Source organism: Leopardus geoffroyi, chromosome C1 (assembly GCF_018350155.1).
Source record: "Leopardus geoffroyi isolate Oge1 chromosome C1, O.geoffroyi_Oge1_pat1.0, whole genome shotgun sequence".
NCBI classification, from domain to species: Eukaryota; Metazoa; Chordata; class Mammalia; order Carnivora; family Felidae; genus Leopardus; species Leopardus geoffroyi.
The window spans coordinates 87,662,917-87,735,005 of NC_059328.1; the positions used below are offsets into that span (position 1 = coordinate 87,662,917).

Consider the following 72,089-nt stretch of genomic DNA (forward strand, 5'->3'; position numbering starts at 1 on the left):
ACAGAATCGGAAACAGGCTCCAGGCTCTGAGCCATCAGCCCAGAGCCTGACGCGGGGCTCGAACTCACGGACCGCGAGATCGTGACCTGGCTGAAGTCGGACGCTCAACCGACTGCGCCACCCAGGCGCCCCAATAAGCTTAATTTTTAACGGCCTCAAAATTTCTTTTTACTAGTTCTTATATGTATTAATTATAGAGTATTTTACACTGAATAACATATTCTGGTGTACTGTTTACCATAAACTAGAAGGGTAGATTTGATTTATCATATTATCAATTACAAGATAAAATACATGTTGTTCTTGATGGTGCTTTCTTCTCATGCTGCACTGCTGCCCTGAATTGCCGGGAATTTCACTATCAATCTACCAGTTGTTCAGTGATAATAGCTGCAAGATATTGAATGTTTGCTATGTTCACAGCACTGAGCTATGTCTTAACACAGATTGTTCTAATGCTTAATCTTATAAAATAGGTTTTATCATCTTCATTTTGTAGATGAGAAAACAGAAAGTGAAATATTAAGTAACTTTTCTAACTCCAAGAACTAACAAATGGCAAAGCCAGGATACAAACCCAGACCTATCTAGCTCCTCTCTAGCTACCTCAAACTACCTCTCCAGGTAACCTATTGCTTCAATTCTTAAAGGGCCTGCATCCATCACCTTCTTACTTATTGATGATATTGAAGATTTTTTGAGTATTTAACTGTAACTGTATCTTTTTTTAAGTTTATTGATTTATTTTGAGAGAGAGAGAGAGAGAGAGATGGTGAGCAGGGTAGGGACAGAGAGAGAGGAGAGAGAGAATCCCAAGGAGGCTCGGTGCTGTCAGCACAGAGATCATGACCTGATCTGAAAACAAGAGTCCTATGCTTCACTGACTGAGTCATCCAGGCGCCCCAAACCATATTTTTTTATATGAATGAGTGGCTGATTAAAAATGTTCATAAAATTACTTGGCACTCATTTTGAACCCACATGGGCTCTGTTTTGGTCAACTGGTTTCTGGGACCACTTACTATCTTTTGGACTCTCTCTTTGAGAGTTATGGACTGACCTTTAACAATTCCAAGTACCTTGAGACACCATGCTAGATGGGTCAAAATAAGCCCACCACTCAACTCTTCTAACTGAGCCCAGGCTTTCTGCTATTACTATGAAGGGTTCACATAAGAGATTGATGCTGTTTCAGACCCTCCATACCAGCCCATCTAAATGTTTAATTCTACCAAGTGACCCTAGTGCATACCAAGTGGAGGAGAAAAAACACCTTGCTATGCTCTGTCCAAATTCCTGATGTACACAATTGTGAGATACCATAAACTATACTTGATTTGGTTGGAAAGATCTGAGCTGGATATAGCTGGATGCTATAATGGTATGACACTCTGGGGGGCATCAGTTGGGGTGAGTTTATTTTGCATGCAGAAGGAGAGTTGCTTATTGAAAGGATCCACTAATTAAAGTTCTTATTAAGAACTCTTCCCTCTCTTTCATTCCAAAAGTAATGATTGGTGATGTTACAATGTTCCCATAGAGTAAAATGGTTAACAAAGATTCACTAGGAAACATGTCTTTGTTTTTTTTGTTTTGTTTTGAGTTTTTGGTTTGTTTTGGTTTGTTTTTAACACATTCAGACCCTTGGAAAGGGCTCAAATATGTAGACTTCAATTGTAAAATAGCTCTGAGATCCCCTGGAGGAGATAGTCAAGGCAAAAGAACACAAAGAAAGAAAAATAAAGCAAAGCGTATTTTATCTTTTATACAGTGGAATATTTCCCACATTTTATGATGAGTTTCTGCATTTCTCTACAATAATAAGGCGATTTGCATTAAATCGTGTCAGTGTGCCAAAAATAAAGTCACGACACAAGTACTAAGAAAAAAGTATCTAAAAGTATAGCTTGCTATTCTTAATTTTATATTATATTTGCCTGTGATCTTCAACAAGAAAATTAATATTTATCATTTGATTTTAACAACTACATAGAAAACATTAAATAAAGCTTGTCATTCATTTTAGCATAAAATTAATATCAAAATTTTCTTTTAAGTAATATTTTCAAGATAGAAGTATTTATTTCTTCATGTTGAAATTATGATAGGAAAAATTTTCATTACCATATTGCTATTGCTTACACGGATTTATTTTTTACATTTTTTACCCAGATATATAAAATGTACAAGAAGTCAAGAAAAATCTGAGAAAAGTCATGAACATGAGAATTTCCACATGTACTAAAATGTTCAGAATGTCAGTTGTATGAGCCAAAGTTTAAGTAATTAAGTACAAAATGAGTAAGTCATAACACTGCTCATTATGAGTATTATATTTCCCACCCTTTAAATTTTCTATGTATATGTAGTTAAGAAACCATGATTTCTGATTGCCCGTTTTCCACTAGATACATATTCAGCTGCATAATTACTACATTTAAGAAAATTCTGAAAAATGCAGAGGGCCTTTTTAATAGGTTCTGGTACCAATTACAATGTGGGTAGTGGTGTAGAGGTGGTTTCCCATACCAACAAGCAATGCTCAGACACCGAGTGTCCTATGATTTAACTCAATTCTGACACTATCTACCCTGAGAGAGGACCAGATTCCACAGGTTAAATGTTTAGTCCTACAAATCTGTGTACCACACCCCATGGTCCCTGCCCAAACTTCAGACAGCAGCCAAAAGCCTGGGGTGATACCTGTGCTTCTGACCACTGGCTTTCTAATTTTTTCAATTTTAATTTTTTTTAATTTACATCCAAATTAGTTAGCATATAGTGCAACAATGATTTCAGGAGTAGATTCCTTAGTGCCTCTTATCCATTTGGCCCACCCCCCTCCCAAACCCCTTCCAGTAACTCTCTGTTTGTTCTCCATATTTATGAGTCTCTTCTGTTATGTCCCACTCCCTGTTTTTATGTTATTTTCGTTTCCCTTATGTTCATCTGTTTTGTCTCTTAAAGTCCTCATATGAGTGAAGTCATATGATATTTGTCTTTCTCTAATTTTGCTTAGCATAATACCCTCCAGTTCCATCCACATAGTTGCAAATAGCAAGATTTCATTCTTTTTGATTGCTGAGTAATACTCCATTGTGTGTGTGTGTGTGTGTGTGTGTGTGTGTGTACACACACACACACACACATATACCACATCTTCTTTATACATTCATCCATCCAAGGACATTTAGGCTCTTTCCATATTTTGGCTATTGTTGATAGTGCTGCTTTAAATATAGGGGTGCATGTGTCCCTTTGAAACAGCACACCTGTATCCCATGGATAAATGTCGAGTAGTGCCATTGCTGGGTCATAAGGTAGTTCTATTTTTAGTTTTTTGAGGAACCTCCATACTCTTTTCCAGAGTGGCTGCACCAGCTTGCATTCCCACCAACAATGCAAAAGAGATACTCTTATTTGCATCCTCGCCAACATCTATTGTTGCCTGAGTTGTTCATGTTAGCCATTCTGACAGGTGTAAGGTGGTATCTCATTGTCGTTTTGATTTGTATTTGCCTGATGATGAGTGATGTTGAGCATTTTTTCATGTGTCGGTTGGCCATCAGGATGTCTTCTTTGGAGAAGTGTCTCTTCATGTCTTTTTTCCCATTTCTTCACTGTATTCTTTGTTTTTTGGGTGTTGAGTTTGATATGTTCTTTATAGATTTTGGATGCTAACCCTTTATCTGATATGTCATTTGCAAATATCTTCTCCCATTCTGTCAGTTGCCTTTTAGTTTTGCTGATTGTTTCCTTCACTGTGCAGAAGCTTTTTATTTTGATGAGGTCCCAGTAGTTCCTTTTTGCTTTTGTTTCCCTTGCCTCCAGAGACATGTTGAGTAAGAAGTTGCTGCAGCCAAGATCAAAGAGGTTTTTGCCTGCTTTCTCCTCGAGGATTTTGATGGCTCCTTGTCCTACATTTAGGTCTTTCATCCACTTTGAGTTTATTTTTGGGTATGGTGTAAGAAAGTGGTCCAGGTTCATTCTTCTGCACGTCACTGTCCAGTTTTCCCAGCACCACTTGCTGAAAAGACTGTCTTTATTCCATTGGATATTCTTTCCTGCTTTGTCCAAGATTAGTTGGCCATACGTTTGTGGGTCCATTTCTGGGTTCTCTATTCTGTTCCGTTGATCTGAGTGTCTGTTCCTGTGCCAGTACCATACTGTCCGATGATTACAATGTTGTAGTGTAGCTTGAAGTCTGGGATTGTGATGCCTCCTGCTTTGGTTTTCTTTTTCAAGATTGCTTTGGCTATTTGGGATCTCTTCTGGTTCCATACAAATTTTAGGATTATTTGTTCTATCTCTGTGAAGTTTGCAGGTGTTATTTTGATGGGGATTGCTTTGAATATGTAGATTGCTTTGGGTATAATTGGCATTTTAACAATATTTGTTCTTCCTATCCAGGAGCATGGAATCTTTTTCTTTTTCTTTCTTTCTTTCTTTCTTTCTTTCTTTCTTTCTTTCTTTCTTTCTTTCTTTCTTTTGCATGGTGTGTGTGTGTGTGTGTTTCTGTGTGTGTGTGTGTGTCTTCTTCAGTTTCTTTCAGAAGCTTTCTATAATTGTCAGTGTACAGATTTTTCACTTCTTTGGTTAGATTTATTCCTAGGTATTTCATGGGTTTTGGTGCAGATGTAAATGGGATCAATTCCTTGATTTCTTTTTCTGTTTCATTGTTAGTGTATAGGAATGCAACTGATTTCTGTGTGTTGATTTTATATCCTGCAACTTTGCTGAATTCGTGAATCAATTCTAGCAGTTTTTTGGTGGAATCCTTTGGGTTTCCATATAGAGAATCATGTCATCTGAGAAGAGTGAAAGTTTGACCTCATCCTGGCCGATTTGGATGCCTTTTATTTCTCTGTGTTGTCTGATTGCCTAGGCTGAGACTTCCAATACTGTGCTGAGTAACAGTGGCCAGAGTGGACATCCTTGACTTGTTCCTGACCTAGGGGAAAAGCTCTCAGTTTTTCCCCATTGAGGATGATATTAGCGTTGGGTAGTTCATGTATGGTTTTTATGATCTCGAGGTATGCTCCTTCTATCCCTACCTTCTTGAAGCTTTTTATCAAGAAAGGATGCTGTATTTTGTCAAATGCTTTCTCTGCATCTATTGAGAGGATCATATGGTTCTTGTCCTTTCTTTTATTGATGTGATGAATCATGTTAACTGTTTTGTGGATATTGAATCAGCCCTGCCTCCCAGGTATAAATCCCACTTGGTCATGATGAATAATTTTTTTAATGTATTGTTGGCTAATATCTTGTTGAGGACGTTTGCATCTATGTTCGTCAGGGAAATTGGTCTATAGTTTTCCTTTTTAGTAGGGTCTCTTTCTGGTTTTAGAATCAAGGTAATGCTGGCTTCATAGAAAGAGTTTGGCAGTTTTCCTTCCGTTTTTATTTTTTGAAACAGCTTCAAGAGAATAGGTATTAACTCTTCCTTAAATGATTGGTAGAATTCCCCTGGAAAGCCATCTGGCCATGGACTTTGTTTTTTCGGGAGATTTTTGATTACTAATTCGATTTCCTTACTGGTTATGGGTCTGTTCAAATTTTCTATTTTTTCCTGTTTCAGTTTTGATAGTGTATATGTTTCTAGAGATTTGTCCATTTCTTCAAGATTGCCCATTTTACTGGCATATTATTGCTCATAATAGCCTCTTATTATTGTTTTTATTTCTGCTGTGTTGGTTGTGATCTCTCCTCTTTCATTCTGGATTTTTTTGTTTGGGTCCTTTTTTCTTTTTGATCAGACTGGCTAGTGGTTTATTAGTTTTGTTAATTCTTTCAAGGAACCAGCAGGAACCAGGATGAAATGTTCTGAATGTCTGTTAAGTCCATCTGGTCCAGTGTGTCATTCAAAGCCATTGTTTCCTGGTTGAATTTTTGATTAGATGATCTGTTCATTGCTGTGAGTGGGGTGTTGAAGTATCCTACTATTATGGTACTAGTATCAATGAGTTTCTTTATATTTGTGAGTGATTGATTTATATATTTGGGTGCTTGCACACTTGGCACATGAATGTTTGCAATTGTTAGGTCTTCTTGGTGTATAGACCCCTTAATTATGATATGTCCTTCTGCATCTCTTGATACAGTCTTTTTTAAAGTCTAGATTGTCTGATATAAGTATGTCTACTCTGGCTCTCTTTTGTTGACCATTAGCATAATAGATGGTTCTCCATATATGTGTATACATATATATATATATATATATGTATATACACATATATATAAATATAAAGATATATATATATATAAATATAAAGATATATAATTATATATATATATATATATATATATATATATATATATATATACACACACACATATATATATATCTTTTCTCCCCTTAAAATTTCTTGAAGTGCTGGTTTAGGTGGTCAAAACTCCTTTAGTTTTTATTTGTCTGGGAAACTTTTTATCTCTCCTTCTATTTTGAATGACAGCCTTGCTGGATAAAGAATTCTTATGCATATTTTTCTGATCCAGTACATTAAATACCTCCTGCCACTCTTTTCTGGCCTGCCAAGTTTCTGTGGATAGGTCTCCTGCAAACTTGATCTGTTTTCCCTTGTAGGTTGGGGACTGTTTTTCCCTTGCTGCTTCCATGATTCTCACCTTGCCTGAGTGTTTTGTGAATTGGACTATGATATACTTTGTTGATGGTAGGTTTTGTTGAATCTAATGGGGGTCTTCTGTGCTTCCTGGATTTTGATGTCTCTGTCTTTCCCCAGGTTAGGAAAGTTTTCCACTATGATTTGCTCACATAACCCTTCTACCCCTATTTCTCTGTCTTCCTCTCCTGGGTCCCCTGTGATTCTGATGTTGTTCCTTTTTAATGAGTCACTGATTTCTCTAATTCTTAAATAATGATCTTTTGCCTTCATCCCCCTCTTGTTTTCTGCTTCATTATTCTCTATAAGTTTGTCCTCTATACCACTGATTCTCTGTTCTGCCTCATCCATCCTTGCCGCCGCTGCATCCATCCGTGATTGCAGCTCAGTTATAGCATTTTTAATTTCATTCTGGCTGTTTTTTAATTCTGTTATCTCTGCAGAAGGGGATTTTAGTCTATTTTCGACTCCAGCTAGTATTCTTATTATCGTGATTCTAAATTCTGGTTCAGACATCTTGCTTGTATCTGTGTTGGTTAAATCCCTGGCTGTCATTTCTTTGTGCTTTTTCTCTTGGTGGGAATTCCTTTGTTTTGTCATTTTGAAGGGAGAAAAGGAATTAATGAGGTAGAAAAAATTAACATTAAAATAAATTAAAATTAAAATTTTAAATTTAAAAAATTAAACACACACACACACAAATCGAATAAATGATGCTAGATCCTAGGTGTGTTTTGAACTGGTGTTGAAAGTGGCTTCATAGATTAAAGAAAAAAGGGGCAAAAAAAAAAAAAAGGAAATCATTTCAATATTTGAACAAATGAATACACTGTAGTAGACTAAAGTGAGTGAAATGAAGGAAGTAAAATAGAATTTGGAAAAACTTACACAAAAGTAAAGAATGTAGTAGAAAAAATTAAAGAAAATATTTTTAATAAAAATTAAAAGTCAATATGAATTTTTCATGAAAAAGAAACAAAAAAGGGAAAAAAGAAAAAAATGGAAATCCTTTGAAAATTTGAAAAAGTGAATACACTGTAGTAGACTAAAATAAAATGATGGAGGTAAAATAGAATTTGAAAAAAATTACATAAAAGCAAAATACATAGTAAAAAAATTAAAAATATTTTTAATACAAATTGAAAATAAAAATGAATTTTTTCTCTGTCTTTATTCAAGAAAAAGAAAAATGAACAAGAGAAAAAAAAAAAAAGAAAATTGAATAGATGGACCAGCAAACAGATTGAAGTAAGACTGAAATTACTTCATTTTCCCCTAGACGTCAGACTATGAAGCGCTTTATATACCATAAAGTAAGCAGGCGTGAGACTTGTGTTCTTGAAGAGCAAGGTTGTCCCAGTTGGGTGGGGTGTAGTATAATGGCTCCCTTCTCCACTAGATGGCGCTGCCTGCCTACTGGGGTGGATTTTGGTGCTTGTAGGTGCATATACACATGCGCAGGAGCAGTGAAAATGGTGTCACCCAGATACCCAGTCTCTAGTATCGGAACACTGTTCTCCCTGATCAGCAATTGCGCACCCCTTTGTCTTCAGCTTTCATCCACTCCCCACTTTTACACTATCCGTGACCAAGCCCCAGGCAGTGCCTCTCTCTCGAGTTTTATCTCACATGTGACTGTTTTTCCCAACCTCTTGCTTCTGAGGGACTGTGGCTTTGACCTGTTCTGCCCCTCTTTGGGAGGGTGTCACTGAGCAGTGGCTGAATGCCAGCTGCACTTAGGAGAGTTCGCATTATTGTGCTGCTCCCGGTGCCCAAAGACTGCGGCCAGGTGCCAGCCCTCCCCAGAAAAAGTTCTCAAGATATTGTAGCAGCAGCATTTCAGGGATTATGGAAAATCACAACAGGCATCTGGCACCAGGCTTCACCCTTAACGACTTTGTTCCAGCACCAGTGAATGTGGCTGTTCTCTGGTGTCTCTGGGACCAGGTGGCCTCCACAATCTCTACAAAATGTCCTTCCAGCAGTGGAACCGCTTTTCTCCATGTGGCTTCAGAACCTCCCAAACCCCACTCTGTTCCTGGGGATTCGCCCTTCCCACCAGAGCGCCACCAGGTATAAAGCTGAGGAGTTGCAGACTCCTCGCTCCCCTTGTTTACAGTCTGAATGGAATTTAAACCCTCTCCTTTCTCCTTTCTCCATTAAAAAATTTTTTTTAAATGTTTTATTTATTTTTGAGACAGAGAGAGACAGAGCATGAACGGAGGAGGGTCAGAGAGAGAGGGAGACACAGAATCTGAAGCAGGCTCCAGGCTCTGAGCTGTCAGCACAGAGCCCGACACGGGGCTCAAACTCACGGACCGTGAGATCATGACCTGAGCCAAAGTTGGACGCTGAACCGACTGAGCCACCCAGGCGCCCCTCCTTTCTCCATTTTTAGTTTAGTCCCTGAGACTTTCAATTTTCCACTTTCTGTCCTGCTTTTGGGTAGGGATGCTTTTCCCGTATTTCCCCCCTTCCCCAGTCTCCATCCTCTCTCCGTGCAAAGGCGACTCCCTGCCCTTCGCAGCCTCTCTCTCTCCAAGTTCATCTCTCCACGCCGCGGACCTGGTGAATTCTGTGGTTCAGGTTGTGCAGATTGTTGTGTTAATCCTCAGATCAGTTTTCTAAGTGTGCAGGATGGTTTAGTGTTGGTCTGGCTGTATTTCATGGATGTGAAACACACAAAAAACTTCCATACTGTTCTGCCATCTTGGCTCCCCTTCCTGACCACTGGCTTTCAATCAGAGGTTCCCAAGACCCTCTCCTTGTCTTCCATTAATTTACTAGAGCAGTTCACAGAACTAAGAGAAATGTCTTACTTTCTAGATTACGGGTTTATTATTAAAAGATATAGCTTAGTGGCAGCCAGGAATTAGAGAAATGTAGGACGTCATGGGGAAAGGGTACAGAGCTCCAATGCCCTCTCCAGGTGTGCTGCTCCATGTGTTCACCAATCTGGATGTTCTCCAAACTTTGTCCTTTTGGGTTTTTATGGAAACTTCATTACATAGTCACGGCTGATAAAATTATTGGCCACTGGTGATTGCTTTAACCTCCAGCCCTCATTCCCTACTTGGAAGTTAAGAGGGTAGTGAAAGTTCCAACCCTCCAATCACAGGATTGGTTCCAAGGGCAACTGGCCCCCCCATACTTAGGTTACCTAAGGGCTTTCCGGAAGTCACCTCATTTACATAAAAGAGGACTTTTTCATCCCTCTTATCACATGGAATTCCAAGGGTTTTAGGATCTCTGTGCTGGAACAATGGAAGACTGAATATATATTTCTTATTATAAATCACAATATTACACTTTTTATTATGATTATGCATGGTATTCTGGGTTGTACATCATAATTCCATCACATCAAAAGAAAGTAGCAATAGATCTTTAGTAAAAACCCTCTATTTGCAATAGGTTGGGAGATGAGTAGTTATGATAATTAATTTTAAACTTTCTCTTGACTTTGTGACAAACCATGTTCCTACACAAACTCCAGAAAGGAGAGTTTACCTTAGGGGGGAAAAACATAAAGATATATAACATTTAGTAACTAGCAACTGCTGGGGTTATTCTTTAAGGGAAGCAAAATATACCACTTTGACATACTGATTATTTTGAATTAAAGTTAAGAAATAGCCAGTTTTAAGAAGGACACTCTGACCCCCTCTATGTCACTCTGAAAACAGGATATAAATCTCTCATGTGAAAGTTACCCTCCTTGTACCAGAAAGGTAGAAGGCATCCTTGTCACCAGGGAGAGGAAATTCAGGGACTAGAAACTTGTATGAACAAAGCTTGTTACTTCTTCACTAATTTACTACCCCAAACCCAAACTTCTTTATCTTGTTAATTCTTCACAAATTTATTGTTTCTTTGTCAAAAAAGTATAAAAGCTTTTATAGGTCATTTCTTTCAGTCTCATATTTTTATGGGCTCCTGTACATAGGAAATTAAATTTGTTTTTCTCCTGTTAATCTGTCTTACGTCAATTTAATTAATAGACCAGGCAAAGAACCCAGAAAATGGAGGAAGGAAAAAGTTTTCCTCTCTTACAATATATTATTAGACTTATGGCAAATATTAAGACTGCATTGCACAACTGCATTTTCAGGAAACAGCTAATTATAATTTACTAGTGGGGAAGCAGGATGGGAGGGGATACATTTCTGTCATTATAGAAAAAGTATTGGAAGGCCACTTTGTTATTGTTTGTTTTGTGTAGCAACAATTGGGAGATTATATACTTTACAAAGACCTATTTCTTAGATTTTAGGTGTGCCTTATTTATGTAATATTTCTTAAAATTTGCATATGAAACAACTGAGAATTTTGTCACTTAAAACTTATTTTGGATATCCCAGAAGATATTACTAGTTACATAAACCCTTCTTTATAAGTTGGTAAGATTTTTATGCTTATATTGATGAAATCATTACTTTTCCCCCTCTACACTTTAATTTTTTTTAATGTTTATTTACTTTTGAGAGAGAGAGAGACAGTGAGAGCAAGCAGAGAGGGAGACACAGAATCCAAAGCAGCTTTCAGGCTCTGAGCTGTCAGCAGAGTCCAACATGGGTCTCGAATCATGAATGGTGAGATCATGACCTAAGCCTTAGTCAGTTGCTTAACTGACTGAGCCCCCAGGTGGCTCTCTTTAAATTTCTAAGTTCAAGAACATTATTACAGAGTATAAACCTCTATTTCACATTTTTATTACTCATTTTTTAATGTACCTTCAACTCAAAGTCTAAACAAAAATGTTATACTGAGTTTTTCCATAGCCTAGTTACAAACTTGTGAATAATTTGGGCATCTTGTAACCCTCCCCGTTACATCATGGAGCCATTTCAATCAGTCCTGCATGCTGATGATTTCCAAATCAGATCTCCAAATCCTATCTCCCCATAATATACAAATTTCTATTTCCAGCTGGCTTCTATGCATCTTCATGGGAATATCTTGAAGCATTCTGACATTCAGCATGTCCAATAGTAAACTCATTTTATCATCCCCATACCTCTTCTTGCTCTTCTTTTACATGTTCTCTTTCTCTCTATTACCATCAACACTGACTTAGTCTACTGTATGTAACTTATTGCCATCTGAGTGATAGCAATAGCTTTTTATCCCACCGTCCTGGTCCATCCATTATTGCTATCAAAACTGTGTTCTTGTATACCACATCCTTTAGCCACATTAGACACATTCTCAATCCTAAACAAGCTTCTGTGGCTTTAAGGAAAGATTTTTGGAATGCCCAATCCCTCCTTCCTTCCGGGAAATGTCATCATTTAAGATTCAATTCATTTTTCATTTTTCGTATCAGTACAGAACTTCCTAAAAGGGAGCTAAATTAATCACCTATTCCATGGTAGTCTTAGAGAATTTAACATATATCATCTGTATAATACTTAGTGTCTATTAGGTGGTAAGGGCTCAAAAGTGGTAGTTGTTTCATGAGTTTTATTAAAATGATCTTTCCCTGTATTTGTCTTTTAACGTCCTGAGAGCATAAGCTTTATTCTGCTATTTTTTTTATTATAATTCCAAGCCTATTACTTGGCATTTAGTAGTAGATGCTATGCATCTACATTCAATAAGTATTACCCTGACGAGGACTGTAATTTAGAGTTAAAAATGCTAGTCACTATTATTATTAGTAAGAAAATACTTTCTCATAGTAGTTTGAAAGTATTGAGTGATATGTTTTAATAATATTACTATTACAAACAGGAGAAATATAATTCTGAAAGTTTTTTTAAGTCATGAGTGGTCATACGGATTTTATTTCTATATGGAGTGATATTAATAAAAATATTTTAGAATATAAGAATACATACACAAAGTGAAATAATGTCCCATCTCTGAGTTAAATATGATGAATTATCTTTCAACAATTAGTCATTTTTCTCCCAGGGATGTCTGCAAAAATTATATTACTTTTGGGATCTCAACAGATTTGCTTTCAACAAAATATGCTTATAGCTTCTCCAGAAGTATTAGAACAAAACATATTTAAGTGATTGTTACAGAATTGCCCTTGGTTACATCTTTTATCTAGGATATCTGATTTTATTCTGTAGGCCTGCGGCTGAACTGTAAATTGTTTTTGTTCTCCTATGAGAGTATCTCACCAGTCTGTCAACGATTCAGTTCTGCGGGCAGATTAAGAGGGAAATAGGATATAATCAAATGCCCTTAGGGGAAAATTATAGGTATACTGTAGGTCCGTAGTTGTTCAATATTCTATAGATACAGCACATGAAAATACATTATCCCAGTCCTTTAGGTGTGAACAACATTCCATGGGTGAGGGAATACACATGAAAATGACAAATGTTCTCATTAATGGTATAACCACTAAATTTTAAAGTGGTTACAATACACAACAGTATTTGACTAGATGTTGACATGTGTTAGCAGAACTACTTATTATGAAATACAGAGAATCATAATGTAAGGGCTTCTAAAAGCAGTTTTAATATCATGATTTTGGTTCCTTCACTCTGCAGTGTATTTAGGTCAACAGGAGATACTCATATGTCACTGGAGAGAGGGGAAGTAGTGTTAGAGTACCCTCTGTGTTCTATAAGAATGTTATATCTCTTAGTGAGGACACATTAATTCGCTGTTTACAAAATTATAATCAGTCCCCATCATGATCAGCTTCATCATAATTAGAGCACATATATTCCATGTTGCTGTTCTGGGCATTGTACAAATTAGGTTAAAAGTCAACTTGTAAGTTTTTTTGTAAATGTACATTTTACATCATCTGTTGGTTGATAGATATCCAGTGGCTACCTATCTATCTACATATCCATTTATCTATATTTTTTATGTTTTATTTAAGCAATCGATGCCCAGGTATTTTAAGATCACAAGAGTTATATTAATCTAAAGGGACTCACACATAAGAGAATTTTAATTGAGTGCTCTGAAGAAAACTGGATGAAATATTACTGTGTAAGTAATAAGATTTGCAAACTCATTTTTATGATACTCTGTGTTCAGTTTACATTATGGACTACTAAGGAAATTAGAGCTACACTGAACAATAAGGAAGCTACTAACTAGTACATGTGGCTATTGAGCACTTGAAATCAGCCAATTGGATTTATAACATGCTACAAGTGTAAAATGTACACTGGATTTTATAGACTTGGCATGAAAAACAGAATATAACATAGGCCATTACTTATTTTTTATATTGATTACATACTGAAATGATAATATTTTGGATAAATGGTTAAAAGATAATTACTGAAAGCAATTTTATTTGTTTCTTTTTACTTATTTTGGCTACTGGAAAATTTAAAAGTCTGCATGTAGTTCACATTACATGTATTGAACAGCACTGGGTTAGAATGTTTGAAAATCATGTAGCTAGGGTCAAGTAAATTTCAAAGAAAAATGGGGGAGATTTAGTAAAAGATATATTAAATTCTGTAATCTTCTAAATGGCATCTGCTGTGTGAAAACTACCTTAAGACTGGATTTAAGAACGCTGTTCAGATACTGTTATTTGTGATCAAATAAAAGTGTCAGGCACATTTCTCCTGTGTACTGGAGAAATGTGCCCATCACTTCTGAAGTTCAAATAAAGCCACATTCCCAGGCTGTGGAATTCTCCCTTATGCTGAAATATGCTTATGTTTACTGGAGTCCAAAACTTATTTGGAAAACTAAGCTTCAAAGATAAATAAGCACTCTATATGGCCACATGATCTTGATAAATTGGTTGTAGAATTCATTAATATTCTACCTTTAAAGGACGCCAGGAAATAAGATAACAATGAGGAACAGATGAACAGCGAGCTCTGTTATCTTTACTTTTCACACATTCCTTATTTCCAGACTGTTTTCCCATATCTGTTTATATATGTGGTTGTAATGAGAATTTATGACATATGAAGCTTTCTGTTTCTAATTTTCAAGCCATATATATATACACCATATATTTTCATATCCAGACTTAAGACATATATTACATATTGCTTTCTTGGTTACTTGCGGCAGAATGGTATTAGTCATGGTAATTCATTGTGATGATTCTAGATTATATTTTTTTATATTCTTTGTTGTACTTTGTTTTCTCATCTAAAAATAAAAACTAAATAACAAAAAATTCTACATAATACAGAATTCTAAAAATATTTCTTAAAACATTTATTGTACTTTATCTGATTGAATAGAACACCATATCCAATCTAACATGATATGTGTAAATACTTATTAAAGATTGCAAACTGGGAAAATATTCATTACTTTTCAGTTACTAAGGGTATGATTGTTATTAGCAGAATGACCGTCTACAAGTTTTAAATTAAGAGGTTTAAAAAACAATTATTTGGCCTAAATAGAACTTACCAAATAACCAGTTTTAACTACTGGGGCATATCATATGCCAGTCTTAAATCAAATAATCTCTGTTTTGTCCCAGCCAAATAAATGAAAAAAGAAATAGCATAGGACATTTCAAGGGAAAGAAATTGTAGTGACCTTCCCTAGGGCAGATCCTAGATGAAAATTGCAAAGTTAGTAAAGGTGTTTTGTTTAAACCTTTTTTGATTCCTTATGGTAAATCTCCAGCTGAGGGAGTGATTCTCAGCTCTGTCTGCACATTACAACCTACTGGGAAAGACTTGAACACATAAGACTGTTTGGCCCAACTTACACAGGATCAGTCAATACCTGGTCCAGAAGAAGGGCACACCTCTGTATTCTTTAAAAGCTCCCCAGGTAGTTCTAGTGTGGAGCAGTTAGAGAACCTCTAATCAAAAGGCAACCAGAAACCCCGTATTGCTTCTCAGTTTTCCACCGTGCTGTTACTGAAGCCTGAATCCTAAACATTTCAAATGAAGCTAATACTCTGCACCTTGCCCTGCTGATTTCTTACTGCTAAATGTCACTACTAATTTGTTTTATATTTTCAAAGCCTCATTAGGTTAGTGGCCTGCTAATTACATATCCCAATTCATAATAAAACACTAATGGGTGAAAATGATTTAATGTGTGCTGCCTTTCTAATTAATGAATTTGCCTTTTAACCTAGTATTTAACATATCCTAAGGCATGAATGGATAAATAAAGTATGAATTTTAGTCATTCTCACATACCTATGTGGAAAGACTTTAACTCTGGTGGGACACTCAACTTTCCTTAAAAATTTCTACATAAGGATAATTTTAAAGAGAGCTCACTATCATGCCCCCTTTATTGTCACAAAACCACAGAGAAAGGACAGAGATTGCAGGATGAATATAGAGTAAGAATATGTAAGGAAAATATCATAAGAGGTAACTAAGTTGAAGATTCAGGTAATATAATATAGGAATCTGTGTTTGTCACTATGAGTATTTTCAAACCATGTTACCTGCTTTATTTGAAACCATTTTGATTTCTTGTTTCATGAATAGCACTGTGATGGAGAAAATTAGATAAAATGCAGTCTTTTTCCTTAAAGAGTATAGGCTCTTTGTAGGAAAATATGAAAATTTTAAATAACTATATAAATTTATAAGACAGCAGTGCTAGAAAAGTCAAAATGTAGCACACAATCAAAGGTCATATAAATATTAGTCAATTGATTAGGTGGATAAAATTATTTAATCATGAAAAGGATTGTCTCTGAACTTGGACAATAGCATAGAAAGTGTCACCTTCATTAAAAATAGAAAAATTCATACAAATAAATGAAATTTATCCTTTTTATAGGATTTTCTCATAGTTATTATATCATTAAAGTAGAATTGTATGATGCTACTTGCATAGTCATTAGAAAGACTTCATTTTAAAATTTAATGCATTTTAAAATTTCACTACTCCATGTTAGGAAGAATGATTGGATATTTCAGGGGGAATCAACGATGGTTCATGTAATGACAGAGGTTTTTGCTCACTGCTAAGAATGATTGAAAAAAGATATATGGATATAATTAATTTGTTGGTATGTCTCCACCAGTGGTAAGGAAGGAGGTTGGCCATTAATTGTAGTCCCTGGTTTCAAATTCTGGTCAATCATTTATTTTCTGTTGACCTTGAGTAAGACACTATTCTATGCCTCAAGTTGTTTGGCCATAAAATGAGGATTGTGTTTATCTTTACCTTACTGGTTTGTATTTAAGAGAGGAGTTTAAATGAGTTTATGAAAGTAAAATCTTTAAAAAGCACATGGGACACAGTAAGCAATATATAGATATTGGTATTAGTAAATAAATATGCAAAGCTACATATGTTTCTATTTTATCTACAGTTAAAACTATACACATGTAGTTATGGTTTCAAATGACAATCTCTCACTCAAAATAATTTACAAGGTTTTACTGTTCAGAGTGTCCAATGCCTTTTTTCCCTGCCCTGTGATAAGACATTGTAATATTTTGTAAATTCAGTTTGAGTCATTGTGCTTTTTCCCATTGTATTGATCTGATATTTTCTGTGGATTTGTATCATAATGTATCTGTCTCTCTAGATGACCTGTCAATCTTTGAAAGTCTTGTTACTATAATTTATTTCATGTCTAATCCATGAAATTAAGTGTTTATTGCCTATATTTTAATATCTACTCTATATTAATCCTTCAGAATATCCAGTTGGATGAGTATATTCTCCTTTTGTAGATGGGGATGCTTGGCCTTAAATGTTAAGTAATTGATTGCAAATTACTCATTAAATGTCTGAGTCAGAATTCAAATTCAGACAGATCTGTCTAATCCCAAAGTTTATATTCTATTGGTCTGACCTCCCCAGGTTTCCTCTTGGTGCTCTAATTATCAACCATACTTCTCAGTTTGCTTTCTTTCTCATTCATATGTCTGACCCCTACCTTTCACATTTAATTGCAAGTATGAATTGATGTAAAAGTTTTAGCTAGACAAATATACAGGTTAAATGCAATTATCTTATTATTTATCTGTAACATGATATAGATCATGGAGCTATAGTTTCTGCCTAGCAATTTAGTCAACAAGAATTTTCATAGAGAACTGGGAAATTTTCTTAGTAAATAATTTTGGTTAATAAATGTTTAGAGCAAGAAAAGAATACCTGTTCTATTGAAATAATATGAGTGTATGAGGACTTATTTTCAAATTATCATTTTCCATCTGCTTTTTAAAAATTATTTAAATTTTAGTTAATATACAGTGCAATATTGGTTTCAGAAGTAGAATTCAGTGATTCATCACTTACATACAACACCCAGAGCTCATCATAACAAGTCCCCTCCTTAATACCCATCACCCATCTGGCCCACCTCCCACACACCTCCCTCCATCAACCCTCAATTTGTTCTCTATTATTAAGAGTCTCCTGGGGCGCCTGGGTGGCACAGTCGGTTAAGCGTCCGACTTCAGCCAGGTCACGATCTCGCGGTCCGTGAGTTCGAGCCCCGCGTCAGGCTCTGGGCTGATGGCTCAGAGCATGGAGCCTGTTTCCGATTCTGTGTCTCCCTCTCTCTCTGCCCCTCCCCCGTTCATGCTGTGTCTCTCTCTGTCCCAGAAATAAATAAAAAAAAAAGTTGAAAAAAAAATTTTTAAAAAAGAGTCTCCTGTGGTTTCTTTCCCTTTCTTCTGATTTCCTCCTCCTTCCCCTACGTTCATCTGTTTTCTTTCTTAAGTTCCACATGAGTGAAATCATATGATATTTTTCTTTCTCTGATTGACTTATTTCCATTAGCATAATACATTCTATCTCCATCCATGCCATTGCAAATGGCAAGTTTTCATTCTTTTTAAGGGCTGATTAACATTACATTGTATATATATGCCATATCTTCTTATCCATTCATCAGTTGATGCACATTTGGACTCTCTCCAGTTTGGCTATTGTTGATAATGCTTCTATAAACATTGGGGGTGTATGTACCTCTTCTAATCTGTATTTCAGTATCCTTTGGGTAAATACTTAATAGTAAAATTGCTAGATCATAGGGTAGTGCTATTTTTAGTTTTTTTGAGGAGCCTCCATACTCTTCTCCAGTGTGATTGTACCAGTTTGCATCCCTACAAACAACATATCTGATAAAGGGTTAGTATCCAAAATCCATAAAGGACTTTTCAAACTCAATACCCAAAAATCAAACAACCCAGTTAAGACATGGGCAGACGACAAGAATAGACACTTTTCCAAAGACATCCAGATGGCTAACAGATACATGAAAAGATGCTCAACTTCACTCATCATCAGGGAACTACAAATCAAAACCACAAAGAATACAAGAGGCCACCAAATGCCATATAAGTCAGTAAAAATATTAAGCTAGACATTTTTAGTTAATTGAAAAAGGCTGAGTAGGGTTAGTGTGAAAGAAATTCCCCAAGAGTCACAGACATAGGATAGTTGTGTCTTTGCAGAGTGTTTTCTCTAGGAACCCCACCAGGTGCTTGGGGAATATCAGGGAGAAATCTGAAACAAACCAACAAAACCAAAAAACAACTTCCTTCATGGTTCTTGCTGGGGTTGCAGAATGATAGCCACTGCCAAAACTCTACCCAGACCCTCTCTCTATATATCTCCATTGAAATAAAAGGTTTTTCTGCAGAGGATTTTGTGAGTAAGAAGACAACCAAATTCGTAGACCAGGTGCAGAGTGGAAATTCATTGCAACTGAAGGTGGGAACTGGTGGCTGTCATTCCCATCTGAGATGCATCCCCAAATTTTTAATCTTCAGGAGTTAGGGCCTCAAAATTGTAAACTAAGGGCACTAGTGGAGAAGCACTGCAGTTAATGAGGGAAACAAGGAATTTTTAAAAAATGTTTCTACTTTGAGAAGGAGCTAGAGAATGTGCTAACCCTAGCTTTGCATCTGGAGAAGAGATCGGATACTTAAAAAGGGCACATGCCTGAGATCAAGGTTCATAGTGTCTGCTTAAGACTAAGGCTTATCGGGGTGCCTGGGTGGCGCAGTCGGTTAAGCGTCCGACTTCAGCCAGGTCATGATCTCGCGGTCCGTGAGTTCGAGCCCCGCGTCAGGCTCTGGGCTGATGGCTCAGAACCTGGAGCCTGTTTCCGATTCTGTGTCTCCCTCTCTCTCTGCCCCTCCCCCGTTCATGCTCTGTCTCTCTCTGTCCCAAAATAAATAAACGTTGAAAAAAAAAAATTAAAAAAAAAAAAAAAGACTAAGGCTTATCATAGCATCAAACACCCCTACCAACTCCCTATCAACAAGCTGACATTCATCTAGTACAACTAACAGTGGGAGACACCTGTGAGAACTGCAAGACACAGGCTTTCTCTAGGGGGAAGTGCAAAGGAAAATTCAAAACTAAGTGGAGAGACAAAAGATATCACTAATGGAATCTAGACTCCGATGCACTGAGGGTAAACAAAACAACAACAAACCCAGCCCTACATCACAACCAAGTGAGGTTCATCCCAGGAATGCAAGGCTTGTTCAATATTGAAAAAAAAAATGTGTTTTTTTTTTTTACCATGTCAACAGAGTAACTAAATAAGAAAAAAAAAAAATTATTGCAGCAACAGATGAAGAAAAAAGCATTTGGAAAACTCAGACATCTGTTCCTGATAAAGGCTCTCAACAAACTAGAAGCAGGGTACTTCCTTAATCTCATAAAGAACATCAACAAATCCTCCAGCTAATATCATATTTAATAGTGAGAGACTACTTTCTGCCTCAGATCAAGAATAAGGCAAGGGTATCTCCTCCCCCTACTCATATTCAATGTTATGTTGGTTTGCTAATGAGATAGATTTTCAATAAGGCAAAAGGAAAAAGGAAAATAAGGAGCATATAAATTAGAAAAAGAGAAGAAGTAAAACTACATCTATTTGCAGAAGATATGATAGGCAAAAGATATGATTGTCTATACAGATAATCACAAAGAATCTAAAAAAGGGCTCCTAAACTTTAAATATGTGCAATTCATTTTATGTCAATTTTTTTTAAATGGCTTTAAAAATTGCAAGCCAACAAAGCATATTAATTTGCTATATGGAGTCATTTGATAATGACTCCTTAAATATTAAAATATGCTTCCTAAAGTCCCAGCCAGTTCCTACTGTAGTCACCTGCCTCCTCTTTCCTTTCAACATGACAGATGGCTCTATGTCCTTCACCAAGGACTTCCTAGAGGGTGGAGTGGCCGCAGTAGACCTCCAAGACATAGTAGAGACCATCCATTGGGTCAAGCTGCTGCTGCAAGTGCACAGTGCCCACAGGCAAATCACTGCAGATAAGCAATACAAGGGCATTATAAACTGTGTGGTTCATATCCCCATGGAGCAGGGAGTCCCGTGCTTCCAGCGTGGTAACCTGCCCAATGGCATCAAATACTTCCCCACCCAGGTTCTCAACTTTGCCTTCAAAGATACATACAAACAGAGCTTCCTGGGTGGTGTGGACAAGAGAACCCAGTTTTGGCACTACTTTGCAGGGAATCTGGCATCAAGTGGTGCTGCTGCAGCCCCATCCTTGTGTTTTGTGTATCCTCTTGATTTTGTCTATACCCGTCTAACAGTTGATGTGGGCAAAGCTGGAGCTGAAAAGAAATCCCAAGGCCTCAGTGACTGCCAGGTTAAGGACTACAAATCTGGTGGGATGAGGGGCCCGTACTAGGTTTTAATGTATCTATGCAGGGTATTACCTACCAAGCTGCCTACTTCAGTGTCTAGGACACTGCAAAGGGAACACTTCCAAATCCCAAGGATATTCACATCTTCATCAGCTGGATGATAATACAATCCATCACAATGGATGCCGGGTTGATTTCTTGTCCATCTGACACTGTTCACTGCCATATGATGGTGCAGTCAGGGCACAAAGGAGGTGACATCGTGTACACAGGCAGGCTTGACTGATGGTGGGATATTTCTTGCAGTGAAGGAGCTGAAGCTTTTTTTGAGGGTGTATGGTCCAGTGTCTTCAGAGGCATGGGTGGTGCTTTGGTGCCTAACTTGTATGATGAAATCAAGTTTAATTCTGAGTTTTTCCCCCTGTGAACAGGCATGTTGTATTATGTAACATACCTAGAGCATTCTTGGCAGACTATTGGCTATCTGTCAGTGGCAACTATTTACTGGTTGAAAATGGGGAGCAATAATATTCATCTGACCGGTTTTCTCCTAAAGCTATTTCTATGATGATGACGCTCAATTATATTTTTTATTTTAGTCACTCCTGATATGTAAATTTGAAGAAATAAAAAATATCTGAAATTTTAAAATACCTCTTAAAAACAACTACTTTTACTTTTTTCATAAAAAATATTGATCCATTTTTTTTTCAAACTAGGGACAGATTCCAAAATTCTTTGTAACTAATTCATTAAAATGGTATGATTAGGTCCCAGGAATATACTTATCTTATTTTCTTTTGAAAGGGCCTGGTATTTAACTAAGACACTATCACCTTATGAAGGCAAACATTTAAAATGGAAAGTTCTCAACTATATTTCAATTCTTTTTTACACAATTTTATTTCAGTATAATCTTCTTTTTTAAAGAATGGCCCTAAATTTCCTTATTAACTTTCTCAGAATGTCATTGATTTCAGTAATCTCGTATTTATTTGTGTACAGATTTTTCTTTGGCTTTATCTTACTGTTAATCTTAACTATTACGTTACTTGCACACCACCTGTTATAATTGTTTCACTATGATTTAGTCCCTTTTCCATTTAACACTGGGAGTAACTTTGTGTTTAGTGCTCTAACCTTTTAGTGAAACCTTCTACCATAATTCACCTACGGGTATGAAGTAGCTAAGAAATCAGCTTTATATTTAAATACCCAAATTACTTAAAAGAACATCAATAGGGTTGCTTTAGATCATGTGTCCCATATAGACATTGCCCATTTTCCTAACCAATAATATTAGTTTGTAAAGGTCTGCATTTCTTAAGAGAAATTGTTACTAAGTAATGTTTACATCTTCTTAAAACTATTTCAGTACTACTACTTCAAATGTTTTCACTCAATAGCTCTCCTAGGGCTCTCTGAACTTTCTAGTGGAATATAGAAACATTTAATTTTTTTTTAAAAAGTAGCTGAATAGGGGCACCTGGGTGGCTCAGTCAGTTAAGCATCTGACTTTGGCTCAAGTCATGATCCCATGGTCAGTGGGTTCCAGCTCTGCATCGGGCTCTTGTGCTGACAGCTCAGAGCCTGGAGGCTGCTTTGGATTCAGTGTGTCCCTCTCTCTGCCCCTCCCCCCACCTCTCTCTCTCTCTGTCTCTCTCTTTCTCTCTCTCTCTCTCTCTCTCTCTCAAAGATTAATAAACATTAAACAGATTTTTTAAGTAGCTGAATATATGAGCAAATATCAGTATATTACAAGTAAAAGTGAGATGAAGGATGCATCTCTTCCTAATTGTATTGACATGTGCAAGAATTCAAGTCTTTTCCACAGATCGTCTAAACTTAATTCTGTAGAGAAATTGACCATCTATTGTTTGTTACATGAACACTTCCTTTTGGGTCATTGAAATTATTAGAATACTATTTCCTGGAGTGTCTGGGACCACTTTCTCACTTTGACTGTAACCTATGTAGAGGAGTGAGTACAATTGGTTATGTGTACATAATAATTTTATAGACTCCATGCAACCTGACTTGAGATAAACTTTTGGGTTTAGAGGAACAAATTATTCATCATGTCTACTAAGTTTTTACCTTATTTTTTGAGCTGTAGATATAGCTCATTCATATTCATATTCCCCCTCAGTAGGTAAGACATTGTCTTTCATAGTAAGTGAACCCTGAATAAAAATTGTCAGGACCGGTCTTTCCTCCCACAGTTAGAGAAGTCTACTAACTTTGTTTTTGAAGTACATTTGTCACCTAAGACCAGTGATTCAATAGCTGCTTCTCTCATCAAGAAAAATATCAGCAATTGTGAAACCATTTCCTCAGCCCACAGTAATGAGATAGTAAGTACATTTTACTAAAAGAGATGCAACACATTTATTCTCTAAATGTTTTAAGTTTTAAACTTCAGATAAGTCAGAGCACTAAAGATTTCAAATCTAAATGTTTTATTCCTTTGTTAAATTAGTTTTATACAACTATGACAATATCTATTTAGCCTATAGTAAGGAACTATAACAACTATGTTGTTATATTTACTCTACATGTTTTAGCAAATCAGTGCTATAAACCAATACACATTCATTGAATAATGTCTACGGGCAGACAGTAATGCTATTCACCACATTTCATGGTGCCATATTCTAGGAAATTCCTGAGGGGATTTTTCTCGGGTGTTTTCAGGACCTGAAAAATATTCTTATATAGAATAAATGGTGAATTTTATGGCTGAATTAATCTGATTAAAATAGCTGACTTTGTTTCATTTTTTTCAGGTGATGTAATTTGTGACTTACCTCTGGCTAGTGTGAAGGATGTGACAGTGTATATTTGTATAGTGATCTTGCCCCCTGGCTTTATCTTCTTTTTGTCCTCTTGTTTTTCTTACATCATAAGTATCTTCATTCACACAGAGCCTAAGGCAGACTTGCCTGGTAATAGTGCTATTCCTGCACTTCAAAATGGCGACAGTAAAACTATGAGACAATGTCAATATGGAATGTATCAAGCCTGTGACAAGTATTTGTCTGAAGGAAACAAATAATGGAGGGGATTGGCAGATGCTCTGCTTCTGATTCTCATGAGCAGCATAAACACGTGAGCTTCCTTCTCCTGAGGTGGACAAGAGCTGTTGTCTGAAGCTAGATTTACTATATTTTTACCATTTTGCTGTCCATATTTTCAGTACAAGCTCATGTGGCCTGAGGAAAGAGGCTCCCTTAGAAAGTATGTGTCAAAAACCTAAAACTCTAATGACCTTATTTCCTACAATTAAATATAAACTCTCCAAAAAAGCTCTTAGTACATTTAACATTGCAATTAGGTATTTCATCCATACTGTTCATCTTTATTTTTAGATACCTTGTAAATATATAGCTCATTTACTCCACCAATCCCTTATTTATCCATTTATTCAATTAACATGTTGGTATTTATTAGTTTTATAAGGTAATGGTTATTTAAAAAACTACCATTAAGTATGTAATTTAATACTGCCAGCATTATCCCTCTTCTACATTATTATTTAAGATTAAAAATGTTAAGTTCCTGAGAAAACCAGTAATGCTTGACTCCCAGAGGAGTGACTGGTAGTAACTCCTAAGTCTAAATTAAAATACTTTTACTTTTGTGCTAATGAGCTATTATAAAAGAAGAAGAGACTAAGAAATGCCAATATATTTAATTTATAAAGATTTTATGATGTTTTATTTTTATGTTTAATCTTTGTTTTATAATACTACTTAGAATGTATTTTAGTTCAAACAACTTTGAAGAATGGAAGTGAAAGTTCATTAAAATGTTACTCTGGGGAGACATTAATAAACAAGTTACAATAAACATTATCTATGTTATATTGAACTAGAAAGCCAGAACTCACACTTCCAGTAAGTTAGAGCACACTATTCTATTATGTGAAGATGTATGAATCCTCATGTCAAGATGTTTGGAGGGAACCCAGATAAAAACAAAACAAAATGAAACAAAACCATCAATTAGCCTCACTAAGTCCAAGGTAAGACAGGACCAGCTGAGTGGAATGATTATTCATGCCAACAACTGGGTTATATATATATATATATATAGAGAGAGAGAGAGAGAGAGAGAGACAGAGAGAGAGAGACAGAGAGACAGAGAGACAGAGACAGAGAGAGACAGAGAGAGACAGAGAGAGAGCACTCTGCAACTCAAGATGTGGTGCATTATACTGACATCATTTGGAAGCATGCAAAATAGCAATACTCCTCCTCCTTACTGAATCCCAATGCATTCTTACCAAAATGCCCAAGTAGTATGCATGCACATTAAAGTTTGGGAAACACTGCCATAAATACTATGGAGACTAAGACAGAGATACAAAGATTGTTAGCCTCCCAGCGAGGACAAATGGACTCACAAAGAGTAATTAAAGAGATGTTATTGAAGGGACTTGCTATGGGCTGTTATTGTGTACCTCCCCTGCCCAGAAATTCCCATGGTAAAGCCCTAGTACTTCAGAATGTGTCTGTATTTGGAGATTGGGATTTTAAAGAGGTAATAAAGTTAAAATGAGGTCATAAGAGTAGGCCTTAATCCAATGTGACTGGTGTCCTGGGAAGAGGAAACATGGGCACTGTTGGAAGACCATGAGAAGATATAGGGAGAAGACGTCCATCTAGAAGCCAAAGAGAGAAACCTCAGAATCAAGAAACACTGCCAACACTTTGATTTCATAGTTCTAGCCTTTCAAATGATGAGCAAATAGATTTCTGTTGTTTAAGCCATTCTGTCTCTGGTACTTGTTCTGGCAGCCCAAGCAAACCAATACAGGTCTATTTGTGAATGTGTGGACAGAGATAGGAATGGTGGAGTACTCACAGAATAACAAATCGAAGAACTATCTCCACTCCTAGGTCCAAGGGCAGCTGTAATTGTAGGAAAAGATTGCCTTTGTAGAAGCTATGGCCTCAAGAAGTTGAATGCAGCTGCCAAAGAATTATAGGCTGGCAGGAAAGAAGCATGGAAAATAAATATCCATAACACTTACTACTTCTGTCCTTCAATTTTCTTGTTTGTCTTAATTGGCAGCCAGAGGGCAAGGGTGTTCTGATGATGCAGTTTGTGTAAGTTAGCCTCCTGGGGGAAAAACAGTAGACAATGATGTGAAGTAGACTGGAAGAGCAAATAGAAATTATGCAGCAGAATTGCTTATCTTTCTTCCTTCCTTTTAAGTAAATGATCCTCATATTACTTCAGAGTAGGAAAACACCCAGCTAAATGACTGCTTTTCTAGTCATTTAGACTAGTCTAGTTCCTCTGCATCTATCTGCATAACCACATGATTAACTTCTTTTTCAGATATGAATAGAAATTGTTGGGTGGAGCTTCAAGGCATGCTCCTTAAGAAGGGATATAGCTAGCTGTGATGAACCCTTTGTCCTCTCTCCCTTCTTGCTGAAGCCTGTAACTGATCTGACTGATGCTCTGACAGCCATCTTGGACCATGGCGTGACCTTGCAGCTGGAATTCAAGAGCAGATATATGGAAGGGATTTGGGTCTCTGATAACTGTAAAGCACCTCCAAATCCCCAAATATGCCATGTTGGCATGAGTAATATTTTGATCTGAAGAGTCCTCTGCTTTTTCTCTGCCCAAAAACTGAGCATCAATTTCCCTTTGAAGAAATCCTGTATCAGAGAGAGAGGGAATCTTATCATCTCAGATGAGTTTATACCAAGATCAATTTGTATAAGCAGCCTTTACTAAAATAGCTCCTCTCTTCCTTTAGTTCCCACATATATTTTCTAGTTACTTCTCCCCAAATTGTCATCCCTTGAAGCCCAACCCACATCCCTTTGTTAAAAAGGTATATAAGATCCCCAGTTTAACCACTTCTTTGAGTATCACTTCTTTTCTGTGAACTCCCTTGCACATAAATATTAATGAAAACTCTGTGCCTTTTCTTCTGTTAATTGGTCTTGTGTTAGTTTAATTCACATGCCCCCAGGGGTGCTTTGGTGGCTCAGTTGGTTAAGCTCTCCGGATGTTGGCTCAGGTCATGATCTCACAGTTCAAGCCCTGCATCTGGCTCTCTGCTGTCAGTGCAGAGCCTGCTTGGGATTCTTTCTCCCTCTCTCTCTGCCCCTTTCCCACTTATCTCAAAATAAATAAAACTTAAAAAAAAGATGTAATTCACAAGCCCCCAGTTACTGAATCTAAGGTGGTAAGGAAAAGTTTTACTTTCTGGCAGTATAAAGCTGGACCTAATTCAAATTTATACAGAGGTAAAGGTGAAGGAAAGCTATATAAGAAGCTTCACAAAGTAATGAATATATCATTTTTTTTAAGAATTAAAGAATGTCTCATAAGATTTTCTGAGGTGGTCCCTTCTGTGCAACCCAGATAAAATGAGAGAATCATTCTAAGTCGCATATTTCTTAACTGTAAAAGTAGTTTAATAATAGCATCCCTGGTACACTTAGATAATTATTCTGAAAATATAATACTTTTTCCCATAAACTGTGGAAATATATTTTGGTCAAGATAAAAATATCATTATTAAATTATATCTTCTATGCTATGTGCTATTCTACATATATTACATGCATTCTGATTGACTCAACTATATTCTAAAGAATGCAACTATTTTTTTTCCTTAAAAGGCATGTGTGTTTATGTTTTGTGTATGTGTGTAATATTGAAAATTGAAAATAGAAAAGAGGATCCAATTCAGGGAACTGTAATTAAACGATGGGGGAAATCAACACCAATTTTCAAAAGGAAAAGTTTCCAATTATGTCAACAATTACATGAAAAACAGATAAGAAGGTTTAGTTTTCAGGAATTGTATCATGCCTCTAGTAATGGAAGGTAATTAAGAAGGAAGATTATGTCAACTTCTGTTTGTATTAAAGAATGTTGGTAAGATACAAAAAAAATCACAAGTTTAGATAATAAGCAATAGTTCATCTTTGTGTTTAGGAATCATAAGAGTAAAGCTTCTGATAATTCTCTGCTGAATTATTTTGTTTGCAGTTGATTCATAAATATTTTGAACATACAATTTATAACCATATTCATTTACAAATATTTATTACTCAGATAATGGGTTAAGTCATTGAGCATAAAAATGTCAAATCTTAGTTACTGTAATCATTTGAATGATGTAGTTACCGTGTATACATAGCTTCTTTGTCCATTATAACATAAAAAGAAAACAGTAAAAATATAGAACAGAAAACAAACAAGAGCCAAAATGTCCAGGGTAAAAAAAAAAAAAAAAAAAGATGTTACTCTTACAACCTCCTCTGAATACAAAGGTAGGTTTTGTACACTCCTCTTAGGAGGTAGGATACTAACATGCATGATTCATATTTTCCCTTTTTTCCCTCCCTCCAACTTTGCATAATGTTTTACAACCAATAGAACTGGAAAGATCTTTTGGAGTGCTCCAAGCTTATTTTTATTTTCTGTCCCCTGCTTATGTCCTTTGCTTACTTCTGATTCCCTCTGGAGAGCACTTGACAAACCAGCAACACTTACCCTTTTCTTTACTTTAATGGAAAGATATTAAAATCATCAAATTACAGAAACTTGGATGTTGAAGAGATTTGGTTTATCCAGTAAGATTCCCAATTGTATGTTCAAATCCCCTCCTACAATATTTATGATGAAGTGTCATTGAACCACTAGTTATACTCTATTGTGATATTTTAATTATCAGTATTTCTTTAATTGGGCCAAAATCGGCCTTTGTTTACCTTTTGGAGACTCTATATCTTTCTGCTGTCCTGAATTATGAATAGGTCATCTGCCTGCTGGGTGGCAAAGCAGTTCTCAGTGTGCATGTGTGTGTGTATGTGTGTGTGCGCATACATGCGTGTGTGATACTTTGGGGTATTTTATACATTTGATACATTTGTACATTTATACATTTTATACATTTGATTTTTTTGGCTTTCTGTATGTTTATTGAGGTATATAAATTACGTGAAAATACACCCATTTTAATGTGCAGTTCTATAATGTTAACAAATACATAGAGTTGTGTAAGTACTACTGCAATCCAGATACAAAACAATCCTATTACCCCAAATATTCCCTTCTGCTCCTTTGTACTCAACTACTTCTGCCATCCCTGCCACTTGACTGTGACAAAGACTCTCCTTGACCAAACTTTTGTCAGACTCCTCTGAACCCTTTTCTTGACTAGGCCTTGATCTGAGGGTTCTGTTTTCATCTTTTTGGAGTCCAGTTTTAGCAAGAATCCTGCTAATTCAGTTTAGAAAAAATCTCCCCACCTGTGATATCTGCTTCTCCTGGCCTGCCTTCAACATGAATCCTGTTAGGTCAGTTTAGCAAGAATTCCTCTTCCCCTGATGTCCCCTCTTAATAACTTTCCACCCAGTGATCCTTTCCCACAACCTATTCCCTGGCTATAGATCCCCCTTGTTTTTGTTGTATGTAGAGTCAAGCTTGATCTCTCCTTGAGTGCAATACTCTTGATACTTAGACCCATTACAACAGTCTTGAATAAAGTCTTCTTTACCATTTCAATAAAGGTCAGAATAATTTTTTTTAAAAATTTTTTTTTTTCAACGTTTATTTATTTTTGGGACAGAGAGAGACAGAGCATGAACGGGGGAGGGGCAGAGAGAGAGGGAGACACAGAATCGGAAACAGGCTCCAGGCTCTGAGCCATCAGCCCCAGAGCCCGACGCGGGGCTCGAACTCACGGACCGCGAGATCGTGACCTGGCTGAAGTCGGACGCTTAACCGACTGCGCCACCCAGGCGCCCCAGAATAATTTTTTTAACATCATGCAGAGCTAACTATTCTGAGCTTTTTTCTTTGGACTCTAACAAGTTTGTTTTTCAAAAGTACTCAAACATACACTAACTCTTTGTAAACTTTATATCCTGCATTCCATGCCATTCCCTAACCAGCCTTTTCACTCTACTTTATATTGTAAATACAGTTCAGTAGCCAATATTCTTATCATTTTTGTTAGTAATTATTTCATATTCTCTAGAAGAATGAGTTCACTCTTTGTTTTATGATTCCATATGATTGTATTTCTTAATTTCATTTATCCAGTAATATAATTATTCACATGGTTGATTCTAATATTCAATTGTAAGCTCTTTGAAGACAAAGACTGAACATTTTCAACTTCATATTTCACAGACAGCTGAAAACGTAATAATTCTGACTCAGTTTCAAAGAGTGAAATTAAAAATAATCTTCTTTTAACCCTCTACTGAAGCCTAATAGAATGTTTTTCTTAAAGAATGAAGATCACAAGGAAGTCTATTATTAAAAGCAAAAGAAAAGTAGATTTTTTCCCCTGCATTTCAAATTAGTCTTCTTTGATCTACCATAACTTTTATAGAAAATGGAACTAATCCTCAGAGAAGTTAAGTGTTTTATCTAGGTCAATTCAATAGTTATTATATTAATCCTAATTGGAATTAATAAATGATACTACAAAATGTGTGCAAAATCTTGCCATACACACACACACACACACACACACACACACACACACACACATTTGATGAAGATTTACCCCTACCTTCCTACACATGATGTAAGACTTCAAAACACTTAAAAAACCATTGATCCATATTATCCCAAACACTTTATAATCAATAGATAATAGGTAAACCAGATGTTTCTGTTGTTTGTTTTATTTTGTTTTTCAAATGATTTTATGTTGACAAGCAAGCCCTCATAATAGAGACAAAGCAAGATCAAATCTTGCAAGTTATCATTTAATTTTGTTCAATTTTCATATCTATGAAGTTTGCATTTCTATAATATTTTATTTATAACTGTTTCCTTAAGGTATGAACTGTGTACACCTGTACTTATTTTTAGTCCATGATGAAATAGCAGTTCAGTAATTTTAAATAATTAACTGAAAAGCACACTCAAGGGTTAAGTGTTACATGCAAATATCTAATTATGTCTCTGTGTTCCTCTGGAAGGAAATATGCCTTTCTTTGCTTGCATGAGTCCTCAAATTAGTCCTGACTCCTACTGATGCAGAAGCATTTGTCTGGCATCTCCTGTGACTGAGATTGCAGTGGGTTATCTATGGCCTGGAGGGCTTAATCTTGCAAACAATCATTCATGTCTTATAATTGTAAAGCATTTTGGTCTGGGGAGAAACATTTATTATACAACAATGCTTCATCAAAGGTAGATTTAATTATAAATTAAAGAATTGGTGCAATTTTTCCAGATACTTTGACACTTTGAACTCAGTTATCTAAACAATTACAATTTGAATTACTTAAATAGTTAGCTGAACTTCTCACATGAATATGTATATAGAGCAAAATGGTACTTAAATCATGTGAGAAGGGTGAAGGCCCTTGGAAATCATCCAGGTGAATACTTCTGAACCATTTGGAGGGTCAGGAACCCTTTAAGTAAATGAAGAAATGATGAGCATTACTACTTAAGTAGTGATGAAAATTGTTTATCACATGCCACCCAACGAGTTACTGAGGCAAAAACTTGATCTCTCCGGATCTCAAATTCCTCCTCAGTGAAATGAGTGAATTGAATTATACAAAACTTTAGTGTCTGATGCTTTGTAATACTCTATGCTTGTAAGTAATATAACATATTAATTGATCAAATATCAGAAAATATCTAAAGATATACTAATGAGGCAAGTTTATGAAACATATGTAAAAACTAGACAATAAATGACATCTTTATTTTTTTCAAATAACTGTAATTGATTTTGAGAAAGATTTCAGAAGTTAACTCTCATATGTAAGGAATTTCTAGTCTAATCATCAAAATTTTGCACAAATATATAAAAAGAGATATGAAGGTCTAATAAATATACTTAAGAAGAACAATATAAGTGACAGTCATTATGTAAATAGTGAGCTAAAACTTTATTTGTACTATGATTTTTGATAAAGACTTTTTACCATAGACTAAGAGAAAAGGAAAATTCAGTAGAGTGGTAGGTGGTGTGAGGGACATGAATAGAAAGACTATTATATCAAAATTTAAACATTTTAATATAAGTATTGTTGGAGGTGATCTTAATGGCTCCACTAACAGCATGATTCAGTTTTGTTGTCCCTCTCGGCCCCAGGGACCGATGCTTAGGTAGAGGCAATTTTGAAAATTAAGTTTGAATCTCAGGCCCTCAGTGAAACTAGATCAGTGCAATTCCACTTCCAATGTTTCAAGCTATAATGAAGGCTCAGACATGTTTAAGTGTTCCATACAACTCCTGGTCATTGAAGGAGTCTTAACTTGAATTGCGCTAACTTCTCCAATGCTGTGATATCAGAAGTAAGAATTACATTTCTTGGTTTATTTACTTTTAGAAGTTTTGGATGTGAGATTAATTCATTGTTGGTTCAATTTTGTTTATTTACCAATTCAAATTTATGGATTCAAATATCAAATGATAAAAATATATTCTTATGCCTACGCTTTAATATGAGAATGTTGAAACTTAACTGAGCCTGTGCTCCTGGGAAATCTTGATGGTTGAAAACCCTGCCACAATTTTGTGATCTAGGAAATGGCATATTGCAAAGAACTATTCTTCCCTGTTTGCTTTAGCTAAGATTCGAATATGACTTATGATTTACCTATTACAAAGCTAAATGATTGTTTGTCCCAACCAACACATATGAACAAAATATCCTCCAAAGCTTACTTGACCAAACTTTAATCAGGCTTCTTTCCTTATCCCCAGGCCCCTGAACTTTGACCCACTCTTGATTTTAAGCAAGTATCTAGAAGTTAAGCAAATGTTGGATCATACAACAATGCCTATTTTCTGCTCAACTGTCCTGTCACACCATCTCATACCATTCCCCCCATACCCTGTTCTTTCTATCTTTACTTACTCTGTCTTTTCTGCCTGACCTTTGAGATGCTTTAGGATCTTAACATGGAAGCATTCTCTCCATTGCAATAGTTCATCTCCAACTATTGCAGTCATTTTTTGGAATAAAATCTCTCCTTACCTAATTCCAGATTTGTTTTTTATTTAACAAGTATAATGTGTTTTGTCCATTTCACTGGATATTCAAACCAAATAAACTTTATACTTAATAGCCAAAGTAATGGATATAGCTTTTACATTTCAAAGAGAGAATCAAAAATATATGTTTTAGGAAATCCTACGTTCTTGACCCTTCATGAACAAAGTGACTTGATCTAAACTTAGAACCGTGGGTAGAATTAGATTCACCAAGACAGCCTTAATATTTCCCTCAGCTTTATTAAAGTTCAGATAGGTTTCTTCCTGACTTCCCTTTTCTCAAACCATTTCCTTAGAAAATGTATGGTTGTAAATTCTTTCTCCACCACTTTGATATATATGAAAAATTTTTTAAAGCCTCTTGCCAGTATTGAAACCAAGGAATGTCTTCCCTAAGGACCCAGGAGCCATTTTTTTTTTTAAATGTAAACATCAAGGAAGAGAGTTCCTTTATCTTCCAGTCTCTGTGGGAGGGTAGGAGTCTAACTTGCCTAGGCACCCAGTTAGCTCACAGAGATGGTTTAACCACAGAGAAAAGCATTCACAAATTCAGAAATAACCCACACATGCCATTGATCATTCTCCTCCCCCACAAGGTACCCCAGTACTTTTTCACTAGCTCACCCTAGCACTTAAAAGCTAGGCCATCACACCTTCAATTTCAATGGAGTTGAGTTTAGAATGCATTCTGATCTCTCTTCTCTATTGCAATAACCCTGAATAAAAATTTCCTTGTTTGTTTAACTTTGCCCAGTACAATTTTTGCTTTTGCAAGAGTTTCTTACATATTTTAAAATAAAAACATGAGTGGAAGCAGATACCATGCAGAATCAGCCCTTCCTCTTTTGGCTGTCACTGATAAGTCAAACCATCCAAATACAAAACTGGATTTTCTTATTTCCAATTACATTCAAAGTTAAATATTACTGTATTGATTATATTCAGCATTTGGCATAGATGTCTATATATTTTGGTATAGTAAGTAATATTTGAAATATTTATAAGGACTACAAGGGTTATGGGAAACTGGAATATTTTAAATTGTATTACCGATTATATTACTCTTTAATACACAAACGTTAAGCACAAACGTTAAAGGGAAAAATGCTTTTTCTGTTTAGAATGTATTTTACTCCTTATTTACTTGGCTATATGTTAATGGTCCTTCCAGGCTCATCACAGGTGTCTCAAAGTGAAGTGTCCCCAATATGGGATAGACGTTTCCTGATGCATATACTCCCTGTATATACTTTCATTATAATGCTTCGTTCCCTATATTATAATAATTCTCATTCTTGATTCTTCTCTCCCACAGATATTATTACTTGTACAATCCTCCTCTACAACTTCCAGACTGTATTACATGCTCTCATTATTCCCAGTACCCTGTGACATTTGTTAGAGCAGGTCATTCCCACACAAGGGCAGCTGGTAGAGAACGAGTGAAATGCAGCCTGTAATCCATTCACCAAGCTATGTTCCATGATGTTCCATTGTGTTCAAGGAGAAAGAAATGCCTTTTTCTAATTTGCATGAAGGTGCCACGGGATACTAATTTTTTGGTTCTGCATCATGTGCATCAGGATAATAGTATTTATAAAACAGAATTATAATTTTCCCATTATCCAAACCCTAATATGTTAGGGTGCAGGGTCTATCTGTCTTACTATTTTTTACAGTTTTATTTAAATTCCTGTTAGTTACTATACATGTAATATTAGGTATAATATTCAGGTATACAAAATAGTGATTCAACATTTCAATACAACACCTGGTGCTCATCACAACACATACACTCCTTAATCTTTATCACCTGTTTAGCCCATTCCCCCTCCCCCACCTCCCTTTTGGTAACCATTAGTTCTGTATAGTTAAGTTTCTTGGTTGCATCTCTCTTTCTTTTTGATAATAAAGTTCCAACAGTAAGGATAGTATCTGTAATAGAAAATGCTAAATATATATTGGTTGAATAAAGGAAGAAATGTAGATCTTTTAAAGTACATAAAAGTATATATCCCTAACTCCCCTCAAAAGAACACTTAAATATTTTAATTTTCCTTGAAGATTAAGTTTCATCAGTGGAAACAATAATGTATTTCCTAATAGAATAATGCTCTCGGACATACAAAAGCTGCTTATGCCTTTCTTTTAATTTTTTTAAGTTTATTTATTTTGAGAGGGAGAGAGAGAGAGAGAGAGAGAGGCAGAGAGAGAAACTTAAGCAGGCTCTGCACTGTCAGCCCAAAGCCTAATGTGGGACTTGATCCCTCAAACCACAAGGTCATGACTGCCAAAATCAAGAGTCAAACGCTTAACAATCTGTGCCTTTGTTAATGGTACCAAGTATCTCCAATTTGGGGGCATGCAAGTATTGTTTTCATAGGTTTTGTTTGTTTTTTTTTTCCTCTTTTTCCTTTGTTGTCATGCTGGCCTGTGTCATAGACATCATTGTAGTTTCAGTCAGTCCTCCAATTTACTTCTCTGTAGGTTTGGAAACCAGAAAATAAAACTGTGAGAGATCTTATGTAAGGTAGGACTTAAGGGATTTCGTTTACTATTGGTGAAGTACACGAATTCAAGGATAAAATGGTGAGGCTTTGGAGGGAGGGAGGGCAGTTATCTTAGACTTACTTTTAAAATTATATGCCTTGGTTCTGTCTTTTTTCCCAATCTCGTCATCCTCCTATTTATCCTTATCCTTTTCTTCTTCTTGTACCAGTATGGTTGTTGAATAGATTAGTTACAGATGTGTGAATTTTTTAGGCTCTGTGTCTACTTTGGTTTTTAAAGAAAATGTGCTTCATTAACTATCCTCAATACCAAGTAAGCCCCCTTTACAATTATCCTCTTCCAATATAAAACCACAAAAGGGTTACAACAGAAAGCAAATCTAGATTACCTATTTCACTGGTACAATAGCTATTTGGTCCTGAATTTATATTCCTACCATTTATTTTATAAGTGTTCTCAGATTCAGTGCATTCAAATACATTTATATTCTCTCTGACAATGCAGGTGACCCCATATGACTCTATCTGTATTTCTGAGAGGGTTTTTCAATCTTCACTGGCTTTTATATTACCTTCAGGGAGTCTTTTTATTGATATGTGCGTGTATAGTATTACAAATGGGATTGCTCTTTCCTAATCCTTTGAAAGTTGAAGCCAATGAATATACATAATAACAAAATTGCAGGCATGGCTGCATCTTAGTGAAACACACATCTTTCAACGAAATGACACTGTTTTATATGGTGGTTGTTGTGGGTTATAGTCCCCCTGGATAGTCATTATTTCTACCCTGAAATGTTTGTTCAGAGCTTGTATTTGTTGAAGAATGAATTTTTGAAATTAGTTTTATTTGTCTCTTTAAGAAGTGGTACAGTTTTTCAGAGAAACAAATCTTTAGAGCTTTATCTGTTGGAAAACAGTGTGACGTCGTTGAAAGAACATGCATGGGTTATATAATTCTAGGTATAAACTCCAATTCCAATAGCTCTGTGACCTTCAGTAAGTCACTTAATCTCTCTGATCTTCAGGGCTTTTTTTTTAAACTTTAAAATGACTTATTTGATTTTATTCACATAGGAACAGTTCAGAGTTTCTATGAGAAATAAGTGAGATGACCTTTTAAGAACTAACTACATAGTGTGCTTCCAACAACACTACTTTCCTTTTCTCTCCATATTTCTTTAAAGGAGCCTGTGGACGCTAATGCTAAAGAAACCTGTTTTGCAAACACAGTTAGGCTGGAGTTTTCTCAATGGCTGGCCCTGAGGATATGTTTAACAGGAGACTCAACCTAAGGGCCTAAGCTATCTATAGCCAGTGGTTCAGAATTCCCTGTTGTATTATTTGACTTAAGGTAACACTGGGTAGCTGCTGTACCAATCAGCAATGAACTCTCAGTAGTTAAAGAAAATGCAAATTTATTTCTCATCCAAGTAAAGTCAACGGGAATAATGGGGAGCTCTGCTCTGTGCAACCATTCATGACTCAGGCTAATAGAGGCTCTGCCATATTCAGTCTGTGGCTTCTAAGCTCACCCTCGGGATCCATATCTAGCCAACAGATGGGAAAGATAAAGTGAGTGAATGACAGATTTGAAGGTTTATTAAGCTTGGAAGTGGTAATCATAACTTCTGTCCATATACCACTGGCTCCCCCCAGAAAAAAAGGAGGATGGGAAATGTAGTTGCAGCTGGGAAGGCATGGGCCAACCAACAATTCTGCTCCATGGAAAGAGCAAATGAATCATTTATAGAGAGCTAGCTGTCTCTTGTCTATGTTGAAAAGCATTGAGAATTGCTAGGGAAAGCCAGCACATGCCCTAGTAAGTAGGAGTGACTGAATAATGTAATGTAGGAAACTCATTCTGGTCTAAGAGAATGGTAAGGAGCATAACCTTGGTCAAGGAGAAATAATAACTATTGAAAAGAAAGGATGAGTTTGAGTTTAGCTGGTACAAACTGATTAAACTTTTATCTACACCATTTAAACCTAAATTTAAAACTGTGCCCAGGTTTAAAAAAAAAGAGTTGTAATTACAGGAGTAAATGAATGAAGCAAATGTATGGATCTATAAATACAGCACCATGAAATGTCCACACAACCCTTGGAGCACCAAACAAACCTACTTTGTAAAACAAAATTGTCAGTTAAATGCATAATCTGGCTAGCTAAATTTTATTAAGTAGATACTTTTGTTTTTGTAATTTGAGTGTAGTTAGGAGAGTAAATAGTTTAAGTAATTGAATTGCCTCAAACAAATGTAGGTATACTTATAGTTAAAAATTTTATTGCTCAAATTTGCTTTCAGGAAATAGCAATTCCTTGACCTCAATAAGAGCGAGAATCCATGTTTTTTTCTGCCTTCCACTCATGCTCCCTCCAAATCGGTGTTTCTTACTGCCCAAATTATGTCATAGACATCTGATTGAATTGGATTATTCCTTAATCTGATCATGTCATATTCTGCCTTTTTTATTAAAACTATTCAGTGATCCCCAGTATTTACAGATGAAGTTCAGTCTTCTTAGCAAGCCAGACAAAGATTTACATTCTCGCCTGTTTATCTCTCAAACTCATCATTACATAATTAGCAGTAAGAACAATTGTAATATCTATCTTCTACAAAATCAAACTTCAAGAAGTTTCCAGATATTTGAAGAGTGAACATGAAAATGTTATAATCTTTTATGGAAGAAATATTTCATGTCATAAAAAATGAGAAGGTGATATCTATTTAGGAATGTATATCACAGAGGCAATAAAATAATAAAATGAAAGAACAGAAGTGGGTTAAGATTATGTTTATAACTTGATTTGATTTCCATATTGAACAGAGTATGTAAAAAAATTAGAGTAAAAAAATGCTATAAATAAGCAAATTTGATGTACAAAATGGTGTGAAGGGGTTCAGAACATACCACTCCAAAATATGCCACTTTAACATATTGGTTATTTTCAACTGATGGCACGTTAAAAATAGAACATGCAGGAAGGTACTTTTTGACCTCTGCCTTTCTGCCTACAAGCACACTGTAAAATCTCTCAGGAGTAAGGTACCGTCTCTTTAGCAGGAAGACAAAACGTACTTATTATCAGAGACTGGGAGTTGACAAGGAAATGGATCCGTACTACTAACCTACTGTAAACAACTGTATTCTGTAAACAAACCTACTAAAATAACCCTTATCTTCTGTTAGTTTCACCCATATATATCCTAGTTACTGTACCCCAATTTACTTCCCCTAGTCCAAGCCCCTTTGTCTTGTCACATCCCCACAATTTATCATTCTTTATTTTAAAAGATGTATTAGCTTTTCAGCCTATTAGTTTCTTCAGATCTTCATTTTCCTTTTGAAGACTCCTCCCGTGTGCGTGTGAAAATAATAAACACAATTTTTATTCTTTTGTTAATCTATCTTATGCCAGTTTAATTTTTATGGCCAGCCATAGACCCTAGACAGGTAGAAGACAGATTTTTCTCCCTCAGAGGGCACATCAATGAACAGCATTGAAAAAGACAAACTCTGAAACTCAAGAATGAATGACCCTGTGGCTGCATTAATGTAGATGATGCCTTTACTTCTAAGCAGTACATAGGTAATGGTCCTTCTGTATTTGTAGGGAAGAGGGACCTTATTTCCTTGTAGTTCTCACTGATGTGACCCCATTGCTACAGCTACATGCAAACAAGGTCAGGTGCTTTCACATTTAGTACATCAACCACGAGCTGACCTTACTCACCTGTCACTGATCATATACATCTATGTTTGTGACTCTGAAACTCTATGTGTGTATATTTAATTTAAATTTTTTTAACGTTTATTTATTTTTGAGGCAGGGAGAGACAGAGCATGAACGGGGGGAGGGTCAGAGAGAGAGGGAGACACAGAATCTGAAACAGGCTCCAGGCTCTGAGCTGTCAGCACAGACCCCGACGCGGGGCTTGAACTCACGGACCGTGAAATCTTGACCTGAGCCGAAGTTGGCCGTTATAACTGACTGAGCCACCCAGGCGCCCCATATATTTAATTTAAAAAAATGAATCTTGCAAAAAGAAAACATTGTTGGTAGATTGATATGCAACTGCAATAAGATAATATATATTTGCAAAAGTTATTAAATGTTTTAAAGCATCATACAAGTTAGTACCATCCATATAACCAAGTCATTATTCCTATCACAAAATTATTTAACTATCTCCTTAAATAGAGACCTACAAGGCACTATATGTTTTTGACATTATGGCGAAATTAAAAATAATATTCCTGCCACTCTTTCCTTATTATGGAATGCTAGCCATTTGATTGCCATAGCGGAGATAGTAGTGAAAAAAAAATAGAGTTAAATGGTTTCTTTGAATGCACTAGCATGTTTAATTCTCCTAAATGTTTTCATATATAATTTTGCCACATAAAAATAATATATCTTGGGGCGCCTGGGTGGCGCAGTCGGTTAAGCGTCCGACTTCAGTCAGGTCACGATCTCGCGGTCCGTGAGTTCGAGCCCCGCGTCAGGCTCTGGGCTGATGGCTCAGAGCCTGGAGCCTGTTTCCGATTCTGTGTCTCCCTCTCTCTCTGCCCCTCCCCCGTTCATGCTCTGTCTCTCTATGTCCCAAAAATAAATAAACGTTGAAAAAAAAATTTTAATTAAAAAAAAAATAATATATCTTAAGAAAAAAGGAGTGAAACAAATAGGTGGATCACAGATTAAGAATATAATTTCAATAGAATAAAAAGTAGAAAACCTTGATTATTTATAACAATGAATACATTGTTAATACCTGACTTGAAGATTATTGAACAAATTTTCAATTCAGAAAGTTTTTCCAAGGACAGTAGAAATCTGTAGGGAATTTTGGGAAAATCTGCAATATGCTTATACTATAGAGATTTAATTAGAGATTTTTATCTAAAATCCATTGGAGTTTTGCCAGTTAGTCATTAGGCTTTATCCCTGCTTGGAAGACATCCTAAACTGATCCCCTGTAAAATGCAAAGTGACATTCTAAACCTAGCATATTGAAGTGAGTGGCAAAAATTTTAAGCACACTTTTTAATTTTGAAAGCTTTAAAAATTTCTCTGAATAATTAACACACTGGCACCAAGAATACTAACTTTTAATCCTTTTTTTTTTACTAAAATACATCCCTAGTTTATCATCTTAATCCTAGCAAAAGATTCATTCTATACTGCTAAAACAGGTCTCATCTATGTTTTGCCTTAGCTCTTCATCTGATTCCTGTTACACGATGAACTTGAGAAAACACAAATCTTTCTCTAGGTGTCTTACATGAACTTTATGTCCCTATCCTAGAACTGTTATAGGAGAATACCTCAGGAAAGTCCCAAAAATTTTCAGTTTCCACAAGTTCCCCTGACTTTTCTACATTTTTTATTTTATTTTTTTTAATTTTATTTATTTTTATTTTTTAAAATTTACATCCAAATTATTTAGCATATACTGCAACAATGATATCAGGAGTAGATTCCTTAGCGCCCCTTATACATTTAGCACATTCCCCCTCCCACAACCCCTCCAGTAACCCTCTGTTTGTTCTCCATATTGTGAGTTTCTTCTGTTTTGTCCCACTCCCTGTTTTTATATTATTTTTGTTAACCTTCCAATATGGTCATCTGTTTTGTCTCTTAAAGTCCTCATATGAGTGAAGTCATATGATTTTTGTCTTTCTCTGACTGACTAATTTCGCTTAGCGTAATACCCTCCAGTTCCATCCACATAGTTGAACATGGTAAGATTTCATTCTTTTTGATTGCCAAGTAATACTCCATTGTATATATATACCACACCTTCTTTATCCATTCATCCATCAATGGACATTTGGGCTCTTTCCATACTTTCGCTATTGTTGATAGTGCTGCTATAAACATGGAGGTGCATGTGTCCCTTCGAAACAGCACACCTGTATCCCGTGGATAAATGTCGAGTAGTGCAATTGCTGGGTTGTACGGTAGTTCTGTTTTTAGTTTTTTGAGGAACCCCCATACTCTTTTCCAGAGTGGCTGCACCAGCTTGCATTCCCACCAACAATGCAAAAGAGATACTCTTGTCCACATACTCGCCAACATCTATTGTTGCCTGAGTTGTTCATGTTAGCCATTCTGACAGGTGTAAGGTGGTATCTCATTGTGGTTTTGATTTGTATTTGCCTGATGATGAGTGATGTTGAGCATTTTTTCATGCGTTGGTTGGCCATCAGGATGTCTTCTTTGGAGAAGTGTCTCTTCATGTCTTTTTCCCATTTCTTCACTGTATTCTTTGTTTTTTGGGTGTTGAGTTTGATATGTTCTTTATAGATTTTGGATGCTAACCCTTTATCTGATATGTCATTTGCAAATATCTTCTCCCATTCTGTCGGTTGCCTTTTAGTTTTGCTGATTGTTTCCTTCACTGTGCAGAAGCTTTTTATTTTGATGAGGTCCCAGTAGTTCCTTTTTGCTTTTGTTTCCCTTGCCTCCGGAGACATGTTGAGTAAGAAGTTGCTGCAGCCAAGATCAAAGAGGTTTTTACCTGCTTTCTCCTCAAGGACTTTGATGGCTCCTTGTCTTATATTGAGGTCTTTCATCCATTTTGAGTTTATTTTTGTGTATGGTGTAAGAAAGTGGTCCAGGTTTATTCTTCTGCATGTCGTTGTCCACTTTTCCCAGCACCACTTGCTGAGGAGACTGTCTTTATTCCATTGGATATTCTTTCCTGCTTTGTCCAAGATTAGTTGGCCATACGTTTGTGGGTCCATTTCTGGGTTCTCTATTCTGTTCCGTTGATCTGAGTGTCTGTTCTTGTGCCAGTACCATACTGTCTTGATGATTATAGCATTGTAGTAAAGCTTGAAGTCTGGGATTGTGATGCCTCCTGCTTTGGTTGCCTTTTTCAAGATTGCTTTGGCTATTTGGGGTCTTTTCTGGTTCCATACAAATTTTAGGATTATTTGTTCTAGCTCTGTGAAGAATATGGTGTTACTTTGATAGGGATTGCATTGAATATGTAGACTGCTTTGGGTAGTATCAGCATTTTAACAATATTTGCTCTTCCTATCCAGGAGAATGAAATTTTTTTCCATTTTTTGTTTCTTCTTCATGTCTTTCATAAGCCTTCTATAGTTTTTAGTGTATAGATTTTTCACCTCTTTGGTTAGATTTATTCCTAGGTATTTTATGTTTTTTTGTGCAACTAGAAATGGGATTGATCCCTTGATTTCTCTTTCTGTTGCTTCATTGTTCGTGTACAGGAATGCAACTGATTTCTGTGCATTGGTTTTATACCCTGAAACTTTGCTGAATTCATTAATCAGTTCTAGCAGTTTTTTTGGTGGAATCTTTTGGGTTTTCCATATAGAGTATCATGTCATATGCGAAGAGTGAAAGTTTGACCTCCTCCTGGCCAGTTTGGATGACTTTTATTTCTTTGTGTTGTCTTATTGCAGAGGCTTCCAATACTATGTTGAATAACAGTGGCGAGAGTGGACATCCCTGTCTTATTCCTGACCTTAGGGGGAAAGCTGTCAGTTTTTCCCCATTGAGAATGATATTAGTGTTGGGTCATTCATATATGGCTTTTATGATCTCGAGGTATGCTCCTTCTATCCCTACTTTCTTGAGGGTTTTTATCAAGAAAGGATGCTGTAATTGGTCAAAGCTTTCTCTACATCTATGGAGAGGATCCTATGGTTCTTGTCCTTTCTTTTATTGATGTGATGAATCACGCTAATTGTTTTATGGATATTGAACCAGCCCTGAATCCCAGGTATAAATCCCACTTGGTTGTGGTGAATAATTTTTTAATCTATTGTTGGAGCTGGTTGGCTAATATCTTGTTGAGGACTTTTGCATCCATGTGCATCAGGGAAATTGGTCTATAGTTCTCCTTTTTAGTAGGGTCTCTGTCTGGTTTTGGAATCAAGGTAATGCTGGCTTCATAGAAAGAGTTTGGCAGTTTTCCTTCCATTTTTTTTTTTTTTTTGGAACACCTTCAAGAGAATAGGTGTTAACTCTTCCTTAAATGGTTGGTAGAATTCCCCTGGAAAGCCATCTGGCCATGGACTCTTCTTTTTGGGAGATTTTTGATTACTAAATTGATTAACTTACTGGTTATGGGTCTGTTCAAATTTTCTATTTCTTCCTGTTTCAGTTTTGGTAGTGTATATGTTTCTAGGAATTTGTCCATTTCTTCCAGATTGCCCATTTTATTGGCATATAATTGCTCATAATTGTCTCTTATTATTGTTTTTATTTCTGCTGTGTTGGTTGTGATCACTCCTCTTTTATTCTTTATTTTATTTATTTGGGTCCTTCCCTTTTTCTTTTTGATCAAACTGCATAGTGGCTTATTGATTTTGTTAATTCTTTCAAAGAACCAGCTTCTGGTTTCATTGATCTGTTCTACTGTTTTTTTTTTTTTTTTTTTTTTTTTTGGCTTTGATAGCATTAATTTCTGCTCTAATCTTCACTATTTCCTGTCCTCTGCTGTTTTGTAGTTTTATTTCCTGTTCTTTTTCCTTCTCCTTAAGGCATAAGGTTAGGTTGTGTATCTGAGATCTTTCTTCCTTTTTTAGGAAGGCCTGGAGTGCCATACACTTTCCTCTTATGACCACCTTTGCTGCATCCAAGAGGTTTTGGTTTGTGGTGTTATCATTTTCATTGACTTCTGTACACTTTTTAATTTCCTCTTTAACTGCTTGGTTAGCCCATTCATTCTTTAGTAGGATGTTCTTCAGTCTCCAAGTATTTGTTACCTTTCCAAATTTTTTCTTGTGGCTGATTTCGAGTTTCATAGTGTTCTGGTCTGAAAATATGTATGGTATGATCTCAATCTTTTTCTACTTGCTGAGGGCTGATTTGTGTCCCAGTATGTGCTCTGTTGTGGAGAATGTTCCATGTGCACTGGAGAAGAATGTATATTCTGCTGCTTTAGGATGAAATGTTCTGAATATATCTGTTCAGTCCATCTGGTCCAGTGTGTCATTCGAAGCCATTGTTTCCTTGCTGATTTTTTGATTAGGTGATCTGTCCATTGCTGTGAGTGGGGTGTTGAAGTGTCCTACTATTATGGTATTACTATCGATGAGTTTCTTTATGTTTATGATTAATTGATTTATATATTTGGGTGCTTGCACATTTGGTGCATAAATGTTTACAATTGTTAGGTCTTCTTGGTGGATAGACCCCTTAATTATGATATAATGCCCTTCTGCATCTCTTGATACAGTCTTTATTTTAAAGTCTAGATTATCTGATATAAGTATGGCTACTCTGGCTTGCTTTTCTTGACCATTAGCATGATGGTTCTCCATTCCCTGACTTTCGATCCGAAGGTGTCTTTAGGTCTAAAGTGGGTCTCTTGTGAACAGTATATGGATCTATCTTGTGATTGGAGCATTGAGTCCATTGAGGTTTAGAGTGAGTACTGAAAGATATGAATTTATTGCCATTATGATGCTTGTAGAGTTGGAGTTTCTGCTGGTGTTCTCTGGTCATTTCTAATCTCTGTTGCTATATATATATATATAGCATATATATATATACATGTATATATATATGTATATATATTTGTTTTTTTCATCTTTTCTCCCCTCAGAGAGTCCCCCTTAAAGTTTCTTGCAGGGATGGTTTAGTGTTCACAAACTCCTTTAGTTTTTGTTTGTCTGGGAAACTTTTTACCTCTCCTTCTATTTTTTTTTTTTTTTTTTTTTTATAAAATTTTTTTTTTCAACGTTTATTTATTTTTGGGACAGAGAGAGACAGAGCATGAACGGGGGAGGGGCAGAGAGAGAGGGAGACACAGAATCGGAAACAGGCTCCAGGCTCTGAGCCATCAGCCCAGAGCCCGACGCGGGGCTCGAACTCACGGACCGCGAGATCGTGACCTGGCTGAAGTCGGGCGCTTAACCGACTGCGCCACCCAGGCGCCCCTCTCCTTCTATTTTTAATGACAGCCTTGCTGGATAAAGAATCTTGGCTGCATATTTTTCTGATTCAGCACATTGAATACCTCCTGCCACTCCTTTCTGTCCTGACAAGTTTCTGTGGATAGGTCCGCTGCAAACCTGATCTGTCTTCCCTCGTAGGTTAGGGACTTTTTCTCTCTTGCTGCTTTCATGATTCTCTCCTTGCCTGAGTATTTTGTGAATTGGACTATGATATGCCTTGTTGATGGTCGGTTTTGTTAAACCTAATGGGAGTCCTCTGTGCTTCCTGGATTTTCATGTCTGTGTCTTTCCCTAGCTTAGGAAAGTTTTCCACTCTGATTTGCTCACATAACCCTTCTACCTCTATTTCTCTGTCTTCCTCTCCTGGGACCCCTGTGATTCTGATGTTGTTCTTTTTTAATGAGTCACTGATTTCTCTAATTCTTAAATAGTGCTCTTTTGCCTTCATCCCCCTCTTGTTTCTACTTCATTATTCTCTATAAGTTTGTCCTCTATACCACTGATTCTCTGTTCTGCCTCATCCATCCTTGCCGCCGCTGCATCCATGCGTGATTGCAGGTCAGTTATAGCATTTTAAATTTCATCATGGCTATTTTTCAATTCTTTTATCTCTGCAGAAAAGGATTCTATACTATTTTTGACTTCAGCTAGTATTCTTATCATGATTCTAAATTCTGGTTCAGATATCTTGCTTGTATCTGTGTTGGTTAAATCCCTGGCTGTCATTTCTTTGTGCTCTTTCTTTTGGGGTGAATTCCTTTGTTTTGTCATTTTGAAGGGAAAAAAGGAATTAATGAGGTAGTGAAATTAAAATTAAAAAAACTAAATTAAAAAATATTAAAATTAAAGATTAAAAATATACACACACACAAATATAATAAATGATGCTAGATACTAGGTGTGTTTTTGTCTGGATGTTGAAAGTGGTTTGACAGATTAGAGAAAAATATGGGGGGGAGAGGAAAAAAATGGGAAATTGTTTGAAAATTTGAAAAAATGAATACACTGAAGTAGACTAAAATTAGTTGAGGAGGTAAAATAGCATTTGAAAAAAATATACACAAAAGTAAAAAATATAGTGGAAAAAATTAAGGAAAATATTTTTATTAAAAATTAAAAATTAAAGTGAATATTTTTCAATATTCACACAAAATAAAAGAAATAAAAGAGAAAAAGACAAAAAATAAAAATAGGAAAAAAGGAAATCATTTGAAAATTTGAAAAAGTGAATACACTGTAGTGGAATAAAATAAAATGATGGCAGTAAAATAGAATTTGAAAAAATATACACAGAAGTAAAGAATATAGGGAAAAAATTAAAGAAAAATATTTTTACTAGAAATTGAAGGTAAAAATGAAGTGTTTTCCGCATTCAAGAAAAAGAAAAGAAACAAAAAAGAGAAAAAAAAAAGAAATAAAGAGAAAAGGAGATTGTTTGACAATTGGAAAAGGTGAATACACTGGAGTAGACTAAAATAAAATGATGGAAGTAAAATGGAATTGAAAAAATTTACACGAAAGTTAAAAATATAGTAATAATAATTAAAGAAAAATATTTTTAATAAAAATTGAAAATAAAAATGAATTTTTTCTCTGTATTGAAGAAAAAGAAGTGTAAAAGAGGAAAGAAAGAAAGGAAACTGAATAGTTGGACCTACTAGCATACTAAAGTAGGACTGAAATTGCTTTGTTTTCCCCTAGAAGTCAGTCTATGTGGCACTTTATAGCCCATAAACTAAGCAGGCAGTGAGACTTCTGTTCTTGAAGAGAGAAGTTGGACCAGTTGGGCAGGGGTCAACGTAACAGTTCCGTTCTCCACTAGATAGCACTGCTAGCCTCCTGCGGTGGATTGTTGTGGTGCTTGTAGTTGCACATGTGCATGCGTGGGAGTGGTGAAAATGGCACCACCCAGCTACCCAGTCTGTTTTCCCAGATCAGCATTCGCTCATCTGTCCTCTGTCTTCAGCTTTCGTCCACTTCCCGCTTCTTCACTCTCCATCACCAGGCCCCAGGCAGTACCTCTCTCCTGAGTTTTGTCTCACATGCAGCCGTTTTCCCCAGCCCCTTACTTCTGAAGGACTGTGGCTGTGACCTGTTCCACCCCTCTTGGAAGGGTCTCATGGAGCAATGGCTGAATGAGCAATGGCTGAATGCCAGCTTCACTCAGGAACGCTTGCTGGACCCTGCTGTTGCCGGTGCCCCGAGACTGTGGCTGGGTGCCACCCCACCTCAGAAAAAGTTCGCAAGATAGTGTAGCAGCAGTGTTTCAGGGATTATGGAAGATTACAACACATATCTGGCACCAGGCTTCACCCTTAAGGACCTTGTTCTAGCACCAGAAAATGTGGCTGTTTTCTGGGGTCTGCTGGGACCAGGTGGCTTCAACAGTTTCTAACCAAATATCCTTCCAGCAGTGGAACTGCTTTTCCCCATGTGGCCCAAGATCCTCCCAGACCCCACTCTGTTCCTGGGGATTCGCCCTTTCCACCAGAGCCCCACCAGGTATCGAGCTGCAGAGTTGCAACCTTTGTGCTCTCCTTGTTACAGTCTTAATAGAATTTAAACCCTCTCCTTTCTCCTTTCTCCTTTCTCCCTTTCTAGTTTAGTCCCTGCCAATGTTTTCAATTTTCCACCTTCTCTCCAGCTGCTTTTGAGGAGGGTTGCTTTTCCAGTATTCTCCCCCCCCACCCCCGCACCCCCCATCCTCTCTCCACCTCACAAAAGCACCTCCCTTCCTGCTCCTTCTCACTCCTCAAGTTCACTTCTCTGTGCCACATACCTGCTGAATTCTGTGGTTCAGGTTTTGCAGATTGTTGTGCTAAGCCTCCATTCAGTTTTCTAGGTGTGTTGGATGGTTTACTGTTGGTATGGCTGTATATCATGGACACAAGACACACCAAAAACTTCCATGCTGTTCTGCCATTTTGGCCCCTCCTCTGCAGACCCGACTTTTCTACATTCTGATTTTAACTTTTTTTCCCTGAGTTCATACTACCTTCCATGTTTGCACTATCATTTGCATTGCAATAATTTGTTTACATGGCAATTATTTGTTTAAGACTTCCCTAGTAAGGCTGAGATCTTTGAAGAAGTAATTTTATTAACTTATGAATATTTGAGATATAGTAAACCCAGTGTGTGATACAAAGCTTATGTCTGCCAAAAGACAAGAGTGAAATTATACAAATAAAGATGTGTAAAGAATGACTTGGGAAAATAGATGTGTTTGAGGATCACAGCATATAAAACACTGAAAAAGTGGTTACAAGATTGACATAAAAATGACCTTCTAAGAGAAAAACAATTATATTCCATTAGAAAATCTTCCTTGAGAAAAGAGTGGAAATTACACTTGGAATGATGGGCAGATGTGAATAAGAATGAGAAGAGCAAAGGCAAGCCTGGAGAATTTTAACTCTAACTCATGTAGTAAGAAACTATTTACTAAGAGCAGAGGTAATGGGTGTAAGATGTTATTATAGAAAAAAGCTAGTGTGGCAAAATATATCTAGGGTAATAGTGTGGGATAAGTTGGACATTGAGGAAAAGTTAGAAGCCACTATAAATACTCAGGAGTAAGGAAATGGTAGAATAGTGATGTCATCAACTTTGATGTTGTTTATTCCTTATACACATTTATATTTAGAAAAATATGTATTTGTAAATTTTACATACGATATAAATATTTTAAAGAGCTAAATCAGTCACAGGAACTAAAGATATAGTTTTTTTTAAATTGTTAATCACTGTTTTGTTTGTTTGAAACCTCTTATCTTAAGAGTATGGCCTGAATAATAGTTGTCAAGGCATAGTTATAAAATTATAATGTCTTTCCTAAACGTTTGGATCCCAAAAATATATACCATGAGATCATTTCAAACAAAAACCTTTCAAGTTTTAAATAACTAAAAGAAGAAAAATCCCAATTTTCAGGCTTAAAGAAATGATTCATGGAGGGAACATTGGAGGATTAGGAATATTTTTAACTAATTTTAGAATCATGTTTCACCTTTTGACTTAAGCATAAGAATTATGAAAACATTGGAATATTCAAAAAAGTATTTTCTATAGAAAGAAATTATAAGTTTTTTATTTATTTGTGTTAGGGTTAGTTGGAAAAACTTGAACATTGTGTAATTATATTTTCCAGCAAGAAAATGAGTACTGTCAAAAGGGGAAAAGGGACCATCTCTTTGATGTTTATCCCAAGAGCTATAAAATGGATTGCTAAATGTATGGAAGAAATTCATAAAGAAACTAAAGATGTAAATTAAGTTGGATAGATGAAATAACAATGTCCTAGAGGAGATGGGAGCAGGTAGTTGTGGAGGTAAAAGAATGAGTTTTAATAAGTAGAAGTCATTTTTCTTTCTTCTATATGAAATGAATAGATGCCTTTTTAATAGCTTTGGATATGCCTTATTGAGGTGAGCAGACAAGCAATCATATAACAACAAAATAAGTGAGAGACCTGGCGAAAAGATGAGAGACAGGAGTATTTTTTGAAAACATCTTGGAAACAGATAATATCCTGATTTGAAATGTTGGATGTATAACAAATTCAGATGAATATTAGGTCTCATGGGTTGTTCCACTGTAATTGACCTAAACTGGAAAGAATCTAGGGTTGAGGTTAAAGTAAGAGGCCAAGACATTAATGGTAGAACATCACTTATCAAGTTATAGAAATTATAAAACTGTCCTTTTATGCTTTAACCTATTTTGGTGAATAGAATATTTTATCCTGGTTTAAAATTACTTTGAATATCATTTAATCTGCCATACATACAAATTGGAATGGCCTTCTGCTCATAAGATTTTACCAGAGGTCAACCTGTGCAAATTTCCTGTCCAAGTGAGCATAACTGATTGATCTAAGGCTAGAGATCCCTGTCTTAAGAGAGGCAGGGACAGTCTCTTGAGAAAGAATTAAAATCTTTAATGATGGAACACAAAAATTCAGTAGTATACAGCATGGAAAAAGTTAATGGCAATACTTGAGAAAGAAAGTCCATGAACACTGATAAAGCCAGTGTGTGTGTGTTACTTGAAATCAAAAGAACTGAAACTAATAATCATTTATATTGGAACCTATCTAAGAATAAAATATGAAGAGACTTTCCCAATATCACACATTGCATGGGTGACAAAGCTACGAACTTCCAATGGAAGTTGGAAATGGCCAAGGAAATTATTTTAAATAATTTTACACAGGTGAATTTTAAAAAGTACTAATAATAAGTAGCAACTAGACTAGAGCTACTTCTTAGATTACTGCCACTTAGTGAAACTGCAAACAATTCATCCAGATATGGCCCCTTCTTTGGAATCCTTACCCTAACTGGAATAATATTCATTGCACCAGAATACCCCAAAAATATATAATCAATATTGATTATAAAAATTATATATTATCATTTCTTTTAAAAATGAATTGCCACTTTAATAATCAGCATGGAAATAAAGTATGTAAAAGTTTACATGAAAGAGAAGTAGAATTTATTAAGAATTTGTTTTACAATGAATAGCAGGTTGCCTATTATATTTTAACAGTATCTGACGCTAAGCCTTTGTGTTTCCTTTGCGTATTTCTTAGAAGGATTCTGGAAATTCATATGTCATCATATTTTTTATCATCATTAAAAAAATCCATTTATTAGTTTTAGAATGACAAATACCACTCATTGATAACATTGTTTACTCCTTTAGGTTGCATTATATGTTGGTTACCTTTCAAATAATGTATCTCTTGAAAATATGCATATTTGATAAATGTATGTGGATACATGTATACATATTTATCAGTCTTTCTGTTTATTTAAGAATAAATACATACCATAATCTTTCATTGTGAGGAGAAAAGTGGAAACAAAATCTATTTTTGAAGCTTTCAGTATGGAAATGTTTGCATCAGTAGAAACTACTGTACTGTCTGGTGGACTGTTGACGTACAGCTTGTTGGTTGGCACAAGGCTATTTACAGCTCTGTTAGAGTAGAAGCTCCTTCAGATAAATTGACTGAGCTAAATTTTCAACTAAAAGGGTATTTAGAATGTCATACAACATGGAGAATACAAGGTATCAGTGGAAGATTTGCAGCTCTAAGAGACAAGATTATCTATGCGTCACAATTCTGAGCACATAGAATGGGTACTAAATGAAACTCTGGGACATAGAGATACTTCAGCTAATGGGATAAAGACCGAAGAAAACAAAAATACAAAACCAGAAGAACAATTACGTGAAGAAAAGTCAGTTACTTCGGAAATATGATGTAAGATTTCCCTTTTGAAGAAATGGCCAAGAGGGTCTTTTTCTCAAGTATAGCCTAGTGATTAAAATAATGGTCTCAATGGGTAATGGGCATTAAGGAGGGCACTTGTTGTGATGCGCGCTAAGTGTTGTATATAAGTGATGAATCACTAAAATCTACTCCTGAAACCAGTATTATACTATACATTAACTAACTAGAATTTAAATAAAAACTTGAAACTAATACACACACACACATACACACACACACACACACACACACACACACACACACAAAATAAAAAAAAACCCACAATGGTCTCTGAAGTAAAATAACCTGAGTTTGAATTCTGCCTCCTGGGTTGTGAGAATTAAAGAAGTAATATGTGCAAATATGTTGGCATATGAAATATTTTTAAATGTTAACTTTTATTATTATCATCATCATCATCATTAGTTTTCTCATTTGTTTTCAATAGAGCATCTTTTGGTGGAAATTTGATAAAAGATACTACTTTTCGATTATAATCCTTCTCAATAATTGATGGTATTTCTACTTATTTGTTTTCACACACAGCATTCTTCATGAGGAAACGAAAAGAGCATTGGACTAGAAAACAAAACGAAAATTTGCCCTCTACACTGTTTGAAAGGCTAACCTTGGCCTTAAAGTCTGTGATTCATTGATTACATTCAACAGTAACAAAATGGACAACATTTAGATGCTTGCAGGTTAACCTCTTATGGAAAGTTTCTCAAATAAACAAGATAGTGAATTACTTTTCGATAATCTGAACTAGATTCTTTCTGTCAGTAACACTTAACTTCAGCCTTTAATTGAATGAAAACATATATCTTGTGTCAGCTAAATGAAAAAATTTTGAAATATATACATTAAGTCAGTCATTATTCTTAGAACCTCATTTACTGTAACATTATCTAAAAAACTCTACAAAAATAAATCATTAAGTTTGCTATAAGCAAAAGAGGATTTTTGTCACACTGCAGTTTAAAATTCTAGAGACAATATTCCATAGATTAGTTTTAGATTCAGTTTTTGTTTTTCTTTCTGTGTGCCTGTGAAGGTCAACAACACAAGAAAGCAGAGGCAAAGGGGCACTAGGGAATAATACATTTTTAAAAGTAATATGGATGAAATGATCAGATGAATGTAATCATAAGGTATTGCACTACATAGAATGGCCTTTGATTGAAATGAATGCTACAGTACTTGAATTTCTCAGCACTATCAAAACGAACATTAAATATTACTGAATTTGGCCACATTTGCCTGTATTTTCTTGGATAAGCCCCTTTAAGTTCACTTTTCCTCTTTCCTGTCTTCTCTTGTTATTATTGTTTTAATGATTTTCAATCACAACTCTCACTTCCAGTTTCTAGCTTATTAGTGCTAATGTGCAATTACATTAATTGTCCTACTTTACATGTGTTGGTGTCCTTTGTAAGTAACGTGATGAGCCCAAAGAGAAACTAATAGTGGGCATACCAATTTCTATGAAGAATATTCATGTGAGATTGTCTCTATTAGCACCCTTCAACGTACCACATCTTGATCATTGTATCTCCATAGTATTGTTCTCATCTATCATTTTGAATAGGTAACAGACCATCTCAGATGGCCACAGATACCATAGATGTTGTTGTAAGATGTTGATCTCATTTGCATCTGTTTGTTGTAAGAATTCAGTATGTTCTAGCATTTATCAACCAATTTGTCATCTATAATGTTGTAAGTTTCCAGTGTTTGGGGTCTCTTCATTCTTCCATATGTGATGAAAATATAGTCAGTTTTGAAATTTGTGAATTTGTCTTACAATACAAAATTTGGAAAAAGCTATTTCAAACTATTTGGTGGGGGGAAAACAACAATTAAGAGTAGCTCTTATTTAATGGTAAAAGATATAAGTAAGAAACAGTAAATAATAAATGAATAAAAAAATGATAAGTTAACCACAGATACTGAGGTCCTTGTTTGCATTGCTTTTTAGAACACTAATTAGTTAGAAAATAAAAAGAGACCCAAATCAATAAACTCCGTGCAATCTTTAGAGACATATATGATAAAGGGACACATATGCTTTCTCTTCAAATGAAATTTATTACAGAATGTTACCTTATTTATGAGTTTAAGAAATGAAGTAATAAGGTACCAGTAGGGGAACATAATTTTGCCTGCTGAAAGAGGAATGGAAGTTAGTATTAAGAACCAGGAAAATTCAAGGGCACTATTACTTCCAAAGTTACCATTGTTCTTAATTGAATTTTTAAAAATATAATTAATGTAAATGTGCAGAAGAAAGCAGATGTGACTTAATAAACCATTATTCTCAATTTGAACAAGATTAACCTCATTTTAGTTCTTCTACTCTCTAGTCTTGTTCTAGAAGAGATGATATAGCTTGATATACTGGGGTTACAGCTTTAGAAGTCATTGATTAAGTCTGCAAATCTATGATCAGACATCTCTATCATGCATGCTGTAGGGAATTGTAGTCTATTAAGACATACTTACCTTGTCCTTCTCTTTTAGGCAGTTTCATTTGTCCCCTTGGAGCCCAATATCAGGCTTGGGAACCCAAATGTTCTATTTTTCAGTGAGCTTGACTTACCCTGCAGTGAACTGAGATGGGTTGGCATTCCAGTATAATAACATCAATGTTGCCCCAGTCTGTATTCATCATAATCAAGACAGAAATTAAGATACACAAAATAGGTAATTTGAGGAAAGTTTAACAGAAGTATTATTTCTATACATGTTATTTATAGTAGAGCCAAGAGAGATAGTACAATATTTTTAATCTAGTAAGGAGAAAAAAGGGGGCCATAGTTATCATCGGGAGAAATCGCAAGTCAGGGCCAAGGTCACCAAAACCTGAAATAAAGGAACTCAACTGGAAAGGGGATCCTAAAGGGAGAAATGACCTTGGGATATATGATGCAGTCAGCCAAGGGGGCCCCGTATGGAAAGATCCAGAGAAATAAATAATTCAATCTTCCTCTCCTCTTGCCCTGATATTTTCTTCTGGATGTCTCATTTTAAAAATTCAACCAATAAGCAGTGAGCAATGGATTCTTTTTTTTTTTTTAATTTTTTTAACGTTTATTTATTTTTGAGACAGAGAGAGACAGAGCATGAACGGGGGAGGGGCAGAGAGAGAGGGAGACACAGAATGGGAAACAGGCTCCAGGCTCTGAGCCATCAGCCCAGAGCCCGACACGGGGCTCGAACTCATGGACCGAGAGATCGTGACCTGAGCTGAAGTCGGACACATAACCGACTGAGCCACCCAGGCACACCAGGATTCTTTTTTAATAGTGTCCATACAGTTAAGGCTTTTGGGATCAAGAGTACAGTGAGGAAGGGTGAAGAATGAACCTAGAGGAACAAATAAAAACTATACTGTACCCTCTGGCCCTATACTCCAACAGCATCAATAATGGAGGTGTCCCAAGAATATCACCAACACCTTCTTCTGATGATGTCTCTGAGCCTTACCTTTCTAACTGCTGAAACTCTGTTCTTGACTTTTTCACCACGGCTGTCTGAGTTCCATACTGTTATCCCTGCTTTAGATTTGGTTGTAGGCTCTATTTCCAGTGTTCCAATACTGCCTTACTTATAGCCTTTGATTATACAGGAGACTATCCAATGGCTATAATGGAATAGCACTAATCCCACTCCTTTGTCTCCTTTGCTGCCCAATGAATCAATTGCTACAGCCACACTCTATATGATTCCATTCCACTGGACACTGCTCCGTGTATGGGCAATCATAGTGATTTATACTCTTGCTCCCCTATCACTGCCGCTTCTTACTCCTGCTTCAATTCTATCAAGTGGTTACATTGCAGTTGGGGCTGCCATCTCTGTACTTTTTTCACTCCAGTGGCATCTGGTATAACTCAAGAAAGCCACTGCAGGAAAGATACCCTCCTTAGTGCCTCTGCTTCTGTTATGGATGATTCCTGTTTCATTTTATTTCACTATTCCCTTTACACTTTTAAGTTGTCTAACAATGATCACAGCTGAACATAATCTTTTCTTGCAGGCACTGTCAGTATTCGTCCATAGTGAAATCCACCAAATATGTGGCTTGATAGACTGCTAGAATTTAACTAGTGTAACCTCTTCAGGAAATTTGTCAAAACTGACAGTTATCAGGTTAATGGCTGTAATTCCTTTCCATGTTTCATACTACAGTGCAATGTGATGCATTAAGTATTAATCAAGAGTTTGCATTGTGTCTGTACTAGGCCATAGTATGATTGTGAGAGGATAAATATATTCCTTGTCCTCTTAGAGATTATAGTCTAGTAGATGATACAGACAAGTGTACACTTGTCATGGGTTGAATCATGTCCCCCTGCAAATTCATCTGTTGCAGCTCTAACCCAGCATATGACTAGATTTAGGATAGGGTCTTTAAGGAGGTAATCAAGATTAAGTGAGTTCAAAAGAACGGGTCAAAAAACAATAGGACTGATATTCTTACAAAAAGAGGAAGAGACACGAGAATTGTGCATGCATAGAGGAAAGTCCATCTAGGGACACAGAGACAAAGTTGTCCTCTGTAAGCCAGGAAGAAAGATCTCACCGGAAGCCAAACCTTGTAACAGACTTTCAGCCTCCAGAACTGTGAGAAAATAAATTTCTGTTGTTTAAACCAACCAATCTGTGGTATTCTATTATGGTAGCCCAAGTACATTATCACAGATTTTGGTACCAAGAAGTGGGTCACTACTGTAACAAATACATAAAAATGAAGAAGTGGCCTTGGAACCAAGTGATGAACAGAGTCTGGAAGGTTTCTGAGTTACTTGTTGGAAATAACCTAGATTGCTTCAAAGAGACTTTTGATAAAAACCATGGACATTAAAGATGGTTCTGGGTGAGATCTCAAATCGAAATGAGGAACATGTTACTGGAAATTGGAAGAAAGGCGATCCCTGTCATAAAGTGGTAAACAACTTGGCTGAATTATGTTCCAGTGTTTTGTGGAACATAGATGTTGTGATGACCACCTTGGATATGCAGCAGAGGAAATTCCTAAGCAAAGTTTTGAAGATGCACCTGGCTCCTCCTTTTGCTGATAGTAAAATGTAGGGAGAAAGAGATAAACTGAGGAAATTGTTAAGCAAAAAGGAATCATAAAGACATATAGGGTTCTCAGACTATCCATATTGCAAACATTGAGAAAGTATATTTTGGAGAGAATATCAAGGGTATGGCTTGCCAAGCACCCCATAAGAGATGACCTATTGATTTAATCACCCATCTCAGCTGAAGCCAGGAATAGAGGTGGGGTTATACCACTGTCAGTTTGGATTAAAGGAGAAAAAGACAGGAGGATATAAAAGATAGCTGTCGGAGTTTGGGGGTTCTGTTAGACAGGACAATAGGGCTGTTTGGCTGAAAGCAACAAAAAGAAGAATGACTCCAAGGGCTATTTAACCAGGGCTGCCAATGCTACCACAGGTACAGAGCTCACAGACTTTGGTGGGGTAAAGGTATCTACTACTTGCTTTCAGGAAGTGAGGCCTCCTCTGCAATTTCAATAGGACATGGTGTCCACATCGAGAACTTCAGAGGCAAGCCTACACCCATGGTCAAGGAGGGCAGAGCCACCACCATGTGGACTTGGAAAGCAGAACATCTAACCAAAGAGGATTATTCTCAAGCCATAAGATCTAATGAAAATTTCCTTGCTAGGTTTGGAGTTTGCTTGGAACCTTTTGCCCTTTCTTCCTTCCATTCAGTTTCTCCCTTTTGGAATGAGAATTTCTATACTATGCTTGTCTCACTGTTATCCATTGGAAGCAAATAACTTACCTAGTTTTACAAGTTCACAGCTAGTGAGGAATTTTGCCTCAAGGTGAATCATACTTCAAGTTTCACCCATACCTAATGTAGATGATACTTAGATTAGATGAGACTTTAGACTTGGAGTTGATGCTGAAATAGGTTAAGAATTTTGGGGATACCTGGGTGGCTCAATCAGTTAAGCATCCAACTCTTGATTTCAGCTCAGGTCATGATCCTACAGTTGTGAGATGAAGCCCTGTGTCAGGCTCTGCTCAGGGCATGGAGCCTGCTTAAGAGTCTCTCTCTCCATCTCCTTCTGTCCCACCTCCATTCACATGTGTGCATTCTCCTTCTCTCTCAAAAATAGGGTACTAAAAAAATTGAGGCTGTTAGGATGAGGTGATTTTATTGCGCATGCAAGAACATGAATGGGAAGAAAGGGGAAAAATACTACAACTGTATTATGCCTCTCCAATTCATATGCTGAAGTGTTAACTCCCAATGTGTTAATATTTAGAAACAAGGCCTTTTAAAGGGTAATTAAGGTTAAATAAAGTCAACAGTGGAACCCCATTCCAATAGCACTGAAGAAGAGAAGAGACACCAGGAGTCCATGTGCACAGAGGAAAGGTCACGTGAGGACATAGCCATACAACTTCTCTCTGCAAGCCGGGAAGAAACTTCTAACTTCCAAAACTGTGAGAGAACTTATTTCTGTTATTTCTGTGGTATTCTGTTATGGAAGCCTGAACAGACAATATGCAATTAAAAAAATTAAAATGTGGTAAGTACTAGTGAAGGAAATGAAAATCTAGCACACAATAGAAACATGGTAGGGCAGAAGTCAGACTTGGCAGATTTCATAGGAAATTTCCTTATGAGATAAATCTTGTAAGTTAGTGGAAATTTCCCGAGTGAAAAGCTAGTGAGGACATAGATGGCAGGGACAGGTAGAAAAGACTGTGGATAGTTGGAATTTGAGAATACTTCTTGGTAAATATTTATGAGTAATTCTAGCATTGGACAGATAATGACATTGTGAAGAAATGGGAACCATTCAAATATGGGAATAGTCTAAAACTGATGATTGGTATCTGTCAAGAGAAAAATTTGTAGTGATTATTATATATCACATCTTTATAATTGTAAACTCAAATATATTAATAATTACATTACATATGTATGGTTGCTCCAAATCAAAGGCAGACATTGTCAGGACGCATAAAAGAATAAGACACAAACAAATGCTGCCTATAATATCTGACCTTTAAATAAAAAGACACAGGTAAGTTAAAAGAGAAAATTGTAGGATGACGGCATAGGAGGACACTGGGCTCACCGCATCCTGCGGATCACTTAGATTCCACCCAACCTGCCTAAATAACCCAGAAAATCGCCAGAAGACTAGCAGAATGGATTCTCCGGAGCCAAGTGTACCACGGAAGAGGGTAGGAAGGGTGGAGAGGCGGTGCATGCTACACAAATTGGCGGGAGGGAACCGGGGCGGAGGGGCAGCCCGCCGGCAAAGCAGAGCCTCTGAGTCTGGCTTGAAAAAGCGGAGGGGCTGGACAGAGTGTGTTTGGACAGCAAGCGTGACTTAGCATCTAGAAGGTTATAAGTTAACAGGGGATGGAGAACTATTTATCATGCTAGTGGAAGTCAAAAGAGAGCTGGAGTAGCCATACTTATATCAGACAAACTAGACTTTAAAGTAAAGGCTGTAACAAGAGATAAAGAAGGGCATTATATAATAATGATAGGGTCTATCCAACAAGAAGAACTAACAATTATAAATGTCTATGCGCCGAATACGGGAGCCCCCAAATATATAAAACAATTAATCACAAACATAAGCAACCTTATTGACAAGAATGTGGTAATTGCAGGGGACTTTAATACCCCACTTACAACAATGGATAGATCATCTAGACACATGGTTAATAAAGAAACAAGGGCCCTGAATGATACATTGGATCGGATGGACTTGACAGATATATTTAGAACTCTGCATCCCAAAGCAACAGAATATACTTTCTTCTCGCATGCACATGGAACATTCTCCAAGATAGATCACATACTGAATCACAAAACAGCCCTTCATAAGTATACAAGAATTGAAATTATACCATGCATACTTTCAGACCACAATGTGATGAAGCTTGAAATCAACCACAGGAAAAAGTCTGGAAAACCTCCAAAAGCATGGAGGTTAAAGAACACCTACTAAAGAATGAGTGGGTCAACCAGGCAATTGGAGAAGAAATTAAAAAATGTGTGGAAGCAAATGAAAATGAAAATACAACAATCCAAACGCTTTGTTTGGGATGCAGCAAAGGCAGTCCTGAGAGGAAAATACATTGCAATCCAGGCCTATCTCCAGAAACAAGAAAAATCCCAAATACAAAATCTAACAGGCACACCTAAAGGAAATAGAAGCAGAACAGCAAAGGCAGCCTAAACACAGCAGAGGAAGAGAAATAATAAAGATCAGAGCAGAAATAAACAATATAGAATCTAAAAAAAACTGTAGAGCAGATCAATGAAACCAAGAGTTGGTTTTTTGAAAAAATAAACAAAATTGATAAACCTCTAGCCAGGCTTCTCAAAAAGAAAAGGGAGATGAGCCAAATATATAAAATCATGAATGAAAATGGAATTATTACAACCAATCCCTCAGAAATACAAGCAATTATCAGAGAATACTATGAAAAATTATATGCCAACAAATTGGACAACCTGGAAAAAATGGACAAATTCCTAAACACCCACACACTTCCAGAACTCAAACAGGAGGAAATAGAAAGTTTGAACCGACCCATAACCAGCAAAGAAATTGAATCAGTTATCAAAAATCTCCCAACAAATAAGAGTCCAGAACCAGATGGCTTCCCAGGGGAATTCTACCAGACATTTAAAGCAGAGATAATACCTATCCTTCTCAAGCATTTCCAAAAAATAGAAAAGGAAGGAAAACGTCCAGACTCATTCTATGAAGCCAGTATTACTTTGATTCCTAAACCAGACAGAGACCCAGTAAAAAAAAGAGAACTACAGGCCAATATCCCTGATGAATATGGATGCAAAAATTCTCAATAAGATACTAGCAAATCGAATTCAACGGCATATAAAAAGAATTATTCACCATGATCAAGTGGGATTCATTCCTGGGATGCAGGGCTGGTTCAACATTCGTAAATCAATCAATGTGATACATCACATTAACAAAAAAAAAGATAAGAACCATATGATCCTGTCGATGTAGAAAAGGCCTTTGACAAAATCCAGCACTCTTTCTTAATAAAAACCCTCGAGAAAGTCGGGACAGAAGGAACATACTTAAACATCATAAAAGCCATTTATGAAAGCCCACAGCTAACATCATCCTCAATGGGGAAAAACTGAGAGCTTTTTCCCTGAGATCAGGAACGCGACAGGGATGTCCACTCTCACCGCTGTTGTTTAACATAGTGTTGGAAGTGCTAGCATCAGCAATCAGACAACAAAAGGAAATCAAAGCATCAAAATTGGCAAAGATGAAGTCAAGCTTTCGCTTTTTGCAGATGACATGATAATATACATGGAGAATCTGATAGACTCCACCAAAAGTCTGCTAGAACTGATACATGAATAGAGCAAAGTCGCAGGATACAAAATCAATGTACAGAAATCAGTTGCATTCTTATACACTAACAATGAAGCAACAGAAAGACAAATAAAGAAACTGATCCCATTCACAATTGCACCAAGAAGGATAAAATACCTAGGAATAAATCTTACCAAAGATGTACAAGATCTGTATGCTGAAAACTATAGAAAGCTTATGAAGGAAATTGAAGAAGATATAAAGAAATGGAAAAACATTCCGTGCTCATGGGTTGGAAGAATAAATATTGTTATAATGTCAATACTACCCAAAGCTATCTACACATTCAATGCAATCCCAATCAAAATTGCACCAGCATTCTTCTTGAAGCTAGAACAAGCAATCCTAAAATTCATAAAACATCCAATGGAAAAAAGACAGTCTCTTTAACAAATGGTGCTGGGAGAACTGGACAGCAACATGCAGAAGGTTGAAACTAGACCACTTTCTCACACCATTCACAAAAATAAACTCAAAATGGATAAAGGACCTGAATATGAGACAGGAAACCATCAAAACCCTAGAGGAGAAAGCAGGAAAAGACCTCTCTGACCTCAGCCACAGAAATTTCTTACCTGACACATCCCCAAAGGCAAGGGAATTAAAAGCAAAAATGAACTATTGGGAACTCACAAAGATAAAAAGCTTCTGAACAGCAAAGGAAACAATCAACAAAACTAAAAGGCAACCAACAGAATGGGAAAAGATGATGGGCATTGAAGAGGGCATCTTTTGGGATGAGGACTGGTCGTTGTATGGAAACCAATTTGACAATAAATTTCATATATTAAAAAAAGAAAATTGTATTATGCAAACACTAATGATAAGAAAGGTGGCTATATTAATATCAGACAGAATAGACTGCAGAACAAGATACATTAGCAGAAATAAAAAGTAGCATTTCTTAATGATTAAAGAGTCTATTCGTCAAGAGCACATAAGCATTTTAAATGTGTACATACCTAACAAATGTGTTTTAAAATATATAAGACAAAAAAAATGATAGGCCTAAAAAGATAAATGAACAATTCAAAATTGTGGTTTGAGATTTTAGCAGTGTTCTCTCAGAAACTGAAAGCATAGGTAGACAGAAAATCAATACAGATATAGAAGAATTGAACATCACACTCAACCAACTTAACCTAATTGACATTTATATAACACTACACTCAACAATGACAGAATATACATTCTTTTCAAGGAACATGGAACATTTCTGAAGATGGGCCATAAAATAAGTCTCTGTGAATTTAAAAGAATTGGCATCATATATAGTATATTTTCTAGCCAAAATGGTGTTCAATTTTAAATCAATAACAATAAGATATTTGGAAAGTCCCCAGAAATGGGAAAGTTAACAATTGCAGCACTACTCACACAGGGATTATTATTTCTATTCTCTCTAACTGATTTAGATATTCAACACTAGTTTGATTGAAACTCCTTTGGGCATTTTTTGGTAGAAATGAATAAATTGACTTAAAATTCACATGGAAATGCAAAGGATCTAGACCAGACAAAACAATTTTTAGTATTATTTTGAGACTTAATTTAGAGCTATTATAATGCATACAGTATAGTATTGGTGTATATAAGTATAAACAAGCATACAAACCAATGGAATTAACTAGAGAGTATAAAAAAAAATTGATGTATGCGTGTGTCTGTGGTTTGACAATGCCAAACAATTTCAATTTGAAATGATGATAGTTTCCTTTAATGATGGGAAAATTTGATATGCGTAGGAGAAAAATGAACCTCAGAACTTACCTTACCCCATGCACAAAAAAATCCGTTTTGAAATGTATGATAGATTTAAGTGAAAAGTTCAAACTATATGTCACCTAAAAAAAATGTAAGAGAAAATTATCATATTGGTTTAACAAAGACTTCTTAGACCAGCATTAACATAACCTTTTAAAAAATGATGAGTTATGTATCAATTATTAAAAACTTTCTATCATCAGGACACCTGGGTGGCTCAGTTGTTTGAGCATCCAACTTCAGCTCAGGTCATTACCTCGTGGCCCCTGGGTTTCAGTGCTGTGGAGGGCTCTATGCTGTCAGCACAGAGCCCAATTCAGATCCTCTATCCCCTTCTCTGCACCTCCCCCGCTCATGTGCGCGCTCTCTCGCTCTCTCTCTCTTCCTCCCTCCTTCCCAAAAATAAACATTAAAAAAAATACTGCGGTGAGATACTGTTACACATCCACAGTACCAAGTATTGTTGAGGATGTGAAACAACTGAAATCTTTCTGTATTGTTGATGGGAATGTAAAATGGTACAACCATTTGGAAAAACAATTTGGAAGTTCCTAATAAGGTTAAAAATGCATTTATTATATGACCCAAGAGTCATTTAATATATACATTACTATATTTACCTAAGAGAAATAAAAACATAAGTCACACAATGCCTTTTCATAAGTGTTTATAGGAACACTATTCATAAAAACTTCAAACTGGAGACAATTAAGATGGTCATCACAAATGAATGGATAAACAGATTGTAACATGTCTATGTAGCAGAATATGGCTTGGTATAAAAAGGAGCAAACTACTTACACACAGAAAAGCATTGGTGAATCTCTGAAATATGCAACTTATTGAAAGAAACCTATAACAAAAAGAGTCCTGTGACTGGGGGCGCCTGGGTGGCTCAGTCGGTTGAGTGTCCGACTTCGGCTCAGGTCATGTTCTCAGGGTTCATGGGTTCGAGCCCCGCGTTGGGCTCTGTACTGACAGCTCAGAGCCTGAAGCCTGCTTCAGATTCTGTGTCTTCCTCTCTGCCCCTAACCCACTTGCATTCTGTCTCTGTCTCTCTCAAAAATAAACATTAAAAAAAAAAAAGATTCCTGTGGCTGTTAAAATATGTCTACAAAACATTTTTTGATGCTTCCTCCATTAAAGTGCATTCTAGAAGCACATGGGTGGCTCAGTTGGTTGAGTGTCTGACTCTTGGTTTTGGCTCAGGTGATGATCTCATGGTTCATGGGTCCCCCTGCATCAGGCTCTGTGCTGAAAGCAAGGAGCCTGCTTAGGATTTTCTCTCTCCCTCTCCCTGCCCCTCTCCCTATTGAGCTGTCTCTGTGTCTTTCAAAATCAATAAATAAACTAAAAAAAAGTGCAGTCTAATTCCAGCCAATAGTCAGCATTAACCACCAGATCTGTGGGGGAGAGAATATTCTGCCATATCTGCTTTTATAGAAGAAATATTTCTGTCATTGCCGCTGTTAGGCTAGATGTTCTCTGATTCTGACCAAGTCCTCCTTCTGCCACTGTATATACTTCTACATTGTTTTTTAGTCATCAATGTTAGAGTGACCAACTTTCCTGGTTTGCCTGGGACTAAGGTTTTTGTTTTGTTTTGTTTTTCCCAAAGAGAGATATTCAATGCTAAAATCATCAAAGTTCTAGGCAGATAGGGATATTTGGTCACCCTAATCCATCTAAACTGAAAGTTTACCATTCATAGCCATGGTTCTGGATTACCTGTCTGGAGTCATTCCAGAAATTGTACCTGATTGTTATTTCTGGTTCCTGATTAATGATTGCAGTACTCCTTTTTCAGTTTACAGTTTTCTGCATGGTTTGTAGTTGATGCTGATTACCTTTTCTAGGTCACTGTCTTGCCATCTATCGTCACTCTTTATGAATTCTGTGTCAGAGAAATATCACTTCTTGTTCAAAGTGGCTATGAGGCCATTCAACCTGATACCATTATAGTAGTACACAGGAATAGTACATCAGTAGTGAGAACTGAGTCACTTCAGACTCTGACTCCATTCAACTGCCTTTGTGACAGTCCCTGCTATCACAAATATCAATATTCCATGAAGACCCTATTTACTTGGTGCTGCTGTGACTCATAGCTACCTCCGCCCTTTTAGTAGCACCCAGATCTGCTTGAGAAACCCATGACTGATTTCACCTCGGTCCAAGCTTCCACATCACTTTGCTTCTGATGTGACTTACAGATACAAAAACAAGGTTACCCGTGTTCTTTCCATTCCAGTACATCCCTCAAGAACATGATTCTCTGGATTTACTATGCAGTGTATTTGAACTTTTGGAGGACACCTAGATGCTGCCATTTTCCTTTGAATGGTTCTAATTGCTGCTGATGCTGCTAAGTGTCCCTTGGTTTGCTAGCCAAATGATCTCTTGTCATTTGCCACTCCCCACTCTCCCACTGTAGCTTACTATACACACTTCAATCCATACTATGCTAAATTCCAACATAAAAATATGACATCTTTCAGGATATTTCTGAATTAAAAAGACTTTTTAATAGAAAAGTCAGTGTATAAATCAGGCTATCATATAATTATAAACACAACACAATATTAACACTTATTGAATATTTGTTAGGTGGCCAATACAGTTATGTGTACACATACATGCATGTAAATCTATGTAGTATAGACATACATATATAGTATAGACACACACACAGACACATATACATATAGGCACATGTTGTCTCATAGGTTTAGGCATTACCTTTTGAGGAAAATACTAGTATGACCTCCATTTTATAGTTTAGGTAAATAAAGTAAGATGATTGAGTGGGAAAAAAAGGAGTTTAAGTTTGTGTGTTGGCTCCACTACTAACTTGTTACAAACTTGATCTCTTTGAATAGGATTTCTCTTTTCCTGCCTTTCAGTATTTACTTTATTTGAAATCTTTGCCAGATCTTTAATCAAAACCCACGTTTGTGTAAATTATCTGGAAGGCAAAGGAGTGCAATATTAAAAATACTTAACAGCAAGTGTTTTAGAATTAGACTGAGCCGATTTTAAATTCTGGTTCTTTGACTAACTGGCTGTGAAACATGGAATAAATTATTTAACATTGATAGGGTGCAAATGGCCTCATCAACGGAAGAGGGATTTTGAGGAATTTTGTGAAGATTCAATAATTGTATTTATATGTGTATATTTAATATATATATACACAATACATATACATTTATTATGTACACGTATATGTGTATAACTTAATACTATTCTAAACTCCAGACCAGCTTGTGAGATCTAGAAAGATTTTAATAATAATCTATATAGCTTATATGTTATCAATTTCTTTTTAATTATTAGAAAAAAAATTAACTGCATTCTCTAAAGACTCATAATTATTCATATAATTAATTATCATAAATTTTAGAAAACATGCATTGCATATTTAATTTTCATTTTTATTTTGAAATTTTATTAACTCTGCCCTGTGTAAGAAATAGTAAGAGACATGACAGTATATAAATGACTCAGGCATAATTTCTAAAGTGATAGCTTAAAATAAAAGGAGTTAGTTTTTTTTAATTTTTAATTTAATTTAATTTAATTTTTTTTGATATATGAAATTTATTGTCAAATTGGTTTCCATACAACACCCAGTGCTCATCCCAAGAGGTGCCCTCCTCAATACCCATCACCCACCCTCCCCTCCCTCCCACCCCCCATCAACCCTCAGTTTGTTCTCAGTTTTTAAGAGTCTCTTATGCTTTGGCTCTCTTCCACTCTAACCTCTTTTTTTTTTCCTTCCCCTCCCCCATGGGTTTCTGTTAAGTTTCTCAGGATCCACATAAGAGTGAAACCATATGGTATCTGTCTTTCTCTGCATGGCTTATTTCACTTAGCATCACACTCTCCAGTTCCATCCACGTTGCTACAAAAGGCCATATTTCATTCTTTCTCATTGCCATTTAGTACTCCATTGTGTATCTAAACCACAATTTCTTTATCCATTCATCAGTTGATGGACATTTAGGCTCTTTCCATAATTTGGCTATTGTTGAGAGTGCTCCTATAAACATTGGGGTACAAGTGCCCCTATGCATCAGTACTCCTGTATCCCTTGGGTAAATTCCTAGCAGTGCTACTGCTGGGTCATAGGGTAGGTCTATTTTTAATTTTCTGAGGAACGTCCACACTGCTTTCCAGAGCGGCTGCACCAATTTGCATTCCCACCAACAGTGCAAGAGGGTTCCCATTTCTCCACATCCTCGCCAGCATCTATGGTCTCCTGATTTGTTCATTTTGGCCACTCTGACAGGCGTGAGGTGATACCTGAGTGTGGTTTTGATTTGTATTTCCCTGATAAGGAGCGACGCTGAACATCTTTTCATGTGTCTGTTGGCCATCCGGATGTCTTCTTTAGAGAAGTGTCTTTTCATGTTTTCTGCCCATTTCTTCACTGGGTTATTTGTTTTTCGGGTGTGGAGTTTGGTGAGCTCTTTATAGATTTTGGATACTAGCCCTTTGTCCAATATGTCATTTGCAAATATCTTTTCCCATTCCGTTGGTTGCCTTTTAGTTTTGTTGGTTGTTTCCTTTGCTGTGCAGAAGCTTTTTATCTTCATAAGGTCCCAGTAATTCACTTTTGCTTTTAATTCCCTTGCCTTTGGGGATGTGTCGAGTAAGAGATTGCTATGGCTGAGGTCAGAGAGGTCTTTTCCTGCTTTCTCCTCTAAGGTTTTGATGGTTTCCTGTCTCACATACAGGTCCTTTATCCATTTTGAGTTTATTTTTGTGAATGGTGTGAGAAAGTGGTCTAGTTTCAACCTTCTGCATGTTGCTGTCCAGTTCTCCCAGCACCATTTGTTAAAGAGGCTGTCTTTTTTCCATTGGATGTTCTTTCCTGCTTTGTCAAAGATGAGTTGGCCATATGTTTGTGGGTCTAGTTCTGGGGTTTCTATTCTATTCCATTGGTCTATGTGTCTGTTTTTGTGCCAATACCATGCTGTCTTGATGATGACAGCTTTGTAGTAGAGGCTAAAGTCTGGGATTGTGATGCCTCCTGCTTTTGTCTTCTTCTTCAAAATTACTTTGGCTATTTGGGGCCTTTTGTGGTTCCATATGCATTTTAGGATTGCTTGTTCTAGCTTCAAGAAGAATGCTGGTGCAATTTTGATTGGGATTGCATTGAATGTGTAGATAGCTTTGGGTAGTATTGACATTTTGACAATATTTATTCTTCCAATCCATGAGCAGGGAATGTCTTTCCATTTCTTTATATCTTCTTCAATTACCTTCATAAGCTTTCTATAGTTTTCAGCATACAGATCTTGTACATCTTTGGTAAGATTTATTCCTAGGTATTTTATGCTTCTTGGTGCAATTATGAATGGGATCAGTTTCTTTATTTGTCTTTCTGTTGCTTCATTGTTAGTGTATAAGAATGCAACTGATTTCTGTACATTGATTTTGTATCCTGCGACTTTGCTCTATTCATGTATCAGTTCTAGCAGACTTTTGGTGGAGTCTATCAGATTTTCCATGTATGATATCATGTCGTCTGCAAAAAGCGAAAGCTTGACTTCATCTTTGCCAATTTTGATGCCTTTGATTTCCTTTTGTTGTCTGATTGCTGATGCTAGAACTTCTAGCACTATGTTAAACAACAGTGGTGAGAGTGGGCATCCCTGTTGTGTTCCTGATCTCAGGGAAAAAGCTCTCAGTTTTTCCCCATTGAGGATGATGTTAGCTGTGGGCTTTCATAAATGGCTTTTATGATTTTTAAGTATGTTCCTTCTATCCCGACTTTCTCAAGGGTTTTTATTAAGAAAGGGTGCTGGATTTTGTCAAAGGCCTTTTCTGCATCGACAGGATCATATGGTTCTTATCTTTTTTTTTGTTAATGTGATGTATCACATTGATTGATTTACGAATGTTGAACCAGCCCTGCATCCCAGGAATGAATCCCACTTGATCATGGTGGATAATTCTTTTTATATGCCGTTGAATTCGATTTGCTAGTATCTTATTGAGAATTTTTGCATCCATATTCATCAGGGATATTGGCCTGTAGTTCTCTTTTTTTTACTGGGTCTCTGTCTGGTTTAGGAATCAAAGTAATACTGGCTTCATAGAATGAGTCTGGACGTTTTCCTTCCTTTTCTATTTTTTGGAAATGCTTGAGAAGGATAGGTATTATCTCTGCTTTAAATGTCTGGTAGAATTCCCCTGGGAAGCCATCTGGTTCTGGACTCTTATTTGTTGGGAGATTTTTGATAACTGATTCAATTTCTTTGCTGGTTATGGGTCGGTTCAAACTTTCTATTTCCTCCTGTTTGAGTTCTGGAAGTGTGTGGGTGTTTAGGAATTTGTCCATTTTTTCCAGGTTGTCCAATTTGTTGGCATATAATTTTTCATAGTATTCTCTGATAATTGCTTGTATTTCTGAGGGATTGGTTGTAATAATTCCATTTTCATTCATGATTTTATATATTTGGCTCATCTCCCTTTTCTTTTTGAGAAGCCTGGCTAGAGGTTTATCAATTTTGTTTATTTTTTCAAAAAACCAACTCTTGGTTTCATTGATCTGCTCTACAGTTTTTTTTTAGATTCTATATTGTTTATTTCTGCTCTGATCTTTATTATTTCTCTTCTTCTGCTGTGTTTAGGCTACTTTTGCTGTTCTGCTTCTATTTCCTTTAGGTGTGCCTGTTAGATTTTGTATTTGGGATTTTTCTTGTTTCTGGAGATAGGCCTGGATTGCAATGTATTTTCCTCTCCGGACTGCCTTTGCTGCGTCCCAAAGCATTTGGATTGTTGTATCTTCATTTTCATTTGTTTCCACATATTTTTTAATTTCTTCTCTAATTGCCTGGTGGACCCACTCATTCTTTCGTAGGGGGTTCTTTAACCTCCATGCTTTTGGAGGTTTTCCAGACGTTTTCCTGTGGTTGATTTCAAGCTTCATCGCATTGTGGTCTGAAAGTATGCATGGTATAATTTCAATTCTTGTAAACTTATGAAGGGCTGTTTTGTGACCCAGTATATGATCTATCTTGGAGAATGTTCCATGTGCACTCGAGAAGAAAGTATATTCTGTTGCTTTGGGATGCAGAGTTCTAAATATATCTGTCAAGTCCATCTGATCCAATGTATCTTTCAGGGCCCTTGTTTCTTTATTGACCGTGTGTCTAGATGATCTATCCATTGTTGTAAGTGGACTGTTAAAGTCCCCTGCAATTACCACATTCTTATCAATAAGGTTGCTTATGTTTATGAGTAATTGTTTTATATATTTGGAGGCTCCGGTATTCGGCGCATAGACATTTATAATTGTTAGCTCTTCCTGGTGGATAGACCCTATCATTATTATATAATGCCCTTCTTCATCTCTTGTTACAGCCTTTAATTTAAAGTCTAGTTTGTCTGATATAAGTATGGCTACTCCAGCTTTCTTTTGACTTCCAGTAGCATGATAAATAGTTCTCCATCCCCTCACTCTCAATCTAAAGGTGTCCTCAGGTCTAAAATGAGTCTCTTGTAGACAGCAAATAGATGGGTCTTGTTTTTTTATCCATTCTGATACCCTATGTCTTTTGGTTGGCGCATTTAATCCATTTACATTCAGTGTTATTATAGAAAGATACGGGTTTAGAGTCATTGTGATGTCTGTATGTTTTATGCTTGTATTGATGTCTCTGGTACTTTGTCTCACAGGATCCCCCTTAGGATCTCTTGTAGGGCTGGTTTAGTGGTGACAAATTCCTTCAGTTTTTGTTTGTTTGGGAAGACCTTTATCTCTCCTTCTATTCTAAATGACAGACTTGCTGGATAAAGGATTCTCGGCTTTATTTTTCCTGTTTAGCACACTGAAAATATCGTGCCAGTCCTTTCTGGCCTGCCAAGTTTCAAAAGAGAGATCAGTCACGAGTCTTATAGGTCTCCCTTTATATGTGAGGGCACGTATATCCCTTGCTGCTTTCAGAATTTTCTCTTTATCCTTATATTTTGCCAGTTTCACTATGATATGTCTTGCAGAAGATCGATTCAAGTTACGTCTGAAGGGAGTTCTCTGTGACTCTTGGATTTCAATGCCTTTTTCCTTCCCCAGTTCAGGGAAGTTCTCAGCTATAATTTCTTCAAGTACCCCTTCAGCACCTTTCCCTCTCTCTTCCTCCTCTGGGATACCAATTATGCATATATTATTTCCTTTTAGTGTATCACTTAGTTCTCTAATTTTCCCCTCATACTCCTGGATTTTTTTTATCTCTCTTTCTCTCAGCTTCCTCTTTTCCATAACTTTATCTTCTAGTTCACCTATTCTCTCCTCTGCCTCTTCAATCCGAGCTGTCGTGGTTTCCATTTTGCTTTGCATTTCGTTTAAAGCGCTTTTCAGCTCCTCGTGACTGTTCCTTAGTCCCTTGATCTCTGTAGCAAGAGATTCTCTGCTGTCCTCTATACTGTTTTCAAGCCCAGCGATTAATTTTATGACTATTATTCTAAATTCACTTTCTGTTATATTATTTAAATCCTTTTTGATCAGCTCATTAGCTGTTGTTATTTCCTGGAGATTCTTCTGAGGGGAATTCTGCCGTTTGGTCATTTTGGATAGTCCCTGGAGTGGTGAGGACCTGCAGGGCACTTCCCCTGTGCTGTGGTGTATAACTGGAGGTGGTGGGCGGGGCCGCAGTCCGACCTGATGTCTGCCCCCAGCCCACCGCTGGGGCCACAGTCAGACTGGTGTGTGCCTTCTCTTCCCCTCTCCTAGGGGCGGGATTCACTGTGGGGTGGCGTGGCCCGTCTGGGCTACTTGCACACTGCCAGGCTTGTGGTGCTGGGGATCTGGCGTATTAGCTGGGGTGGGTAGGCAAGGTGCACGGGGGCAGGAGGGACAGGCTTAGCTCGCTTCTCCTTAAGTGATCCACTTCAGGAGGGGCCCTGTGGCAGTGGTAGGGAGTCAGATCTGCTGCCGGAGTTTTGGCTCCGCAGAAGCACAGAGTTGGGTG

The 72,089-nt window shown here is 36.5% G+C and overlaps 1 pseudogene; it reads left to right on the forward strand.

Annotated features, from left to right (window-relative positions):
- Window positions 1–20,677: 20,677 nt before the first annotated feature.
- Window positions 20,678–21,585, forward strand: LOC123596830 (annotated as a pseudogene).
- Window positions 21,586–72,089: the final 50,504 nt, after the last annotated feature.